Consider the following 60,948-nt stretch of genomic DNA (forward strand, 5'->3'; position numbering starts at 1 on the left):
GTGTGTATATAAGGCATGCTGCTGTATCTTTGAGCTGTCCTTACTAGCCCCGTGGAGAAACACGGATGAATTAACATGAATGAAAGAAGGGGAGTATCGCAGTGATTATAGATTAAGACAGCGTAGAAGGTGCTTTGCTCGTGTCACCTCATTGACTCCTCATAAACACCCTGCAAGGGGATTTTTGCCATTGACACAGGGGGAAAGCCACCTGCCCGGTGTCTAACAAAACTAACAAAGGATACACACCCAGGAACGCCCACTCTCTCTTCCCATTCTTTCTTCTGCACCGCACTTGCTGCACCCTGAAAAGTGAGCTTTTGCCCTCTAGTGGCAGAAGCAGGAAGGTACCCAATCAACTAACCAGGGCAGAAACACAGTAACAGAGATGTACTAACACAGGAACACACAGATGCGGGAACACAACACTGTAATCCCCATGACCAAAAACAAAAGAGGGGGGTGAGGTAACAAAAGAGAATGACCCCATGAATACTAAAGAAGAACAAACATGCCATGTGGGATAGTAAAAATCTCTGGGTGTGAGTCCTACCCCAGGGGCTGCAGGGATGCGAATAGAGGAAACCTTTCTCTTCTCCTTCACCGGCTCCTTCACCCAAGGAAGATTCCAGGCTCGAGATTTTCCAGACCCTCAGCGTGAAAGATGGGGTGAGCATAGGTACCAACCCGAGGTTGCAATGATAGAATCAGTTATTTCATTGCGACTGTTGATTTTTAGAAAGTTTGTCTCAGATGTATCTAACTCATTGCGGAGAAGATCAGCAAAAGGCCTAAAAATTTAAAGGAAAATAGGAGATGCTCCATGTGATAGTGTGAAAGAAACAGGGTGAAATACGATTCTCAAACTTAGATCATGTCTTAAGGATGATGAAGTATTAGAGAGGTATGTTTTCTGTTTGCTGCAGATGATTTGCACTAGAACTACATGAAAACTCTCTGGGAACTTTGTCCTCTTCTACAACTCATCATTCAGAGTGAGGATCCAAATGGTCACGAATCACAGGCTAAAAAGAAGTGTGTTTTCCGGAAGTGAGTAAGGCCAACCTTGAGTGGGTTCCAGTGGACAGTGCTCCAGGGTAATAGTAAAGGGACAATTGGCCAACCCTTTGCCTGATTTCCACTTTTTAGATGATTTCCCTGCAGAATCCTTGGCTGGAAGGGTCTCTTCTAGGAGATTTTCCCAATACAAAACTCCTCCCTCTGCAGAGTTATGCGTTTCTAGCATTTGTAGACATTCATTCCCCAGCCCTTGCCAACGTCCCACAGGGTCCCCACCTGTCTTCCAGGCACACCTTTAGCCTTACTGTCTACTCTCTCACACTATGCCCCGCTCCCCAGGTCTCCTGCCCTGGCTGCAGGGTTCAAGTCCCTACCCACTCAGGGGTGTCCAGATTACCTCTCCCCCGCTTCCTTTTCCAGCTCCCTTCCTAAATCCTTGGAAAACAAAAGACCAACTACCACCAACCCTCTTGGAGAGCCTGGAAAGCTACCAAGAGTATTCAATATGCCAAACACAGTAACAAGAAGTCTCACAATGGAGACGTTACTGGGCCCGTTCGAGCCTCCAAACTTATTCACGGCAGAGCCTGGCAAGCCCCCCGTGATGTATTCAATATGCCAGACACAGTAACAACAAAGTCTCCAATGGAGACGTTACTGGGCCCGCTCGAGCAAATCGATGAACAACGGGAGGGCCTTTACCTTTTACCTTTAACTACCACCAAATGGTAAAATCATGATTCTTGTTCAGATAAAAGAAAAAGTGAGCACATAATCAATATTATATTTGACTCATGCAGGATCGAGAGGCGATAAGAACAGTTTCAAAGAGAACACAGGGCCAGGGAATGGTAAGGCACTTGCTTGGCACACGGCCGATCCCCAGCAGCACAAGTGATCCTCCTGGGTCCTGCCTGGAGTGCTCCCTGAGCACAGAGCCAGGAGTAAGCCCTGAGCATCGCTACCTATGGCTCAAATTCCCTATCCAAAAGAAAGTGCAAAGATCAGACAGTGATAGGTGAGAAGGAGGCAAATCTGGTCGTTGTGCCCCTAAGTGACAGGAGGGCAGAGCATGGAAGCAGAGTTGATAGTATTTGTGCCAAATGTGAACCCAGGATTGAGCTTGCATCACAATACAACCAGCAACAGCATCACATTGCCTACAGCTAGAGCCCAAAGATGATGAGGGACTTGGGTAAGGCACCCGGGAGCATCCGTGAGAGCAATGTTCTTGATCCTTTCTGCACCTGTGAACCACACACCTGTTTCTGTGAACTGCTCTCACCTGTCCGTTAAAGTCACAGCTGGTTTTCAAGCTCTCACCTGCAGGATCAGGTGAAACTACTGCTCTAGCCCAGGGCTACTCCACTTACAAGCATTTTTTTTTGTCCAAGAATGTTTTAGGCAACATCATACAGATAGGTGTATATAGAATCAGTATACAAGTAAAATATTTACTGATAATAAAATGAGAAATTATTTTAAAGCAACATTCTCAAGTGATGTGGCCTCCATAGGGGCTACAATCCACAAGTTGATAAGAGCCAGGCTGGTTCTAAACCAAGCAGAGCTTTGTTGAAACACCAATGTGAGGGCCAGAGCAATAGCAAAGTGGGTAGGGGGTTTGTCTTGCACACAGTCAACCCAGGTTAGATCCCTGGCACTCCATATGGTCCCCTGGGTCATTCAGGAGTGACCCCTGAATGCAGAGCCAGCAGTAAGCCCAGATGTGGCCCCCAGAGAAACAAACCAAACAAAAACAAAACACCCTCCTCTGGACTGGCAGCATAAAGCCCTCTTACCATCACCCCCAAATTCAGCCTCACCTCCAGATTCTTAGGGCTTTACTGGACTCCAATCTGCATCTTTGTTATATCCAGCGCTGTTTTATGTCAGATGAGTGTACACTTATGGAAATAGATCTCTGTTTAAAAGACTAGTTAGACTGAGGAGAGGAGCTGGATAAGGAGATAAGACCTTTATTTCCTGGAAATCCAGCACCATGGTGGGGGGAGCATAGGAGAGCCTCTTTAGTGGGGATCCTGGCTGTAGCCACCCTTGTCTCAGCTACCTCTCCCAGTGAAAATTCACTTTAGAGACTTACGCACCAACAGCTATCTGTCCAGTTTGATATGTAAAAGCTTGTTCTGGTTAGTTTAGCGTAGACAAATGTTTGTGAACGTTTGTCCTTTTTTTGGTTTTTGTTGATTATTGGCTTAAGACATAAGTAAGGCATGTGATGGAGAATGGTTGGAGGGCTCTCAATTTCAGAGTCTGTGCGCCCCCTGACCCCATGCTTTTGTCTCGTGTCTATCTAGTTTTCTTTTCTTTCTTTTTTTTGGGGGGCCATGTTCAGAGGTTCCTCCTGGCTCTGCACTCAGAAATCTCTCCTGGCAGGGCTCAGAGGACCGTATGGGGTGCCGGGGATCGAACCCAGGGTGGTGGCATGCAAGGCAAGCTTCTTACCTTGTATCATCTTGTTCTCTTACTTTGTGCAGTGTTCCTCCTCAGACCATTCACCTGGCGTTGTTTTTCAGCATTTTACCTCTGAGACTAGGTGTTCCCCTGCTTAGGAGAGGCTGGGGCTTGATGTGTGTGTGTCTGTGTGTGTGTGTGTGTGTGTGTGCATGTGTGTGTGAGTGTGGGGGGTGCGCACTCCCTCCAACATTCCGTTCCTGTGAGTGGCTCAGCAGGCTGCCCTTAAAAGGATCCGGGGCACCTCAGACAGAAGACAAATAAACTTTTTTTTTTTTTTTTTTTTTTTTTTTACTTTTCGGGTCACACCCAGCTATGCTCAGGGGTTACTCCTGGCTTTGCACTCAGGAATTACTCCTGGCGATGCTCAGGGGACCATATGGAATGCTGAGAATCGAATCCAGGTTGCAAGGCAGATGCCCTATCCACTGTGCTATTGCTCTAGCCCCCAAATAAACATTTTCAATCGGGCCCATGCACCTGCTCCTTCTCTGTCTCTCAAGCTCTCTTTCTTTCTTTCTCACACTAATTCTATCCCTGATGCTCTCCCATGAGCTCTTTGACACATGTTCTAATTCTGTCCACAAAGGCTTCGATGTTCTTTCCCTCCCTCTGTTCCCTTCTTTGTCTCATTCTCTCTTGTCCTTCCTAATTCCTGATACTCCTCTAATGCTTCCTGTCTCCTTCCGTCCTTCAGTTTCTCTCCGTAGTTCTTCATTCTCATGAACCCACATTCACATGCCTGTCCCAAGGACATCCAACATAGAACACAGGTACCTAGAGACAGTGGGCGCAAGCTGGGCCACTGGAGTGGGGACCCTCGGGCCCAGGGCTGAATCCTGTTCTAACCTTGGGTGGGTTCACCTAGTGCATCTCCTGGTGAAAGATGACGGTGAATAGGAGCTCACCATGGGGCAGTAGGAACGGAAACCCTCTCCTGGCATTAGAACTGGCCATGTCAGTGCTTCTCATACATCACGTGGGGGAGGAATTCCAACGTCTCCAAGCTGTTGCCACACACTCCTGTGTCTCTGACAACCCACAGCACAGCCACAGAAATATCTACACCAGCACTTTCACACCAGACTGGGAACTGGTTTCGCCCTTGTCGGGATAGAGGTGCTGGAAGCAGTGGAACCCCACTGGGCCCCAAGAGAAAATAGGGAAAAGGCTCCCTGCCAGGGTGTGGGGGAGGTGGGCAGGGCAGAACCCGAGAGAACATTGGCGTGTAGAGTAGGCCCATTAATACCTGCAGACCAGTATTTTTATAACCATGCACTAAATGAGTAATGGCACATCCTGAGCTCTTGCCATGTGCCAGGACACAGAACTTTCTGGGATGATGGGAATGCTCTCACTTGGGCCAGGGCCCCCTGGTGATAGTCTCATGGCAGCCACAAGTCCCAGGCACAGCTTGAGGGTTTGCAACAGGGAGTGTAAGACCCTTTTGGGGCTGTGCAGCTCCAGAGTACACAGAAGTCCTGGGAGATGCCTCTTGAGGTGTCCTTTTTGGTGTGGTGTCACATTTACCCTTGACCTTGAAGCTAAGATTCCACAGATGCCCACTGCACAGGTGTCCGCATTAAGCAGGCTGTGCCTTGGGGAAAGGACACATGGACCCAGGGAGGGGGCGGCTGCCTGTGTCCTGCCAGCTGGCACGCGTTTGGGCTGCGAACTCTGTTTCAGTGAGTCTTGGGCTCCCCCCACAGGCCCTGGATGCTTAGTTCACAAACCTTCCAGAATGTTCCTCTACCCTCCTCCACCTCCTCCTCCATCTTCACCATCCACTAGAAACCCAATCCTGAGCTTAAAGATGCTCCTCAGGAAGCCAGAACAGTGTCCTGTAAGAATCAGTCTCTCTCCCATTGGCAGAGACCATTTCTTCCACCCACTCCCTTCTTTCTCTGTGTGTGTGTGTGTGTGTGTGTGTGTGTGTTTTCCTCACTTTATTTAAAACCATAAAGCGAGTCACTTCCCCCACTCTCTTTTTATACATGAGTGCAGAAATGGATCTGGCTGAATCATATATCCAGGGCATCTTGGCAGAGCGAGGAGGCCCCACAGCCAGTACTCTCGAGATGACTTCTCATGCTTCACCAGCGAAAGACTTGTAAGAGGTTTGGGTAAGAATATTGATGTCTACACTCCAGAAACATGTGGGAGAGACTTTTAAGAAGATCGGTGCAGTACTGGTTTACAGGAGTGTCAGTTTCTATGCGTTAGGAACCCTTCCCCCACTCTTTCCCAACTGAGGTGCCCTCTGCCATCTGGGGCCCTTTGCCAGGGCACTGACCCACAAAGCCCACAGATGGACAGAAGCACACAGGCGAGCGAGACCATCGGGAACCATCAAGTCAAGGTCAGGCTCTGTCACCGGGCAGGCAGCAGCTCCTTAACACTGGCCAGGGGCATGTTTGGCAATGAACAAAGTTTTCCTGCCACGGAACTACCAATGATTAGAAATATTTAGGTCACTCAATGGTGGAACGCAATTCTGTTCTGTTCTTAAAAAATTCCCTAGAACACTGGTTTTGGTTGTTGTTTGTTTGTAAATTCCTCCTTATGCAGAGATTAGTCTCAGCTCTCAAAACCAAAAGAGCTTGGAGCCTATTGATGAAATGATACTACTTATAAATGAATACTACTATCCATTTAGGGAGTGAGTTACTACTGAGAATCTTGCCATCTTTTTTATGTTTGGGTTTGGGGCCACACTAGACGCTGCTCAGGGCTTACTTCTGTGCTCAGGGCTCACTCTTTTGGAGGTGCTTGGGGGACCTAATGTGGTACTGGAGATTGAACCTAAATCCACTGCATGCAAAGTGAGTACCTTAACCCTATTCTATCTCTCTTGTCCTTGGTACCTGTCTAAGCTAGAAGTCCTCCATCATGTCTAACTTCACTATCTTTCCCCTCTTAGGCAGCACATGGCATGGTAAATGCTTAGCCAAGCCAGATGGACAAGTCAGGAGTAGGTCACATTTTTGCACGTTACATCCAGAGAAATCTGGCCCAGGCCCAAAGGCCCCGCAGGTGACATTGGTTTTGAAGGGAGAGCTGCTCGCTAGATTTGAAACTGTGGGTGACAAGTAATTAGGTACCACTGAGTCGGAGCAGAAACTTTGTTGTAATGAAAACAGTGAATCATCCCCGCTCAGCCAGTGACCAGGCAAAAGATGCATTCCGTAAGGTAGGTGGGCTACACTTCCCTGGGATTAATCTCAAGTTTAATGATTGCATAGGAGCATATGGCCTCAGCTCTAATTAGAGCGAATAAATTTCTTCGAGTATTTTTGGCAGATTTTGGAAATATTAACCTATTGTTCCTAGCTAGGTTGCTGTTAATTTGAATACGGATATACTGCCAACGTCTTGCTCATCTCAAAACACAAATGTAGCTCTCCTTGCCCCCAACCTCCCCAAATCCCTGGCTTTGTCTGAGAAAGTCTTCCCAGCAAGGTGCAGCGGCTAATTTGGGTTTTGTTTCTACTTCCAAAGTTTTTCAATTGTTCGAACACAGACACAGAAAGACAATGGGGTTTAGAAAAGCTGTGAGATGCATATGGCAAGCCAGACACTTAGGTTATTTATCAAGACCATTCACTCGTTCCCTCCCCATCATCTTTGGAGACTGTACTTCCCTGGTGCCTGACTTTAGGCTCAGCTACATGACTTGCTTTGGTCAGTGGGAAGTTACCAGGTTCATACCTCTGTACTAGAACAAGGGTCTGAGAAGGAAAACACGAAACCAGGCTGCACCCAGCATGCAGTTCAAGGCCACCATCAAACAGTGCCTGGATCAGCCAAACTCGGCTTCTCCATAAACGCATGAACTCATTAGCTGACCTACACACTGACCACCAAATGCCAGGCTGACCTCACAAAGATGACAGCCACATAAAAGCCACTGGGGAAACCATCCTGGTCCCAGTCTTCATGGCCCCTCCACAGTTCCTGCTCTCTCTACCTTGCACCCATATCAGAGATGGGAGACAGTTTCTTGCCCAATTTTAGTGGTAAAATCCGAAAACCAAAAAATAAAATGTTCATGAATGTTTTGGTCACACCTTGCGGTGCTCAGAGGCTGTCCTGCTCTGTGCTCAGGAGTCACTCCTCAAAGTGCTTAGTGGACCATATGTGGTGCCAGGGATCGAACCAGGGTCAGCTGCATGCAAGACAAGTGCACTCATATTGTCTCCCCAAATGCTAATAGGCATCTGACAAATTATTTGGTATCCTACTAAGAAGCGTGTCATAATTTTTCTCTTAAGTACCCACTGGCTAGGAAGTTTCCCCACTGACAAACTCAATTTGCTTTTCTGAGCTATTAGGGTCAAGCTGTACTTGAGAGGTAGTTATTTTCCTTTAAATTCTTATTGTCTATGACAGAAATGTACAAAACCCCAAAGCAAGTCAAAGATTTCCAACACATACCATATTACAACAAGATCTTTTAATACAAAACAAGTTGGTATTCAGGGAAGAAAAGTTACATGAAAATAAATGGATTTGAATTATATTACTTTATTTAGCATGTAATTTAATAAATTAAATGTACATAAAAAGTCTGGGCATTTTTCCAAGAAAAGTGCCCGAGTGTATAAAAGTATATGCAGCATCTTTAAACTTAGCTGTACATATGCGTGCATCTACATAAACATGTATGTATTTTTCACCACACCTGCCCTGGGCCAGGGATGGAACTAGAGGCCCTGCAAATGCAAGGCAAGAACTCTGTGCTGAGCCACATCCCGAATCCCTATAATATTGAAGACGGATGGCATTTCCTTCTCTGTAATTCAGGATCTAGTTTCAAGTTCAAAAAGACCATCTCAGCTTCTATAACCTGGAAAGACAACAACTGAAGGTGTACTGAGTATACAGATGAGGCATTCTGCTGGCTTACCCAGGGAATAACAACTGGTAACACAGAAACTGGACTGAAAGTCAGTTCCTAGAGGTGCTGAGCTACCTAAGGCACGCTTATCACACTGACTCTGGCCTGATGGGAAAGTCCATGATATTACCTGCTTAACCGAGGATTTAATCCTGATGTGTTCTGTGGTTCAGGAGAAATTCAGCAGTTCAGTTGATTTGGAACACAATCATTCCCACGAGCGCAGCCCCGTTACTCATCACTGCACGCCAGTGCTCTTTGAGCTTCTCTTCTGGGTATGGGCCTTCTTCCTGCTCCTCTGTACCCACAGGAGACCTACTGCATTGGGGGAAATCTTGTCTAAAATGTGCTGGCAGCAGGAGCGCACGTAGCACGGACACACACAGGGTTCTCATCTCAGTAAGGGGTGTCAAGCCTTCACAACACACTCCCACACTCAGCTGCGCCCTGCTCTGCTGGGCAGCCTCCAGTTCCCAATAATTTCTTTGGGTCTCAAATAGCTCCATGATTTCTCACCCCATCTAGCGGCTGCCATATACCACTTCAGACTATGCCAAGCCCTCCCAGCATAGCTGGCCAACTGGTATTTAGGGAAGAAAAGTTGCATGAAATGGCCAATGACTATGTCAGCCCACGGCTGCATAAAGCCAGACTTCTGGCGCATGAAAAGGGGCCCTCACTGGTTTTCAGGAAGCCCCGGGGACATGCACAAGCAGGAGGGCCATAAGCTCTTGTTCTAACTACAGGTGCCATTCCCCAAAACCCATGCTTTTAAAATCTTATACACAGAGAAAAGTTGTGTATGTAATGTGAATTTGCAAGTATTTCCATGTGATTCTAATTTCTTGCTACTGAGCACTGCAGCAAAAGGAGACTGATATTCTAGTTTTCTTTTCTCCGAGACAGTATCTGTAAGAGTGAAGGTTTGGTTAAGTTGCATGCTACAAGGGGCTATCAGATATACCTTCTGGGCATATTTAGAATAGGCTTCTCATTTTCAGTGTCATCATCAGCATATACAAGAATTGTGGCTGAAAGCACTTTCACTAACTGTGAAGATCTGACACTAACCAAATCTAACAAGCAATTTCTTTGTCTAAAAAGAAACAAGAATCTAAATGATTTGAGCGTTTCCTTCTTCAAGTAGGTCTGTTTTGGTCTCCTGGTAAAAATTTTACTTTCTCTGACGATTTTTCTCGTTGCTATGCTCCTGATTTTCAAGGAATATGCAGAAAAAAAGTAAGGAAACTCTATAGCCCTGACTCTGCAAGGCCTTAATCCCTGTATCATTTCGCTGGCCCTATCTTTTCTTTCTTTTGTTCTAACTGTTCACTTGAAGAAACTGAGAGTCCAGCATATGTTTCGTTAGTACCAGGTCCACTGGTAATGCATGATGTATACAGGAAACAGCATGCTAAACAGATGAAAAACATTCTAATGACAGACTGAGGAGACTGGCCGGGCAGAGTACTGAATGTGCAGTTTTCATCTCTTACGCTGAGAACAGCAGAGTTCAAATACCAAAGAAACGTTCCAATTGGACAATCTTAGTACCGGAGTCAAAAATAAAATCCCTTTCTAATTAAGAATCCTAATGACTCTGAGGTAGATAATGATATAGTCAAACAATGAAGTTAATTAGGTGTGACATATAAAATGGCAAAACTGAGGGAAAGCAAGCACTGATCTGCAATTGCTGTTCTTTAAGTTCTGATAGGAAACAACGAACACTTAGGATTCAAAGTTCTAGGAGGAACTCGAAACACATTGTATTGTGGCCCGGCTATCTGAATCGATGAACACAGCAGCTGAGGGAGTGTCCACAACTACGAGTGAATAGCAAACCACAGAGTAGTTGTCCCCAAGAGGGGGTTGGCAATTCTGCATTCGATTTTCCAGCGTGGCTCCTTTCTCAACTGTTCATGATTTGGATTCCTACAGACTTCGTCAGCATTTAACCAACTCTTTATTGGTGGAAGGGGCTGAAACTGTTTCTCCACACATGAACTGGTCCTAGGGCAGAACAAGCAATTACGATAATCACCGTTTGTGTCACAAATGCATCCCTTAATTAAACCTTCCTCTTGTTTCAAAATAAATTAGCTCTGTCATTTTTTCAAGGCTGTGTCATATAACCTATTTTCAAAAAACAATGCCAGCAGTGGAATTTAAAAATGCACTATTGTGTTTAGAACCAAACTGGTATTCAGTATAAAGCACTTTATCTTCAGACAAAAGCTCAACCTGCAAAACAGAGCAGCCACTTCTCAGATATTAAATCTACAAACCTGGGGCCAGAGTGATAGATTAGCAGGTATGGTGTTTGCCTTGCAACCGGCCGACCTGGGTTTGATCCCTGGCATCCCATATGGTCCCCTGAGCACTGCTAGAGGACACCCTGAGAATTGCCAAGTATGACCCAAAAAGAAAAAAAAAACCCATTCTCTTCAAATACTCACCTCTTCCAAATAAATGGGATAGGACTGTGTTCCCCAGCATAGATAATCCACAACCTCAGTGACTTCATAAATGAAGGCCAATGTGATTATTCTGCCTTATGTTTGCTGTCATAAGAAATCTGCCTCCCAGGTTCCCCTGCATCTGCAATCTGGTCCTCACAAGGCTCAGCCCTCATCCCCGTCCTCCCCTCACTCCTGCCCAGCACCTAGAACCCTCCGATTGTGCTCTCTAGAATATCGGGTGCATCATGAGCTCCATATTCCAGCCTCTTTGACGGATTCCTGTGCCTTCTTACTGAAGAGAGGTTCTCATATGGGAAAAAAATTCTACTTTATTTTTGCTCTAAGCCTATGTCACAGTGGGGGGAGGGAGGCAGCGGCTGTGAGCATTTGACAGAAGCCTTGGATGCTCTGAACCTCCTACAATGCACAGGGGGAGGTTCAACAGAGTCATTCAGCCCCTAATGTCAAGAAGGCAGAGGCTGTGATGAGGCCGCCTCCGTGGTTATTGTGACTGCTTTGTCCTGGAAGGTGTCTGAGCCCTAGTGCCACAGAGACTAGATGTGGGCTGATTGCTCCTTTAAGCCACTAGGTTTTCTCTCCCTCTTAAAAACCGTCTATCTGGGGCTGGAGCGATAGTACAGGGGGTAATACAGCATCTGCTTTGCATGAGGTTGACCTGAGTTCGATCCCCAGCATCCCATATGTACTTCGAGCACTGCCAGGAGTAATTCCCCAGTACAGAGCCAGGACTAACCCCTGAATATAAGCAGGTGTGGCCCAAAAACCAAAAAAAAAGAAAAAAAAAAAAACCAAACCAAACCAAACAAAAAACCCAAAACACATCTATCTGAATCTTGCTTTTATCAGACCACAGGAGTAAAGCATTCACAAAATGAGTGAAACCACCCCCAGGGAGGTGCTCAATGACTTGGGGGGATGGGTGGGGTTTTTGCTTCAGCAAAGTAGAATTCCAGGGTGAGCTGAGCATTTTCTCCTGAAATGACTCCTTTTTCTGCCACTACTTGAACGGATACCTCAATCCAAACTCTCAGAGGCCTCCACTATACTCATCCTACAGTATTCACTGACCCTCATGCCCTATTTATACTCAATGGTCAAAGGTTCTATGATCAGAACCATTTTTTTGTTTGTTTCCTCATTCCACAGGTGGAATCTAATTTCCAGCGTGTACTTGCACGGGGCAGCTGAATGCCTGCCACTCACACCCTCTAGATCCACTGGGGGCTGCCCGTGTCTATCTCCCTTTGCAGCCCGTTCCTCGAAAGACATGCCCACACTTGCCATCTTCTTTCACTCCTTTCAACAAGCTGCTCTAAACAGATGGGATGTGTCTGTTATTACACTGGCTCTTAGCACTGTCACAAGTGAACTTTGTATCGTCAAAGTCTACGAAAACGGATTTCTTAAGCTTAGTACGTCCAAGTCCCACCCTGACCACTGCAGTCACCATCCCCAAGCTGATAGAAACTTAGCCTTCTAGTACTGAAAGCTAAATATCAATAATGAAATCATCCTGACCCACTCACATATCCTACTAGTAAGACAATCCTTAGAGCTCACTACTTCTGCCTGCCTGCATGGCTCATCCAAAGCATCCAGTTTAGTTTTAGGCTCTAAATTGGTCTTCTGGTCACAGTTCTTGCAGGCAGAATAATTTTCATTTTTTAGTAATTTCTGGTTTGGGGTCACACCCAGTGAGATCTTACTCCTGGCTCTGCGCTCAGCGTTCACTCCTGATGGGGACTGGGGAACCAACCACAAAGAATGCCAGGGATGGAACCCAAGTGGAAAGTGCCCTAGCTGCTGGGCTGTTACTCCAGTCCCCAAAGAATTTTAAAACAAACCACATCATGGATGCTCTTTTGTTCAGTTTCCTAAGTTTTTCACAGAAAAAAAAAAACCCCAAGATCCTTACTGCAGCACCACAGCCCACTGTGATGCCCCCCTCCACAATTTCTATCTTGGACTACTATGCTCATCCTCATTGACTCTGCTCAGGTCACAGTGGCAAAACCCTTGACAAAACCAGGGAAGTTCCTGTTTCAGGCCTCTTCACTGACAGTCCCCTGTGTACTCTCCTCCCTCCCTATACACGTGGCGCAAGCATCACCACTTTCAATCTCTGTTCAACAGAATCTTCTCACTAAGGCCTGCTATTATCCTTCTACTTAAACTGCAATTTCAGACTAGCACACCTCATCTCTCTAGTGTTGATCTCATGTGAAGAATATCACCATCCCTATCATTATATATATATTTTTTCATTTTGGGTCACAGCTGCAATACTCAGAGGTTCCTCCTGGTTCTGTACTCAGGAATTAATTCTATTGGTGCTCAGGGGACCATATGAGGTGCTGGGGATCAAACCTGGGTTGGTTGTGTGGAAGACAAATGCCCTCCCCTCTGTCCTATTGCTCCAGACCTATCATTATTTTGGATTGATGGTTTTTAATAGTAGAAGGAGCTAATCCACACCCTCACACATGCAAAGCCAGTGCTCTACCACCGAACTAGTGGCTGGCCCTCCAGAACACATTTTAATAAACGATTAAACTGGGGTTTGAGTGATAGGACAGTGATAGGGCGTTTGCCTTGCATGCAGCTGACTGAGGTTCGATTCCCAGCATCCTATATGGTCCCCTGAGCACCGTCAGGAGTAATTCCTGAGTGCAGAGCCAGGAGTAACCCCTGTGCATTGCCAGGTGTGACCCAAAAAGCAAAAAATAATAACAGTAAACAATTAAACTATCAAAGATCTAAATGATAAAAATTTGGCCTCCTCCTTTTTGAGGTTAAGTGTCCCATTCCCACCTTCCCCCAGTTCATCTTTAAGAAATGTTACTTAAGGGGCAGGAGTGATAGTATAGTGGCTAAGGCATTTGCTTTGCACATGGAGGTTCCGAGTTTGATCCCCAGCATCCCATATGGTCCCCTGAGCACCGCCAGGAGTGATTCCTGAGTGCAGAGCCAGGGGTAACCCCTGAGCATTATCAGATGCTGTTCCAAAACAACACACACACACACACACACACACACACACACGAAATGTTACTTAAGACTCCATTCAAAGGACTGTGATCAAAAGTTGAGGAGCAGGTGGACACGAGAGAATTTTCCTTGCTTTCTACTGTCAAGACAATATCCATGGGTGGAAAACAACAGAATAAAAAGCCATAGATGAAAGGTAAAACAAGAACTATGACTTACACTGGGTAAGAAGGTAGCAACTGTCTCTAGGGAAGTCAGGCGAGAAATTCAACACACCAGTTTCCCTTCAAAGTAAATCAAGGGGCTCTGAAAAGTTTAATAACTTACTAAAGGAGAAATGAGGACCTAACAAACCTCCCTGGTCATTTTTCTTCTACTTAAGCAATCAACAGTTTTCATCTATTACAGGAGTTTTTCTTCATCGTCCTCTCCAGGCAGGCTGATCAAGGCTCGCCCATTCTGCCACCTTCTCCCCCACCAAACCCCGATTGGAGAAAATTCAACGCCCTTACTTTGTCATAAATCACTTTTATAATGAGAGAGCAGCTGGGACACGTCGCCACGTCTTCCCCGTTTTCCAAGTCTTCCTGGATCACAAAAACAAAAGCAAAGGGGAGTCAGTACGTCTTCCCTTTAACTGTCTCCCCTGCCCCCCAAATCCGAAGTACCCTCAAGAAGGTCCCCCTAAGTGGGGCAGGAGAGCAAGGGGGGTCGCACAACGCAGCCGCTTCATCTCTTGTCCCGCCCCGGCTTGTTTATAAAGACAGGGAGCCACGTGCCCAGCGACAAGTTCCGCATATCGGACTCTGGGTGCACCCTGACACCCGCAAAGGGCCTGGGTAGCCAAAGGGAGGACGAAAACACCAGGCGGCGAAAGGGCCGATGGCGCTCCGACAGGTGGCCCGGCGGCCCAGGGGGTTACCTTGGTGATGCAGAAGTTATCTCCGCACGGGCAGGGGTAGAAATACGACTCCGTCTCCTCGTCGTATTGGAAGTCCTCGATCTCCACCTCGTCGTGAAACACCGCCATCGTGGCAGGTGACCAGCAGCGGCGAGGTCACCCCCGCGGCACCACCGGCCAGCAGGAGCCGACGACGGACTGAACCAGGTGCGCGTCGCGGGGCAGGAGAGCGCCGGGAGCTGTTGCTTCCGGCGCGCCGATAATGACGCAACTCCGGGAGAGGAAGCCAAATGGGTGACCGGGCGCGGTCACCATGGAGATACAGTGCACGGGGGGCGGAGACATGGGGAAACGAAGCTCATTGGTTGGTGGTGTAGCGCCTCTCGTCTCTTATTGGGCAGCAGCGACCAATGAGCTAGCGGGACTCCCAGCGAGGTTTCACGTCACTTCGGGACACCGGAAGTTCTCGGGAGCCGGTCGGGGAATTTACCTGGGGGCTGCCTGAGCGAGGTCTGCGGCGGGCGACGTGGTCGACGCTGCGCGGGGGTCCCTTCTTGAGGGCTAGTGACCCACCCCCCCCTGCGGAAATAGTTTCCCTGACTCACGTCCGCAGACCCCACCCAAGACTTTAATCAGAATCTGCTGAAGGCCGCAACCGGCCTTGAGTTCTCAGCCCGGCCCACGGCTCCCCGGGGCCAGGGGGCGCCGCTTGACGCGGCCAGAAGCGGCCCCGGGAGCGCCCCAGCCTTTTGGAAAACCCCTTTCTGCCGCTCCCAGTGACGGACGAAAAGCTCCCTTGGAATTTTGACTCACCAAGTTGACCTTGAGCTCAGGGCGACGCCTGACTTGCAGTTCCTGGCTGCACTTGACTGTTCAGGTATATCGCTGCCTCTTCCACGCTTCCGATGAGCTTCAGGTCCCGACCACTGGTCCACTGTGTTGCTGGCAGGACCCAGAGCCGGGAGGCAAAGAGAGGTTGAGGTCTGCTCTGGGGTCTGCCAGGCAGATAACATGATTAACTCTTGTGTGTTTCTAACACGATCAGCGTCCGCTGTTAGGGGAGCGTTTGCTCAAGGCCAGTGACTGCGTGAAATGTAGTTCTCCCATCAACTCTGGGAGTTTTGCTGTTGATGCGTTTTATTAAATGTAACGCTTCTAGAACGTTGAGTATCTTGGCCGAGATCACACATCTAGGAAACGAAGAGCCTGTCATTTCCTCCAAAGTCCAGGGACAAATTGTTCCATGGGAAGCATAGTTTTTCTTTGGAAAAGGAATGATACCCTCACGCAGAGTCATTTGGGGGCATCTGTTTTACTCTGAAGTGAAATGTAAATAAAGGGTCATCTGTCTTGAAAGCAGTTGAGTGTCTGTTGTGATACAACCCGGTTCTAAGGGGAATGACTCCAGGAGTGAGCATTTTTTCTGATGGAGAGAGGGGACCAAGTGCAGTGTGTGAAGTTCTGTGGGTAGCTGGAGATCTGGGTTCAGATTCTTTACATAAAATTACAGATTCTGTAAAACCCTGTGAAAAAGTTGCATTAGAGATGTTTTCTAAGAGTCCTTTTAGAGGGAACATTTTTTTTTTTCTTTTTGGGTCATATCCAATGATGCACAGCTTCTGCTTCACAAGGCTTCTGCTGCCTAGCTCTGTACTCAGGAATTACTCCTGGTGGTGCTCGGGGGGGGACCATATGGGATGCTGGGAATCGAACCCGGGTTGACTGTGTGCAAGGCAAATGCCCTACCCGTTTTGCTATCACCCCAGCCCCGGGAACATTCTTTTGTATAGATGATGATGATGATGATGATGATTATTAATATTATTATTATTAATTATTGTTCTGTGTGGGATTGAGCCCAGGTCTTCTGCTTGCAATGCATATGCTTTGTCACTGAGCCACAATCCGAGCCCTAACATTCTACTTAGGTATGGACACCAGTTTTACTGGCTTGGCAAGCACATCTACCCTATCTACAAATATTTAGACGGATAGACATAATAAACATTTCCACGCTTGTTTATGTGCATAGCTCAAGTGTTCTCATGATGTTGCCAGTTTTGTACACACTGACTTGAAGATTCACCTGCATAGCCCTCTTAAAGCTTAAGAACCTAAAGGCAGAGGAGTCCTGGAGTGAAATTCCACATGTAACATTTTCATTCTTTAGTGAAATCTTTTTTTGTTTTGTTTTGTTTTGTAGCTACACTCAGCTATGCGCAGGGTTTACACTTGGCAGTGCTGGGGGTTGGTGGTGGTGATGGGATTGATATGGGATGCCTGGGGATCTAACTCTGGTCTGCTGCCTGCAAGTGCCTACCTGCTGTACAATTGCTCCGGCCTCCTTTCAGTGAAACCTTTACAGAAGATTATCTTGAAGGCTTCACAAACACTGTTTTACCTAATTGGAAAGCTGCCCAGCTATTAGGGAATAATTGTTAAACTGATGGAGCATCGACTGGAATGATTCTAGTCTGTCTGGCAGTACAGAAATCCCAACAAAATCAGCAGCATCTCTAGACTGGTAATGTCTGTCCAGGTAAACTCTCGGAAACAGATCTGCCAGTAGTTGATTGGTGGTATTATTTGGGGGGCAGTGGGTAGAGGGATGAGGGAGGGAGAAAGAGGAACACAGAGAGAAAGAGAGAAGGCTTGGGTTAATATTTCTTTTGGTTTTTCCTTTTGGGCCACACCTGGCAATGCTCAGGGATTTCTCCTAGCTGTGCTGTGAGAACCATAGGGGATGTCAAACTGGAGTCGGCAGCTTGCAAGGCAAATGTCCTACCCGCTGTATTATTGCTCCAGCCCCTCTTTTCATATTCTTAAGACCTTTAGATTCTCCTGTGGTTTCTTCTCTGAGGAGGCCCACTCTTCTCTGGGTAGTGCCTCAGTTTCTCCATCTCCAAATTGCATCTTACAGGGATATGTTCCTCGTGCCCTTTGCCTGCTTCAGGGCTATGCAATTTCTTAGTTTAATTATTTCCAAAAACTCATTATCAGCGCCCCTCCTCCTCCCACAGCTATCTACCTGCAACTATCACTATCACTATCACCCTGTTGTTCATCGATTTGCTCAAGTGGGCACCAGTAATGTCTCCATCCCTGTCATGTGCTAGTGTAGCCTGGTAGCATATTGGGGACTCTTTCAGGGTCGGGAATGAGGACCGTCATTGTTACTGTTTTTGGCATATCAAGTACGCCATGGGTAGCTTGCCAGGCTCTGCTCTGTGGGTGGGATACTCTTGGTAGCTTGCCATGCTCTCCGTGAGGGATGGAGGCTTTTGGAGCAGCCTCTAATCACCTTTACAGGTGTTCCCAGTCAGGCATATATGTGGGCAGGAGACTCTCAGTAGCCTGCTGGGTTCTCTTAGAGTGAGAACTAGACAATAAGAGGCCTTGTTGTCTAAGAACTAGACAATAAGCTTCTGGGAGCTTGGTTTTATAGTCTCTGGATCTTGGCCATTGATGGGGTTACACGGCAGTAGGTGGGTGTAACTATCTAGCTACTGGAAGATGGGGGATCTGAGTGGAGGAGGCCCAGTCCCAAACCGAGCAATTTTAGCATAGAACTTTCGCTTGTGGGCAGGGAGGAGAAGAGGTGAATGTGTTTGGATTGGCTTTATTACTACTCTCGCCTGCCAGGTACTTCTGGAGACCTCCTTCTTCACATCCAGTGGGGTCATGTCTACTTTCTTGTTTTCAAAAGGGTGGGAGGAGGCCAAGCCCAGAACACACAAAAGATGTTTTCAACAGAGAGTGCATCACCCTCTTCTAGGCTTTGCGCTGTGTAGTAATATGCATCATTGGGTTCCCTGACCTGTGGGAACTGCTAGCAGCCTGTGCTTCCTCAGGGCACCTAGAATTCTCCATCAACCAGGGTCCTGATTGTTCAGAGAATCTCCTTTATTTCAGCACATGTGTGCTCTTGGAGATTTTTTTTAAATGCAAGTATTCATCTTTATATGGTGTCCACAGTGTGCTCTGTACTTCATCTTCCTATCTTGTGGAAGTTGTGTTGTGTTACTAGGTCCGCTCAAGCAAATCGATGAACAAGGGAGGACAGTGACAGTGACAGTGATTACTTTGGAAGGTAGGAAGAGCACAATTTGCCGAAAGTGTCCCTTATTTACCAGTAGATGGCACTCTTGGTCATGGATACTTTTCTAGGATTTACAGTTTTTAAGCCAACAGCCTTTACAAATTAGCATTTGTTTTCCAGTTCAGTTGAGCAACAGACCAGAGCACTCAGGCAGCACAATCTCTAAAAGATATTTCTTGCGTGAGGACCATTTGTTTTAGCAGAAGTTGGGTGAAACATCAAGTGGAACAGTGTTTTCATGATGGAATATGTATCTGTCCCACTTTTTTTAGGAAACTTGACCTTCAGTGATCCTTCTTGGAGTGATTCCAGCCTGGTGCTTAGGGGGATGGTATTTCTAAGGAGCAGAAGTCATAGGTGGGACAAGGAGAGTGAAAAACAGTAAGAAAAATGGTAAAGCGGAATGGGAGGAAAAGCTGATAGAAGGTGCATAATTGAGAGGCCACTGGAGGTGGTACCTGATCTTCTGTAGCAGGCCATTTTTTTTTATTAAAAAAATTGGGGTATACAGGGGCACACCTCGCAGTGTTCAGGGTTCACTCCTCATTCTGTGCTCAGGGATTATGCCTGGCGGAGCTCAGTGGACCCTGTGGGGTGCCCAGGATCGAACCCAGACCCACTGTGTGCTAGGCAAGCACCTTGCCTGCTGCCCCATCTCTCGAGCCAGGGACCTCTTCCTTTTGCAGCGGAGAGTGGGGTTTCTGTGGAGAGAACACTTGGCTGGAACATGGCTCTTACATGTCATCTCTGCCTTCGCAGGAGCTTTTGTGAGACTTGCCCTACACGGAAGCCCCGTCCATGTTCCACTCCGTGTGTATCCCAAGGCCTCTCTCCAACGCCAGGACACACACATTGCTTTTCAGTCAGTCACACCCTAATGACTCCGTGAATCTCGCGGGCTTCTAAAGTAAGTTCCACCCTTCTTTCGACCACCGGCACACCACTTTTGGGACAGCACGTTTAATGGAGCAAACTGGTCCTTACTCTCACATGGAGTGAGTGAGCCATGTGCTTTTCCCAATCACTAGAGAGAAAAGAGCCAGCAGCATGTCTCTCTACAGTGACACTGCGTTGACCACACCCTGGCAAGGAGTAAATCTTCCACCTAAAGCCGAGGTCTGAAGCAGCAGCTTTGTGATATGATTTGCTTGTATCGGAATGGATTGACTGTGCCCCCATCACCACCTGATTTATTTAATTTCGTTTCATTTCTGTCTGCCATCTACAAAGAAAAGCTCCCCAAGGTGTTTTTGTTTTGTTCTTGTCTGAATCCCCCGCCCTTGCCACTAAATTGATGAAGTTGTAGGACTGTAGGCACGATGAACTAAAATATTTGTCTAACACTGAATTTATCATGACTGATATTTTTTTAATAGTCGTTCCAAACAGCTCAGGGAAAAAAAAAAAGGCCATACATAAATTTTTGGTATTCCCGAGGTAACAACAACAGTAAAAGGTCAGCTCTGCATGTGTTAAAAGTGATGATTTTAGGCAGAGACATACTTAAAAATTGAGCTCTGCATGTGTTAAAAGTGATGATTTTAGGCAGAGACATACTTAAAAATTGGTGGAGGAAAATGAAATGATAGGTACCTCATGGTGTTTCACTAATAAAAAAAAAATTTTTAAAAAAATGAAATGATAGGAAGCCACTTAGTCACATTTGCTGATAGGATAGCAGCTTTCAGAATTTGTAACATAGGGGATCTTTCTGGGTTTTTTTTTTTTTTGCTCTTGATTTTGTTTTCTTTTTTTATAAATTATTTATTTATTGAATCACTGTGGGAAAAGTTACAAAGCTTTCAGGTTTAGGTCTCGGTCATGCAAATATCAAACACATTTCCCTTTACCAATACTTATTTTTCACCACGAAGAACCCCAATAAACCCCCACCCCCCACTCCTCCCAATGCCTGTGAGGCAGATGAATTCTAGTTAACACTCTATCTACTTTGATTAGATTCATTGTTTTGATAAAAGATGCACCATTATTATTTAGAGTTTACCCCCCCCCCCCCCCCCGCCAAAATCAGACATGCTGAAAAAGCATTGTGAAATAATTTGCTTTCTACAGCTGGGTTCAAGAATTAAATGATGTTGCGGGGCCGTGCCGTTTTGGATTCCTGCTATTTTACTTATTAACCCTGGAAGTATTTCTACTGAGAGTCAGATAATTAAGAAATTGGTTTCTGTGCTCTGGAGTCATGGCCGTGCCGGAGAGCCGCTCGTCTGGGGCAACTGGTGACCTCAGTAGGGCATGAAGGACGGGCCGGAACACCCCCCTTCCCATGAGGTTTTAGTCGCCCCATCACCACCGGCTCATACCTGGCTCTCCACAAGGCTCCCATGCGGCTGCCATCTTTCTTTCCAGAGGGGGGAGGGCGGAAGGGAGCAACACCCTTTCCCCTCTGGGCAGACATGGTGGCGTGGATTAACACATAGTCCTTTCACTTTTCTGCTCCAAGCTGCTGGGTTCTGCATTAAGTCCTTGTGCTTCTGGGGCCATGGCTGTGCCGGAGAGCCACTCGTGGGGGGCAACTGGTGACCTCGGTATGACGTGAAGGACGGGCCGGAACACCCCCCTTCCCATGAGGTTTTAGTCACCCCATCACCACCGGCTCATACCTGGCTCTCCACAAGGCTCCCATGCGGCTGCCATCTTTCTTTCCAGAGGGGGGAGGGCGGAAGGGAGCAACACCCTTTCCCCTCCGGGCAGACATGGATTTTGTTTTCTTATTGAAGTATAGCACACAAACAGAGAATTACAAAATTCCTTGCAGGACATTGTAAAAAATTAATTTTGACTGCTTTTTTAAAAATATTGATTAATATTTTGAGAATTAAAAAAAGAATTCTTTTTTTTAAAAAACCACATCTGGCGGTACTCAGTGTTTACTCATGGCTCTGTGCTCAGAGGTCACACCTGGCAGGGCTTAAGGGACCCTATGCAGTACCCGGAATCCAACTGGATCTGCTGCATTTCAAGTAAGTCCCCTCTCCCGCTTCCTATTATCAACAGCCCAGCACAGTGGGGCACTTGTTATTGATGGTGAGCTGGTAATGACACATCCCGGTTCCTCGGCATGCATAGTCTGTTTAATTGCTCAGCCAGAGTGTGTCTGTCATGTGGCTTTGGACAAGAGCCTGATGAAACAAATTCACTACTACAGTATGATATCCCAGATTTTTACTGGGAAAGTTTTACTGACCTTAAAAAGCTCCTGTGACTTGATAAGTTTTTGCAAAATGGCTCTCACAAATCAGCCCTCAGATCAAGAAATATCATCTTTTCTTCCACTTCCCCACTGCTACCTGGTCACTTGATTTTTTTTTTTTTTTGCTTCCACAGATGAATTTTTCTGATTGTGCCTTTTATGACTTTGATCATATAATATGTGTTCTTTTGAACACATACTGATGTTTGTGATACTCATTTCTGTGATTGCTTATAGTTGCAGCTTGTTTGTTTGCATTATTATTATAACTATTATACTAACAATAATACTAGTATAATAGTAATGATACTACTAATAATGATCCCAGTATGTAAAAGTAAAATCATCATACATTTGCTCTGGTTGTGGCTATTTTGAGAGTTTCTAGGTTCTTAAGAAACTGTTACTTATCTGTGTTGGTTCTTAATAACTGAGTCTTAAACATTTTATGTTTGGGAAAATTTGCGCATTGCCCAGTAAGAAATACTGAAGCTGTATGTGGAACTTTTTGAAATATATATAATCAGACAGTTCTAAAATCTTCTCTCCTTTAGGCCTCAGTGATAGTACAGTGGGTAGGGCACTTGGACCTGGGTTCAGTCCCCAGCACCCCAGATGGTTCCCCCAAGCCCTGCCACAAGTGAACTCTGAGCCCAGAGCCAGGAGTAAGCCCTGAGTACCACTGGGTGTGACCCACAAACAAACAAATCTTTTTTCCTCTTCTGTCAAAGCAGCAGATTAGTCCTGTGAGCTTGGTCAGAGATTCCGGAACTAACTGAGAACATGGAGATGTGATAGCATCAACAATCCTGTATGTTTGTACTGTGGAACTGGGTTGAATCGGCTCTACTTAGTGGCAGAAATGTTATTAAGGTCAAGTTACACTCTTTAGTGCTTTGTATTAGCTCTAGAATACCACCAACAAAAATCCTAGCCCAATCTCCAGTGACCCCCTAAAATAGCCCCCTAATTTCTCAACTTTTCCTCAGACCAGTTTTTAACTCTCAGGTCTGTGTTTGCCCAGGAAGCACCATGGCCTGTGCTGCTGTCCTGATTCCTGGCTTGTTGCGAGGCTCTTCTGGAACCGTCTGTTTTCAGGCTGCTCCGCTGGGACTGACACCCCGTGTTCTGCGCTGCCTTTCTCTGTCCTGGTGAGTTCTCTCACTGTCCTTTGAGGCTGATTTGCCCAGGCGGGCCGGCCCGGGGTTGGGGGAGGCACACCAGATGCCTGAAGGCCAACACAACACCCTGTGGAAATGTGTGTGCCATGCATAGGTCATTCGACTTACATTTTGAGGCTGTTCAGTTTGACCATTTTCTGGGGTCCATATACCATAGTCTATTTGGTTGTTTCTGTTTTGTTCTAGCAGACCAAATTGGATTATATTTTGGCTAGCCGTGGTGTTACAGGGGAAAGCGAGTAATTTTGCATGAGGGTAGTAACCCACTTTTATTTTCTATTGAAGCGTAATGAGATCCCAAAGGAAAAGCGACCACTTGGAGAGAACTGCCAATGTCGTCCGACAGGAGGTCTGTGTCTTGGTGGCGGCCGGTTTGTCTGCTCTGGCTTTGCTCAGGTCTGACTGGGCTGGGAAGAAGGTGCTCGGGGGAGCATGAGGCCTTCCAAGGATGGCCAGTTCTTTTTCTGCCCAGACCTTTTCTGAAGCCTGGTTTGAAATGATGACACAGAAACACCCAAAGTTTACCCTGGGGACTAGGAACATGTGGATTCATTGTCGATGAAGAGCGGAGGCCAGGTGTGGAAAGACTCTCTGTTCACGGGCCTGCTGATCTGGATTGTGTTCCAGGGGTAGAACTTCTTGGGGAGCCTGTCATTGAGGGACTAGTTCACCATTCCTTGACTTTCTCTCTTACTCCAAGCCCCATGTTCTCAAAGTCTTCCTTGTTGTCCCTGCTTTTGCCCCACTTACTTCATCAATTACCATCTGCACAGGGGAGATGTCACCCTACCCATGTACAGATTTTTCCCTATTGCACCCAAACTCTGGAAGTTATTCTGTCCCCTGGAATGGGATCTCAGGGGCTGGGAAGTAAAGCATCCTCGCCCTTGATCTCATTGAGTAACTCCATTTCCACTTAAAAACATACGTTGAGGGGCCGGAGCGATAGCACAGCGGGTAGGGCATTTGCCTTGCACGCGGCGAACCGGGTTCAATTCCCAGCATCCCATATGGTCCCCCGAGCACCGCCAGGAGTAATTCCTGAGTGCAGAACCAGAAGTAACCCCTGTGCATTGCCAGTTGTCACTCAAAAAGTAAAAATATAAATTAATTTAAAATATAACTACAATTTTTTTAAAAAATATGTTGAATTTTGATTCTGCTTCTCTTTGAGTGTTTTCCCCTCAAGGTGTTTATTTATTTATTTATTTATTTAATGGACTTACCATGAGATACACAGTCAAAAGTTGCTCATGGTTGGGTTTCAGTCACATAGTGCTCCATCACCCTTCCTTTCACCAGTGTACATTTCCCACCACCAGTGTCCCCGGTTTCTCTTCTACCTCCCTCTCCCCAGCGTGCATCTATGGCAGGCACTTTTCTCTCTCTCTCTCTCCCCCCCCCCCATTATGGTTTGCAGTATGGGTACTGAAAGCTTATCATGTTTGTCGTTTGTCCCTTTACCTACTTTCAGCACTCAGTTCTTGTTCAGAGTGATCATTTCCAACTATCCTTGTCATAGTGGTCCCTTCTCTGTTCTATTCTAGCTGCTCTTCCCTCCACCCCCACCCCTGCCAGTCTGGCAAGCTTCCAACTGTGAACCAGTCCTCCTGGCTCTTGTTTTTACTGTCCTTGGGTATCAGTCCTTGAGCATTTTTCACTTTAGTTATAGTTAGCTTAGTGTTACATACAGGGTGTGTATTTAAATTAGTAGAGAAAAAAATTTCATATAAGGATTATGTAGTTGTATTATAACACGGTCAGGAATGAAAGTATAGTTGTTATAACTTTTAGTGTCAGTCGGAAGATTCACTTTAGCGTAAATTAATATTCTTCAGACCCCACTTTTCAAACTAATTCTATTTTCAGAAAATTGCCTTGGGACCAAGGATTGTTTGCTTTTGAACTCAGCTTTAAGTCAATGTTTTGTTACGTCTGTGGAAAATTAGTTTAGCATAATAGACTCATGGGCATGTGGGAAAATGTGCTTTTCCCACTGATGATAAATCTAAAAGTAGCTTTTAGAGGAGGTTTTTTTTTTTCAATTTACAAAAATGATGCCCTCCCGTTGATCGTCGATTTGCTCGAGCGGGCCCAGTAACGTCTCCATTGGAGACTTTGTTGTTACTGTGTCTGGCATATCGAATACTCTCGGTAGCTTGCCAGGCTCTCCGAGAGGGGCGGAGGAATCGAACTTGGGTCGGCCATGTTGGCCGCGTGCAAGGCAGACGCCCTACCCGCTGTGCTATCGCTCCAGCCCACAAAAATGAATTTTTGTAAATATGAATTTGTTAGGATTTCTTACTAAAAAGTAATAGTTTGCAGCTGGAGAGATAGCCCAGGGGCTAAGGTGCTTGCCTTATACTTGGTGGGCCCTTGTTTGAGCCATGATATGGTGCCCTGAGCACTGTCTGGAGTTGTCCTTACGTACAGAACCAGATGTGTCTCCTAAAACAAACAAGCAAGCAAACAAACACATAATAGTTTCCCAGTTTTGAAGAAAAGATGGTTTATTTGTCTGCATGGACTTAGACACAGGCTTGAACTGTCTCCTCTTCTCATTTATGCTTTGCTTGTTTATTTATTTGGAGCCCCTCCTCGCTCTTTCCCTGCCCCTTTCTGCCTCCTGAAGCAGGTAGGTGTAAGGCATGGCATGGCAAACTTCCCATAAAGGGAAAGACAGTATTTTATGTTTTATGGGCCATGTTTGTTGCACTTGCTAAGCTAAAAACAGTAACAAGTCTCACAATGGAGACGTTACTGGTGCCCACTCGAGCAAATCGATAAACAACGGGCGGACAGTGCTGCAGTGCTTCGTTCCAACTACAAAACTCTGTTTGGATTGGGGAGATAGCTCAGAGGGTTGGAGCACATGCTTTGCAGGTGGGAGATCACGCTGGATCCCTGGTACCTTGTGGTCCCCTGGGAACTGTTGGGTCCTGAGCACCCAGCCAGGAGTAGCCCCTGAGCACTGCCAGGTATGGACCCCAAACCAACCTGCCAACCTGCCAACAGAACAGCAAGATAAACTCCCTCCTTTTGTAGAATGAACAGCCATAGAAAAGATGCCAGTAAGTGTGGCTGTTCTGCACGCAGAGCCCTCCGATTTAATTTGTTGATTGACTTTTGCCAATTCCAGAATTAGAATGGTCACTTCCGAAATGTACAAGATCAAATTATTAGAACTTTGTGTGGGTGTGGGAGGGTTATTGTTAGCCCAAGTTCATGTGAACTATGCAGAAAGAGACTGTGAACTCTCATAGGGTAATTTTAAAGTCGAGAATGTCAGTGCTCACAAAATCAGAAAATTGTGGAGGTAGTTCCAGTAATGGGCTGACCTGGGCAGAAGAATTGCTTCTCACTTCCCCTCCTTCTGTTGCTAATGCCTACTCCTCTCTAGTGAGACGAAGCCAGATGCTGTCAGGGGCCACTAGCACAGTGGCGTGAAGTCACCCAGGGACTCCCCCCACATCCCTCAGGGAGGACAGCTCCTTACTCTAGAGTTAGAACTCAACTTAGGAAGGACCTAGTGAAAAGAACAGCACCCCAGAGACTGGGCCTAGGAGTGAGGCCACATCTCTCCCCTGCAGCTCCTGCCTTTAGTCTGAACAGCCCTTGAGCTGGACACAACTCTCCATGGCTCCCTTCACTGTCCAAGCCTGGCAGGTAGCCTAGCCTGCAGATAGGGTGGCATCTGCATTTGACAACAGATGAGCAGGGTCAGGAACTCTTGCTGGCTTCTTCCAGGTGTCCCCCAGGATGCGGGTATGGGTATGGAATGGAGCATTTTCCCACCCACAAAAAGTCCTTTCCATGCAAGCCACAGGCTCCCATTGGAGAAGTTCCTGAGGGGCTACATTGTGATGGCCATGCTTCTTTGGCGGGCTCTCCTGTAAGCAGCCTGGGCCCTGCTCATGCTTGAAGCTGAGCTTGGAATGGAAGGACATTTGTGTTCAGGTTCACAGGCTCTTCAGCAGGATGAAAGAAGAGGCAGCCTGGGTGGCCTTGGTGATCAAGCAGGTGTGTGCGAGATTCTGCTGTACTGGTCACCCGTCCGGCTTGGTCTCACCGAGGCTTAGTCACTGAGCCAAGTGGAGGACACTCTTCACCAATTTGATGGGAAAGTTTGGTAGTGGAAGAGTATTTTTCTTTAATAACCAATGCTGGGGATGGACTCATTTGGAAATATTCCAGATGTTAGGCAAGGGCTGGGGTGAGGCCCGTGAAATGGTATCCTCAGGTTCTAGACTCTTGATGAGAATAGACTGATCGCATGCACCTAGTTGATTTTGGAAAACACCACAAATTGTTTTTCAGTTGTGCTCCTTTGCTTCTTGTTAGAAGCCTCTGTCTTAGCTTTCCGGATGCCTTGTAGGTCTCGTTACCTAAAGGGCCCTTGTCCCCAGTTCCATTGCATTGTGTATGTGTGGGTAGGTTGGGGAGGGCATTCCACACCAGCCAACCTGTTCTCTGATGTCAGCACAGAATCCCTCCCTTCCACCCATTCTGACATCATCTACCTGTAGTGAGTTGAGCTGAGAGAGAGGACTGGCTAGGAGCCAACTCTGTAGCCCATGTCCAGTCACATCTGGGCACACCATTGACACTCATCGCATGTTACACTGATCAGAGTAAACCGGTGCTTCTTCCTGTTCTGTGACCATTGACCTCAGCTGCCCGGGCTGAGTCACTTTGTAACATAGCGACGGTGATGGACCAGCAAGTGAACTTGCCCAAACTCTCTTGTGCAGTTCCGTTGTGAGCTCTGGAAAAATGTCCTGTTCCCTGCACTGTTGCTTCCAGTGTCAAGGACTGAACTTGTTAGGGTCTCACGTGTTTTGTGTCAGTGTCACACAGTTTAGGTTCAAAAGCAGATTAAGAGCTAAGACTCTTTACCACTTCTGGTCCCTCTTCTGCCCCAATGCCCCATCAGAGGAAATAGATTTTAGCTTACATTCAACAGATCAGTGTGGAATGCTGGCTCTGTGCTCAGGTTTGTCCTAGCTGCAGGGACTATGGCCATGTGTGAGACAGGTGGAACCCCTATATGTGATACAGCTTTCAGGGCAGATAAAGTATAGAATACAGATGTGAATTGGGCTCTGGAGGGAATCAAATAAGGAAAGGGGGTCATGGAGGCAAGAACGTCCAGGACCAGGGGTGCTGCGTTATATTGGGGTGTAACATTGGAAGCTGAGAAAATGAGGTTGAGGAAATGAGTCAGCCCCAGGCACTGTGTCACCGACAGAGGGACCCATAGAGCTAAGACAGTGAGCAGGATGAGCTTGGTTTCTTCGGAGGAGGGGGGAAAGGAGGAGAGATAGGGGGATCCAGGTGGATAAACTGCAGTGGGCTTGGGTTTGGGGTTGAGGTTTGAGTCAGGCTGATGGAGGCTTTGTGCTGGGAAATGGTGTGTGACCTCTAACGTAAGTGGTCTGCATTGTATTGGCCATCGGGTCATTCCTGATGTGCGTGGTAGAGCACTAGTAGTTTTGTAGTGCTTTGATTTGAGGTTGGAGAGTGGGGACATAGATTCAGGAAAGGTGCCATATGGCGGGGTAACTGGGGGGAGATGGAGCAGAGGGTGGATCTAGGACAGAGGAGTGGCTAAGGGGAGTCACAGATTGCAGGGAGTTGGTGGTTCCACGGATGGGAAAAGGAAAGGAAACCAAAAGATCTCAATATGGTATTTGAGTAATCTGAGAATCTAGTGATGGTGCCATTCGCTTCCAGAGATGGAGGAGAACAGGTCTGGAAGAGGCGAAATAAAGAGCCCGATTCTGGAATACTCTGAAGGTGTCAGGGTGGGATGCCAGACGGAGTTATAGATGAAACAGCATCAATTAGGGATATCAACAACTCTTATAGGCTGTGCACTCAGGGTCATGGGCATGTGGGACTATTATTATATTCATTGTTACATCTTTTTTGAAAAAATGTCTTAAGTTGCTTGCAAAAATGAAAAGGTAGGAACTTTGGGAGGAAAAAAGAAGAATTCTGTGTTGGATGTGTGCCTTTTGGAGTGGAAATTCAAGATAGTTGGACGTGACTTTGGAGTTCACAGCAGAAAATCAGATGTGTAAATCCTGGGAAGAGCCCTCCCTTGCCTCTCCTCACTGAGGAAATGGCAGGAGTCCCAGGGGTCCCAATTGGGGCGAGGGTAGGGAGTCTCAGACTTAGGCCTGGGGCGTGTTCATCATTTAGGGGTGAAATAGATGAGAAAGTCCAGCAGAAGAGAGAAAGGAGGAGTGACAGGAGGGAAATCAGCGGTATCCCTGAGCCTAGAGGAAGTGTTTCCAGCAAGAGGAAGGAAGCAAATAAGCAGGATTCAGCTGTTGGGTCTTTACTGTGTGGGACAGCAGGGAGAGTGGGGGAGCAGCTCACGGGCAGTGCTGAGCCCCAGGGCCAGATGGAACTGTGTCAGAGAGATAAAGGGGACAAGAAAATGAAGCCGGGGTCATACAGACGACTTTCAGAAGACCAGACCCCTAACACTTGTAAAAGTTTTATGTGAGTGGAAGCAGGAAGAGGGGCGACGGCTAAGCTGGGGCCAGGCACCTGGTTCCAGCCTCTGCTGTGCCCTCTCAAGCTCTGGCACCTCTTTCCCCCATGAACTCGCCTTCTAGATTGTTCCTGAAGATTGTACGAATTGATATATATAGAGTCCTGTATGGTGGGTGCTTTGTAGGTGTTGTCTGTGGCTGTTGTTAACTCTGGGATAAGTTCACTGTGATTCTCCTGGGGAGATGCACAAGAGAGGCTTGGGAAGGCCAAGAGGAGGCTCAGGTTAGGTTGACAGGAGTGCTCTGAAGGAGCCAAGAGAGTTAGTTTGTCGTACCCGACTGGCATGCTGGCGGGTGGAATCCTCCAAAGGCAGAGACTTGTGCCGTTGACAGAATTTGGTGGTTTTCCTTGTCAGCAAATTGCTGCAGTAAGCCCGGTTTCCGCTAATCACGCTCCTGCTCATCAGATCGGTATTCTGCCACAACTTAAATCGTATCTCCGGACCCTGGTGTCCTTATGTGTAAAGTGACCTTCTGTTCTTGATAAGGGCTGAAGTTTCCTCTAACTTTGAAGTTTTCTGTGTCCTGAGTGTAGTTTGGTTCAGGTCATCTGTAATCCTGGCTTTGTCTGAAGTGTAGTCAGCAAATGAATAGATGGGAGGGAGTGAAGAAAGGAAGCCGACCAGGATTCCCAAAGAAAGACCCATTTCCTGCACAGCAGCAGTTACATCAAAATACCTTCCATAAAACCAGCTTCTTAAATCAGTGTGATGGCATTTCCCTTTTAGATGCTGACTTCGTCAAAGCATTTAAAGCGTGTGTTGACTAGAGTTGGCAAAGGTATTGTTATTTTATTGAACAGTAGAAGAGTCTAAATGTTATTTTATGGAAAACTTCATTTCCTGCCATGTGTTTTAACTTAGGGCATGGCTAGTTGAGGTTTCAGTTGGGAAATCTTTTGATCCATTAAGTATGAGAGCAAGTACAAATGTAAAACATAGTTTCTGCATCATGTTTTGCTTATTCAATAAAAGTAAAGAAAGAAAGACATATAATAAGGGCCATGATTACAGATTGTAATGATGTGAAACTAGCTTCAGAATAAAATAAATATGTAGCCTTTGAAATGATTTTTCTAATGTTTTTAATCGACATTGCAAGGGATTTTTGTATAATACGCACACTCTGTGTTAATCAAAATAAAGTGGTGAGAGTGAGACATGTCTTTCAAACATCACCAGTTGTGCAAGGTATTTTGCGTTACCAGTACTAGCATTGTTGCTCAGGTTATTAGAGGACTACACTGGACTCATAGCAACAGGTTGCATTTATTACTATCATATTCATATATGTTATTTAATGTCACGGTGGTCATATCAATAGCATTTGGCATAAAATAGCTGTGGACATCACTGGTCATAGCGGTTATGCAAGTGAAATAGAAATCTTTCATTCTAATGAACCTTTTTCTTTCTCCACGTTACTGAATTTTTATGGCAAATGATTGGTGATTTTATTTCACTGAGTCTAGCATTTGTTTGTGAAACATTCTCACATGTTTCAGCCGACATTGTTTTTCCCACCTCAGCGGGTATAACTTTTGGTTTCCTGGCCATGTGGTGAGACTTTGGTATGTGGTTAAAGCTGTTATCTGTCTTGAGGCTGTCAGATCCAGTTACCCTCTTAGGAATTAGATCATCTGGCTCCTGGATTTATAGATTAGTCAGAGAAAATGATTGGTAAAGCTACAGTGGGGGAGATTACTGATTTAATGAGTTGGCTGATGATTCCTACTGTCCTTGCAGCAGGAGACTTAGATAGGAATGAAGATGCGTCTCTCTCTGAAAGAATCTCTAACTTCTCCCAGAGTTTGGAAACACATTTGACATTTCTCTATTTCCCCCTTCCATGGTGTGTTTTGTAAACAAGAGGCTCCTGGACTACTTCTCCCCTTTGTTCTGGAAACCAATTTCTAGAGACTGAATCAGAGTTTTCATTTCATTTCACAAACATTTACTGACCCTTACGATGTGTTCTGCCTCAGGCTTGGTCCAGGAGCTTGATAGGGAGCTCACTCCTACTCACTTCCTAGTCTCTGGAGGCTTGTGGTGGTAGTAAAGACAATTTGCATCAAGAGGCCTTAAGTACAGTGACAAAAGGAAGAATTGAAAAGTTGGAGGGAAGAGAGCCGAGCTAAGGCCAGGGCTGGGAAGGAAATGGGTAGGCGGCAGGAGGGCAGGGGAGCTGCCCCCACTGAGTGACCTGGGCAGGGCTGGGGAGGCAGGGAAGTGGGAAGTGTTGAGCCCTTGAAGGTCTTTGAGCTGGAGAGTAACTGAGAAGGCTGGAATGTTGGGAATATTCACTTGTTGGTTACTTTGAGAAAGACAAAAAGGCTCCTAGGGAGAAAGTTCCTATGAAGAAAGAAGTCCCTGGCTGAGCTGAATTCATGGAATGTGGCAGTGTTAGGGACAAAATGCCTTGAAGAGTGTGTGTGTGTGGAGGGGGGCAGTGGTGTAGGTGTGGTGTGTGTGTGTGTGTGTGTGTGGTGTGTGTGGTGAGTGTCGTGGATGTGGGGTGTGTGTGTGTGTGTGTGTGTGTGTGTGTGTGTGTGTGTGTGTGTGTTTTTCCAGGCCCCTTGCTCAGGAGATGTTAGTGGGTAGGAAGCAGGTGGAGGGTTTAGATATTTCCATCAGTGACTCTGCCACTGGGGCAGGACTGTCAGATAACTGTCGAATCTTGATTTGTTGGATATTCCCAGGTGATCTTGAGCAAGTTAGCCAATCTCACTAGCAGCAGTTTCCTCATCTGCAGAATGGAGAATAATAACACGATCTCTTTGGCCCTTCCACGAGTAGTCCTCTCAGCTGCATGAATACACCTAAAACATTGAACCCAGTGGGCTCTGGAGAGAAATGCTCCTGAGCCACATGCCATTACTAGCAGGAGTGTGTGTGCGTGTGTACCTGTGAGTGGCAGAAAAGCATTGATGAGTTCGTGGAGGGGCTGGTTGGCGACTTTGGTAACGCAGGATGGTGACAGCCTCAAAGTAGGGCGAGAGAGGAGAGAGAGAGAGAGAGAGAGAGAGAGAGAGAGAGAGAGAGAGAGAGAGAAGAGGCAGCGGAGAGAGGCAACAGAGCTCAGAGCTCTAAGGAACTGCAGCTAGGTGTGAGGGAAGGACCAGGCTAGAGTTAGGACAATGCCTCAGGATGGGAAAAGAAGGAGTTTGAGTCTGAAACCCAGAGAGATCAGGGAGGGGAGAACTGAGGTTGGATATGGAGTCCAGATGCTTGGACGCTGTTGGCCAGCAAGCCAGAGAGGCTGCAGAAGGCACGGCAGATTTACCTGTGGTGCCAGAGCATCAGGGAGAGAGCCTTTGTCCGAGACTGGGAGATCTGGAGAAGCAGCACACAAAGGCGACATTTCTCAGTGTCGAGACAGTCTGGCCTTTAAGCGTGCTCGAGCGAAATAACCGGCAAGCCGTGGTGGGTGAGGACAGTGTCGTTAAGGGGTCCCACAGTCATCAGGCGTGTCAAGAGACACGAAGGGGAATATCGCATGGTATATGACACCGGAGTCAGGGCCAGTGAGTTCATTATAACTCACTGAGTTCATGTTGCCATAAAATACATTCCCGATATGTAATGGCTACCTGGGCCAGCGGCGTTTTAGGGGCTTTACATATATTATCTCATTGAATCCTCCCAGTGGCTCGGGAGGAATAGGTGGGCTTAATCTCCTCGCTGTGGGGGCCCAGGCAATGTGGCCCAGCCGGCCAGCTGGGAGCGGGTGGTGGTGGAGCCAGGGTTAAAGCCTCCATCCTGTGCTGCTTCCTTTGTTTGGCTCCCTGCGCGTTCACTTAGGAAGAGCAAATGGCCTCAGAGATTGTGTGCAGTGAGCCAGGTCCGGAGAACAGAAAATAGGAGTGTCGAGGGAGAGGATGGGAAGCAGCCGGCAGAGCAATCACCCACCTGCTCTTGGAGAGGGAGGGGGCAGAGCTTGGCACAGTGTCTGGGGGGAAGGGAGGGGCCCCTGCAGGAGAGGGCAGGGCAGTGGAGGAGCTGTTTCTGCATGGGGAAGGAGAGCGTTGTCCTCTGGGAGCATTTTCCAGTGGGCCTTTAAGAATTGTCTGCCCCAAGAGTCTGCGGAGGCCTCTGGCTGTCAGTCAGAGGGAGGGAGGTTCACTGACCAGCACAGATGTTTGGGGCTCCCCTGCGTGAGGCCCAGAATCCCTAGCCCTGGGGAGTGATTGTTTTTTGTCACCTGCTACTGGTTTGGCCTGTTGCCTGGGTGGAGCCGATTGGCAGGAGGAGGCTGAGGGAGGAGCCTCGCCCTCATCCCAGTCTGCAGGTCCCCAGGGAGGAAGAGAAACCCAAAGGCAGAAGGATCCAAGCAGGAGGTAGCAGAGGCCCTTGGTGGTTGAGGGGTGCTGAGTGGGACTTAACTGAAAATGACCTGAATCGGCCCTTTTGAGGATTTCCTAGCAATCGTATGCATCATGGGAACAGTGCTTTACAAACTGTCTTCAGCGAGGAACTGTTTTCGTTGTTTTTTTTTTTCAGTTGTGGGCTGTTTCTCTCTTTTTTTTTTTTTTGCAAAAATGCCGTTAAAATGGATTAGGAAAAAAACCCATTAAAAATAGACATAAGGCATACAACCCCAATTTGCTTTCTATTATTAGATTTATCAGCCGTACAATTACTCTGCAAAGTTGCTTAAAAAAAAAGCTTTGTAAGTGCTTGAGTTTCTGAAATCAGTTCCTTATGGTTGTCTTGCTAGTTCATAGCTACTGGAGGGGCTTCTTTTGTGGAGTACAGACATAATAAAGAGAAGTTATCAATTAATTTATCTGGGTGGTAGAGACCACACCCAGAGATGCTTGGGGGCTTCTTGTGGCTTGGCTCGGGGTTGCTCCGGGCCGTGGTTGGGAACCTGTGCCATACTGAGGTGTTAGTTTAGGCCTGTCACATGTACAGCACTTGCTCAGCCTTTCTTTCCGGTCCCCTGATCCAGAGCACCCCTGTGCCAGGCCCCCGGGCACTTCCCAGAGTGTGTAAGCCCCTGCCAGTGCAGACACATGCCCGTTCCCCACTCACCCAGTCACGGCTTATTTACAGTCCTGTGAAGAGACCAATGTTCCACGCAGGAGGAAATTAAATTAGCAGTAGTCCATTTCTCAAAACAGTGAAATGAACGGATTCACCTGACAGCAGGAAGAATTTCAAAGCGAAATCAGGCCTCACTGTTTTCAAAGGCCACATCCTTGTAGATGTCACCCTCCAGCCCTGCCCCTCCAGGTTCCCTGCGAGCCCCGACTGGCTCCTGGGGCAGTATCGATGCTCACTCAGCCATGGCCGGTCTCTGTCTCCAGGTGGTGTCAGCGGCCAAAGTGTGTGCGGTTGCCAATGAGTCCCCATCGGTGAAGAGGCTCCGTCTACTTGTTGCAGACAAGGAGTTTTCCTTTAAGGCTGGCCAGTGGTGAGTGGCTTTTCTCTTTCCTAAGTGTCGTCTGTATCCAAAAGGGTCCCATCTCAGAGGAGGGCTGGCGTTTTCTTTTTTTTTTCCTCTGCAAAGGGCTTTCGTGGCCAATGGACCCCTCCTCCCTCCCCCCCTCCCACCCCCCCACCTGTCCAGAGGGATAGGAATTCCTGGTCCTCCCCATTCAGGGTGAGCGTCTCATGGGACAGCGAATCCAGCTTCTTTCCTGCCCTTTCCATCACCTTATGTGGACTCCACGGTTCTGTGAGATAGGAAAATTTCTGCCTCAAATTTTCCACATGGAGACCCCAGTTCTGGTCCTTGAGCCCACTGGCTGTGATAATTGTGTTCTGCAGGAGTAGTTGCTAATAGAATGCACTGCAGCGATCTCATCTGAGTCACATATTCCTGGGGAGGGCCAGGCCTGTGGAAATGAGGCTTCTTTATGCCAAAGCAGAGGAAACCTAGAGGAATAACCAGTTCTATTGCCGAAGCGATTACACTCTCCCGAGTACTGCGGTGTGTCACCTGTGTCCATCCTATCCAGCTTGAGTTTAAATCCTTTGCTGCGTTTCTGATCAGAATTGCCCTATCAGGCCCAGCCCCCATCACCAACCCAGGAGCCAGCACTGAGGACCAGGTGGTGTGCGGCCTGGGGAGCAGCCCTAGCTGTGCCCCCGCACCTTCCAATGCCCCCCCACCCCCCCCCACCCCGCGCAAGCTGAGATTTGAGTTGAATTGTAAATCGTGCACCTCAGGTTTCCTTAGGAGAGGTGTGTTTGGGTGGGCGTTTCCTAGGTTGAAGTAAAGCATTCATGTCTAAGTGGACTTCTGGCCTGTCAGTCTTGGTAGGATTTCTTAGGAGTCACTCGACTAATTTTGGCAGTCCATCTGGAAATGTGGTTTTGTTCCAGGGAGGATGTGTGATAATAGCAAGTGTGATAATAGCAAGAGTTAGCATCTTGTGCTAATAGTTCGCCTTTGAATTTAGAACTAGAAGACAAGATGCTGATTGCAATAATTTGCGTTTGTGAAGCAATTTGCCGCAATCTCTGCACATGTTCAGTGATACATATTAAATGCATTTGGGCTGGATTTTGGTGTGTGTGTGTGTGTGTGTGTGTGTGTGTGTGCGTGCTCCATTTTTACCCTTCATAGATAGTTGAGCAATTCTTACCCAGAAGAGTAGACATTTTCATGGCGATGCTCATTTCCTGCATTTCCCCATCTGCGGGACTGTGTGTGTCCTGGGCACACCCTGTCTCTGCGCCTTCCCTTCTGACCCTCCCCGCCGCCCCCCCCCCCCCCCCCCCCCCCCCGTCCTGGCTTAGAGGAGTCTGTGGCCTGTATGTGTGTCTGTCCTGCTCTCCCGCAGTAACATCTCCAAATGCTGGCAGAATGTCAACTCACCTGGTCAGAAAAGAGCCCGGTGAGTTTCAAGCTTCTGAACTTAGGAACCAAGTTCTCTCGGTGATGCTCCAGATCCAAAGACAGGGGGCTGGTACTTTCATCTGGGTCTTCACCCCCCAACCCCATCCCATGCCCCTCATGTCAGGGATGCTTTTCCTCTTGGTGGTAGCCAACCCTGGCTGTGTGCTGTTGGCTCCTACACACCGTCTTGACTCCTGGACTCCCCCTTCAAAGCCTGCTTCCTGGCCGCAAACCTCTCAGGTGGCCCTAGATATCCTGTCACATGGGATTTGGTGACAATCTGCTAACCAGTTATGTTGCAGAGGCCCATGGCGTCTGTCCTACAGCGCTGTCCCCAGCCTGGCTCACACTGGGCTCTCCTAGGGCATCATGGCTAGTGACCTGCATACCTGGCCCCCTCTTGGGGAAGAGGGGAGGGCACAGGGCTGGGGCTGTCCAGCGTGGGCAGGATGGCCAAGTGGCTGGCCGCAGGAGGGCAGGCGAGGATGTTTGCCAGACTTCATCCTAAGGCACACGCTCACCTCTGGATCCTGACTGACCATGGCCACCACTGACAAGTACCAGACTTGGAGGCTGTGCTCAGCGCTAATTCACACTAAGGCTGTCCAAGAACAGGCCCACACGGTTGTAAGACCAAAGCGTTTGCATTAGGGAAAGGGGGAAGAGTGTGGCTCTGACGTCACTTGCTGGAGAGCATGGGCGCAGGGAGCTAGCGCATGTGGGAGAACACACACAGCATGTTCGAATCCTTGGTTTCTGTTGCTGGTGCCCCACCCCCCAGCATCACCGGGTGACCCCCGTTAGAGGGTGACGTACTTCGTTTGAAAGTGAGTTTGGGCCTGCGTAGGAAGAAGGAGACCAGAGGAGACGGCCTCACCTTTCGCCGTAGTGAGGACTTGGATCTGTGCACGCAGGGCAGATCACAATGCTTCCAGCTTCTGCCTCTACACCCTCATCAGGGCTGAGTACGCAAGGGCACTGACTTCCTGGCTTCAAGGGCACTGACACTGCAAAGGGCTCCGCCCATCCCCGATGGCTGTATTTTCATATATATATATATGTGTGTGTGTGTGTGTGTGTGCGCGCAGGGGGCCCCAGTAACCACTCTCCAGCCCGTGGAGGTGGCCCGAGGATTGATCCGATGGTGCAAGGAGGGACCAACCGAATGAACACGAGACACAAGAGACAAAGTACAGTTTAGAAGCAGAGAGAAAAAGGGACAGGTTTTATTGAGGGATACAGGCTGTTTATATAGGGTCCAGCAGCTCAGTCAGGAGCAGAAGCAATATAACCATATATGGTAAGGTCAGCAACAAGAGCTTTACCTAACATTCAAGGTAGACATTTGTACATCAAAGGGTCTTGTGGCAGTAGGTGCATCCTGAGCTTTACATTTGTATATCAGAGGGGCTTAGGGAGTAGATGCATCCTGGAGGTTACTATAGATAAGGCCAGATAAGCTGTCAGCCTGATGTGTGGCTATAGATCAGGTATCCACCCGAGATCAGGAAGTCCTGGGAGACTGTCACCAATGTCTGTCCCAAGCAGTTCCTAACATGGGAACCACGGCCAGGGTCTATGAGAGGGCTCTTGGCTTCCCACATGTGTGTATGTGTATACATTTTTAAAAAATCAATGGTATCAGTAATTCTATGCCAATAAATTTTAAAATGAACATGCAATACATAAATTTTACAAATATGCAATTTAGTAAGTGTGAGGAGAGGGGAATTAGGAGTTTTTGTTTGTTTGCTTGTTTTGGGGCCATACCCAGCTGAGCTCAGGGTTTACTTCTGTCTCTGTGCTTAGCGATTACTCTAGGTGGGCTTTGAGGACCACATGGGGTGCCAGGGATTGAACCTGGGTTGGTCACATGCAAGGCAAGCATCTTATCTGCTGTACTATCACTCGAGCCCTGAATGAAGAAAATTTTAATGGAACATTGAATGGGCCTATAAAAGCATAAAAGTATGTTTTATCCTAAAGAGGGATTACTGGCTTTAAGTTAGAAAATATTATATCATAGATAGTGCTTAAGTATCTGCATTAATTAGTAGCACTGTAGCACTGTCCTGTCCTCCTGTTGTTCATCAATTTGCTAGAACAGGTCCAGTAACGTCACCATCGTGAGACTTGTTGTTACTGTGTTTGGCATATCGAATACATCACGGGAAGCTTGCCAGGCTTTGCTGTGCGGGCAAGATACTCTCGGTAGCTTGCCAGACTCTCCGAGAGGGGCGGAGGAATCAAACCAGACTCGGCTGGGCTGGCTGCATGCAAGGCAAACGCCCTACCACTGTGCTATGGCTCCAGCCCAAAACATTTTATTTATTTATTTGCTTTTTTGGGTCACACCCAGCAATGCACAGGGGTTACTCCTGGCTCATGCAATCAGGAATTACTCCTGGCGGTGCTCAGGGGACCATATGGAATGCTGGGAATCGAACCCGGGTCGGCTGCATGCAAGGCAAAGGCCCTACCTGCTGTGCTATTGCTCTAGCCTTGATTAGTAGAAGATTATAATAAAAATTCTTTTTTTTTTTTGCCAGACACAGTAACAACAAAGTCTCCAATGGAGACGTTACTGGGCCCGCTCGAGCAAATCGACGATCAACGGGAGGGCCTTTACTTTACTTTACTTTACTTTTTTTTGCGTTTTTTTTTATTATTAGTGAAACACCATGAGGTACAGTTGTAGATTTACAATTTTGTGTGCTTGGGTTTCGATTATACAATGATCAAATACCCATCCCTCCACCAGTGCCCATTTCTACCACCATGGATAATATCCCCCCCACCCCCATCCCCCCCATCCCACCCTGCCTCTGTGGCAGGGCAATCTCTTGTGTTCTCTCTCTTATTTAGGGTGTTGTGGTCTGCAAAAGAGGCATTGAGTGGCAGACATGTTCAGTCCATAGTCTACTTTCAACATGCATCTCCCCTCCTGGGAGGATCCTCCAAACACCCTTTATTTGGTGCTCCCTTCTCTATCTGAACTGCCCTTTCCCGTAGAATGCCCGGCTGGCCTCTAAGCTATGGAGTAATCCCCCTGGTGCTGATCTCAGCTATTCTTGGGTATTAATCTCATACTTTGTTACTTTATAATAAAAATTCTACAGGTACAATGAGATCACTTGAAATGATATAGAACATTCACATAAATGAAACTAATTTATTATGAAAAAGTATAAAACCCTTAGTTAGCTTGGAATAAACAGACCTTTTTTTTCCTCTTATACTTAAAAAGATTTTTATTAAAGTACTATTATTTACAGAGTTATTCATAGTTGAGCTTTGGGCCTACAATGCTCTAACAATAATCCCACCATCAGGGTCACCTTCCCTCCACCACTGTGTCCCCAGGCCCCCTCCCCCAGCCTGCCACCGTGACAGACACGATTTTGAGTTTGGTTTTTGTGATTTGGATCTCACGCTTTCAGTGTTGTTGACGCTGGTTTGGGTATATAGCTGTTACCGTCTTGGAGTGTCCTTGTTCCCTGTTCCTTCCTGTCCAACTCTGCTAACTTGCCCCTTGATTTCTTTCCTTCTCTGTCCTCCCTCTCTTCAAGGGTCAAGGGTGAGCTAGGTATCCTGTCCCCCTTACTACATTGCGTTTCTCAGTCTAGTTGTTCGATATACCAACGATACGTGAGATAACCCTGTGTTCGTCCTTCTGACTTGCTTTACTTTATATGATATCTTCTGGTTCCCTCCAAGTTGTATAGAATTGCTTAATTCTCTTGCTCCTTGTGGCTCCATAAGTATTTTGTTGTGTCTGTATACCAAATCATTCATCTCTCATTGTACGACAGACCTTAACCTGGTAGAGAGCAGCCATAAATGCCATGAGTGAGCAGTGGCAGAGCTAAGTTTGTCTTTTAAAGAAGCTCCTTTAACGCTTCTTGCAAAACTGGCTTCAAGGCTATGATTTCCTTAAGAAGCTGTTGCCAATCCATGAATCTCTATATAGTTTCTTCAAATCTGAATGATAGTCTAGGTGGCTGGAGTGTTCTTGGTGACATGTTCATTTCATTGAGTTTTTTTTTTTTATTTTTAATTTTTTAAAGGGAGCTCAGATAGAGAAGGGAGCACCAAATAAAGGTGTTGGGAGGATCCTCCCAGGATGGGAGAAGCATGTTGAAAATAGACTATAGACCAAACATGATTGCCACTCAATGCCTCTTTTGCAAACCACAGCACCCAAAAGGAAAGAGAGAACAAAAGAGAATGCCCTGCCACAGAAGCAGAGTGGGATGGGGGAATGGGGGTTGGGAGGAGTACTGGGATCCGTGGTGGTTGGAAAATGGGCACTGGATGGGTATTTAATCATTGTATAATTGAAACCCAAGCACAAAAATTTGTAAGTCTACAACTGTACCTCATGATGTCTCACTAATAAAAATTTAAAAAAAAAAACAGGAAAAAAATTATTATTGTTTTTTTACTATATACCACCATTCTCTTCTGGCGCCATAAAGTCTTAAGTGATTGATCTGCAATTGAATTTTATGGGATCTCCTTTTATGTAAATTCAGTATTCTGTCTCTTTGGCTTTTGTCATTCTGATTACATTCTGATTGTCTTGGAGTTTTCTTATTTCCCCAGGACACTACAGGCCTCTTGCATCTGGGTGCCTTCACTCCTCAATTTAGGGAAATTCTTATCTAAGGTTTCTTTTAACTAGTAGTTCATCAGATTTGCCTTCCTGTTCTCAGTGATTCTTATATTGTCCCTCTTGACCTCATCCCATGGTTTTCTGATGCACTGTTTATTTCCTCTCAAGCATTTTGTCCATCTTTTGTTGTTTTCTAGCGGCTTCCTGGATCGCATATTGGAGCCCTGTGATCTTTTCTTCAGCTGCTGTTATTCTGCTGAGACCTCCTATTGATTTTTTAAAATTTGGTTTGTGGGACATAACTGGTGATGGTCAGTGCTGACTCTTGACTCTGTGATCAGTGATAACTCCATATGGGGTGTTGGGGATTGAACCCGGGTTGGCCACGTACAAGGCAAGCGCCCTACCCACTGTGCTACCTATGGCTCCAGCCCCACATACTGTTTGATCTGTCACTTATGGCTGTAGTCTTCTCATTTCCACTCTCATACTTTCTCGTGCTTTGTGGACTCCATGCTTCTTGGAGCTCACTAAACACCCTCTCCCCACAATTGTTCTCTGAGAGGCTACAGGACTGGTTGGTGCTGAGAGAACCTTTTCTGAGTTACTATTTTTCTCTCCTTGAGCACAGTGGGGTTCTTTGTGTCTTCTCCATGTGTTTGCCGTGTTACTGCTGAGCCGAGGGTAAGTCTCACTTATTACTCTTCCCCCCTTGTGTACCCACCTCCACCCCCACCCCCAGGAGTCTCTGAGGGATTCTGCTGACTGTTGCTCTTTTCCTTCCCTACCTGTCTTCACCCAGCGACAGGAAGTGCAAGTGTGAGCCCTGTGTGCTGCGTTGAGTCGGGTTGTCACGCAGTGTGTCCAACATGGTTCAGGAGATGTGGAGCTGAGCTCGCTGAGACTATGGGGGAAGGGGTTAGGTGTGGAGACTATGGGGACCCGTCAGGAAGGGAATGAGACCTGCTTCTGATCCCCAAAAGCCCCGGGGAGGCCTTCCAGGAGGCTATTCTCACTTGGAGTGTTGGAGGGGCAAGTAGAGGTTCCACAAAGGGCATTTTTTTAAGTGATCAACATATTTTAATAGACTATTGTTAGGGCGCGGATCGTGATCTCCCTTTAACGACAAAGAAACTCCAGAGACTGCAAACAGCAAGCAAGGTTTATTGTAAGACTGGCTAGCCAGGGTCAAGCCGCCTACACAGACACGCAAGTCAGTTAGGTGAGGCAAGACCCCGAACTTCTTCAAAGGGGATCTTATATAGGCCTTCACTGGCCATTACAGCAAAGCCCGCGCATTTCATAGCCAATAGATTTGTAACAACATATGCTTTCTTAACCAATCCAATTAAGGGTACATCACTTCTTAGCCTATAGTTTAAAGAACAGCATTTTGCATCGGTGCTTAGGAACTGACAGGTTTTTAAGGCAGTCCTGGGTCTTGCAACATGGGTCTTATGAGAGACATCCGGTTATCTGGTCTGACCCCCACCCTTCGAGTACCTGTATCTGAATTCCTTGCTCAGGGGCAGAAAAACCAGCTATTTTGCAGTGCAGGCTCCTATAAAGCGGATCTGAAAAAGCTGATCTAGACCTGTTCCTTGAAAAACAAGTTATTTTGCAATGCAGGTTCCTATTAAGCTAAGCTAAATTAATTCTGGTGGTAGTCCATTTTTGGACCTGTCCCTTACAACTATTTACACAGAAGATAAAATAATGATCAATAAGAATAATAGCACTAATCATTGGGGAAGCATTAATTTCCGAAAGGTTACATATCGCCACATATCCACCAACATGGAAAGTATTTAAAAGACTCTAGGAGGTAGAGCAAGTTGAACTCTAATGCTTTGTTAGAAAATGTAAGATTATATAACCACTTGGGAAAAGGTCTGAGAGATTTTAATACAGCTCAACTGATGACCTACAGCATGGCCTAGTAGTTACATTAAGTTGTTACCCAAAATAAATGAAAATATATGTCCAGAAAAAAAGATTTGTTTACAAATGCGTGTAGAAATTGTCTATAAGCAGGAAAAAAATGGATCAACAGAACTGTGATATAAGCAACCAGTTATAATCATATATTGGCACAAAGGGAATTTTAAATTAAACCATTAAACGTTAATGATTTGTTAGAGGTTTTACACATCGATAGTGCATATTTTATTAAATCCATTTGAATTAGGTTTTTGTGTCATTCGAATTCTTCTGTAGCATTTGAGTCTTTTTTTTTCTCTCTAAATGAGGTTTTCCAAAGTTGTTAGAATTCATTCATTTCTTCTGTCAGCTGGGAGAACGCCTGTCAACAGTGAGCAGCAGAGGGCGCTGTAGTGCTGGCGATGAAACTGCAAAAGTAGCTCATTGATCTTTTTTTTTCTTCCCCTTTTTAAACAGGGATGCTGTAAATACTCTGACAGCATAGAAGCGTGTAGCAGTTGTGTTAATAACGGTTAACAATAGTCTCTTTAAATTTGTGTCTTGTCTGAAGTGAAAGGGGAATTAAAATATCTGTGGATAAGAGTTAAATGTTAGGAACGAAGATGGAATAGGGATCTTTTCTGGAGCTCTTCCAGTTCAGAAGTGGTTTTTTAAGACGACAAAAAAGAAAAAGAAAAGAAACAGGATATTTAAGGCCACAGATCAGGAGAAAACATCTTCTAAGGTCATGGTTCAAATCAGTGGAGAACATCATGTGCTTTTCATGTAAGTCTCTTGGTTGGAAAACAATCAGGGGGAAATGATACTTATGTTCTTTGATGGCTAAGAAACTCCTTGATTAGATATATGAGTGTCCTGGACATGGGAGAGATAATTTGTTATCCTCCCAGGTTCTAATCATTTTTCTTTGTGTCTGTCTAAATTTGTTGCATTTCCCAGAATCCCCACCCGAGAAAAGGGAGGGCTCTGTGGCATAGAATTTTTGAAGGCTTGAGACTCAAGAAGTCCGAACTCTAGGATATGGTTTGAAGAAAGGAAGAAAGCACAGATTTTCATTACTGAGAGAGTCACACCAGGCTTTTAGTTTGTCCAGTTCCAGGCTTCCTTATTACCTTTTCTTTTACTAATTAAATGACGGGCACTGGTGGAGGGATGGGGACTTGATCATTGTATAACTGAAACCCAAGCACAAAATTTGTAAGCCTATAACTGTACCTCATGGTTTTTCACTAATAAAAAAAAGAAAAATAAATAAATAAATAAAAAATAAAAAAAAAATAAAAAAATGTTCACTGAGGTATTTTTATCATAAAATTTACTGAGTTAAAGTATATAATTGGGTGGGTTTTGATATACTCACTGTAACATACAGATGCTAGCATATTTCATCATGCCCTTTAAACACCCGCCACCGGTCATCACTCACGAGCTTCTCATCCCCTAAGAAAACTCCGGCTTCATGGATCTGCCTGTTCGTGTCGGGGTCTCTTGTGTGTGTGACTGATTTCACTTAGCTTCCTGTCAGTGGCCATTCATCTATGTCATGACTTGTTTCACTGCTTCATTCCATGGTATGGACACTAACATTTTGGTTATCTGCTCATCAGCTGATGAAAATTTATAGTGGTTCTGTATTTAGGCCATTATAAAGCTGCCACGAACATTCATGGAGGTGTTTTTGATTCCCCGTGTATTTTCATTTATCTTGAGCCTAAAACTCGGAGTGGAGCTGTTGGTCTTATGGTAACTGTTTAATAATTCAGCCCCTGACAAACTCTTTTCCGAAGTCTTCCCCATTTTACATTCCCAGCAGCGATATATAATGGTTCCGCTTTCTCCACAATCTCCCCAGCTTTCTATTTTTTGTCTTTTTTTTCTATAATAGTCAACCATCCCAGCAAATGTGAAATGGTGGCTCATTGTTATTTTAAATTGCATTTTCCTGAACACTGATGTTGAATATCTTTTCGTGTGTTTAGTAATCATTTATGTATCTTCTTTGGTGAAGGTTTTTTTTGTGTGTGTGGGGGGGGAATCCATTGTCTAGTTTTATTTCGATTATTTGTCTTTTTAGTACTGTTTTCAGAGTTAAGTTTTATAATTGTATGCAATTCCCATATTATATTTTTTGGGGGGTGTTTTCTCCCGCTTTGTGATTGTCTTCCAACTCTCTTCATGGTATCATTCGCAGCACACACACATTTTCAGTTTATGGGGGAAGGACCTCCCAAGCAGTGTTCTGGAAGTGTCCACTGAAGGGGTCAGGCAGAGGCCTGAGAATGTGGCCCTGTGGCGCTCAGATTACCCAGACCACCCTGCAGGATGTTACCTGGCAGTATCTGGTAGACCCGTATGGTGCCAGGGATCATACCAGGATCAGCCCACATGCAAGGCAACACACCTTTATCCTTTGTATTTGGGTGTTATGTCTAAGAATCACTACTGTATAAATTGTCTTCTGAGAGTTAATAATTTTAACTCTTTCTTATAGGACTATGGTCTATTTGGATTTAATTTTTTATATAAGGTGTGAGATAAGGGTTCTTCTTTTTAAAAAAATTATTGTCGAGGGCCATATCTGGTGATGCTTGGGTGTCAGAAGGGCCACAGCAGCTTTGGCAGGGGATGAGGGGTGGGAAACACCTGGTGCCAGGAATTGGACATTGGGCCTGTGCGTGCAAGACATCTACTCTGCCACTCTGCCAGGTGCACCACAGCATCCCCCCATCTTTATTTTAAAAATATGTGGGTGTTCACTTGTTCCAACACCATTTGTTAAAAACAATGTTCCTTGCTGTTGAATATTAACTAGTACCCTTGCTGAAAAGTAGTACACCATAAATTTAAGGGTTTGTTTCTGGTCTTTCTATTGTTTTCTATTGATCTCTATGTCTGTCCTTGTGATAGTACCATGGAGTGGTCCTGATTTTAACCTTAGCGTAACCTTTAAAAGCAGAAAATGCTAGCCTTCTGATGTTCCTTTTAAAGATTGCTTAACAATTCTGAATTTCTGTGTTAATTTTATGATTTGTTTGCCCTCTCTGTAGAGAAATCAGTTAGGATTTTGATAGATATTGGCATTGGGCCCGTGGATAAATTCGGGTGGAATTGACATCTTAACAATATGAGGTCTTCTTATTTATGAGCATGAAATGTTCCTCTGTTAGATGCTTAATTTTATTTTTAAATAGTAGTTATCAGTATTCAACTATAATATTGATACTGCTTAAATTTATTCCAAGTTATTTTATTCTCTTTCACAATGATGAGGGGAATTAGTTTTCTTAGTGTCATGTTCAGATTATTCATTGCTTGTGCCCAGAAATGCAGTTGATTTATGTATGTTGATCTCGTCTCCTTCAACCCAGTTGAACTTGCTTAGTCCTAATATCTTAATAGTAGGTTACACAGATTTTTTAAATGTGTCGCATCATGTCATCTGATATTTCTTCCAGTCTACATGCCTCTTACTTTATTTTCTTAATTGCTTAATTGCCTTATCTAGAAGCTCTGGAGCTACAAGGGCTTTTTAAACTTTTTCCCTCATGACCCTGTTTTGCCTGAGAAATATGACAAGTTCTGTGTGCAACACTGCAGATTCATTACAACTTTGAGTTTGAATTAATTTTGAGCGTTCCTTTCACTGTTGCCAGGTTGTGTGTGTGTGTGTGTGTGTGTGTGTGTGTGTGTGACTTCCACATTCAGTTATGAGTTGCAGGGTTATGTGGGGTTGTGACCCACAGTTTAAGAAGCTTAACTTTAATACAGTGCAGAGTAGAAGTGGTGGGAGCACTTGTCTACTTTTCTTCTTCTGGAGGAAACCCACTCATTTCACCATTGAGAATGGCATTAGGTGTCGGTGTTGGTTTTATTTATTTTGCGTTTTTGGGTCATACCCAGTGATGCTCAGGGTTTACTCCTGGCTCTGCACTCAGGAATTACTCCTGGAGGTACTTGGGGGACCATATGGGATGCCGGGGATTAGAACTCAGGTTGGCCAAGTGCAAGGCAAACGTCCTTACCTACTGTACTACCAGTGCTCTGGTCCTGGTGTTGGTTTTAGATGCTCCTTAGCAGATTGAGGGTGTTCCCATTGATTCTGATTTTGCCTTTTTTTTTTCAATGTAAGGGTGTTGAATTTTGTCAAATGCCCTTTCTTTGTCTATTGAGATGGTCATTTGGCTTTTGTACTTTATTCTAATAAGCTGTATATTTCAGTGATTGTCAGATGTTCAATCACTTATATTCCTTATATTCCTAGAATTTTTACATCTGTATTCCCAAGAGATACTGATCTATAGTTTCTTTTCTTATGATATCTCTCTTTGATTTTGGTGTTACTGGCTTCACAGAGTGAGCCAAAAAAAATGCACCTTTCTGGGATTTAAAAAAATAATTTGTGAAATATTAGGGTTAATTCTTATTAAATGGTAGACTTCACCAGTGAATCCTTCTGAACCTATCTTTGTGGGAAGTGTATTGTGACTGTACATCAAAATTACAAACATTAACACTATTGTAAACATGCTACTATACTCACAACAGTAATTAGATAAATAAAATTACTCACTCACTTGTAGTAATCTTCGCATTTTTATTTTATCTTGAATCTAACTTGGTTGTTTGTGTCTTCTAAGTAGAAGTTTACCTGTCCATGGAATGATTTTATAATTCATATTTATGTAAGTTGTGATAATAGCCACTTTATTAATTTTAGTCAATTTTTCCCCTCTTGCCTTTTTCTTTTTAGGGTTGATTTCTTTATCCCAGGGGTGTCTGTGGTTGGTGGTTTCTCAATCTGCTCCAGCCCCAAACTGTTAGAGCAAGAGAGGATGATAGAATTGGCAGTGAAATATGCGAACCACCCGCCTTCCCTCTGGATTCACAATCAGGTGAGCAAACTGCCTGCTTCAACTGGGAAATCTGGGCCTGGCACAAAATTTGTGTTCGGCTCACTCACTTCATAAAAGGGTACCTGCTCACAGAGATTCCTCTGTATCCAAATTTCTGATTCTGGAAGGTCAAGGAGGCAGAATTTTGGGTGGATTGGGGGTGGGGGTGGTATGGGGTGATGGGCCACGGCTGGCAGTGCTGCTTGGGGGGGTTCCTGGCTCAGTGCTTAGAGGATCATATGTTGGGGATTAAACCAGAGTCAACAGTTTGCAAGGCAAGCGCCTGAACCCCTTCATGCTCTCTCCGATTCAAGGCAGACTCTTTTTGAAGCATTCAAGCTAATTCAGAGATACCTGGGAACCTGGGAATATCTTCTGGGTTTCCAAAAAGTATCCAGTTGAACACTTTAGGGTTGAAACAAGTTCCCTTTGCATGCAAGTTTTTGAAAACCGACTCTCTTTACCTGTGTCATGTTTAATAGCAAATCTGCAAATCAAATTACTTTGTCCTAAAATAAATAAAACTTCTCTTTCTAAGCAAAGAGAACTAAATTCCTTCTTAATTTGGAGGGGGAGATAGTGCCTGGTTACATAGCGGGCTAAGCACTGCCTAATCCGCAGTGCCATTGTCTCCCTGGCTCGGTCTCTGGAGAGCTCCTCACTCCAGATCCTGAGAGAGAATTCACATTTGCTGTTAATAACTCCTGCTTCAGCATGGGCTCAGTACAGCCCTCCACAGACTGCCTGTCATTACGTGCTGGAACTCACATAACAAAGACTGTGCTCAGAACAGAGAGTTACTTCTCCTTTGTGTCGGACTATCTCCTCCGTTTTTCCCCCCGCCTTCCTCTTTGCTTCTAGCATGCGCCTTCTGTTTTTAACAACGGACTCTGTCCCACCACAGCTATTTCCTTATTCCCCAAAGTTTATTCCCCAAAGTTTACCCCCAAAGAATGGACTGTACCGATACTTCACCAACACCACCCTTAGCCCGTTTTCCTGGAAATGATCATGAATCAACCAAAGAAAACAATATACAAGCTCCAAATTTCTTTTCTGTAGAGCTTGGAGACACTTTCCATCCAGTGCATTTGACAGAGAATTGTTGAGTTCTGTAGGAACCACATGGGAATAAGCAAGAGAGAGTGAGCACTGCAGCAGCAGGCCTCACAGAGCACCCACAGAAAACACAGAAGAGGGGGGATGGAGGCATGGATGTGTACCCCCTGGCCACTGCGTTACGTTCTCATGCATTATGTAGAGCTCCTGAGTATGGGATGTAAGCTTCCAGGCTCCTCAAGAGACCACAAGAGAAACTGAAATCCAGTTTTTACTCACAGGGCTTGGAGGAACTCCATGGTATGCCTCCAGAGTTAACTGGGGGTGAAGGAGAGAGGAGAGAGTTGGGGAGAGAAAACCTGGTTCACACAGGGACCAAGAATGAGATAACTGGGTGGGGACGGGGGGTAGGGGGTGCTGGGACATTGGAACATAAATCTTTCATTAGAGGCCATGGGTGGAATGTTTTGGGGTTCCTGGGCTAAGGCAGGACCAGTCAATTTAAAGCAAAGAGACCGAGCTCTATTGGGGTTTTATCTGGAGATGTTCAGAAGGCCCTGGGGGGCAGGGCCAGCTCCTTATCACACGGGCCGTTGGGAACATCATATCTGGCACTTACATTTACTTGTGGCTCTGCAGGCTGTTAACTAGGGCATGTGTTTGCATCTGCGGCCAGTGTCGGTTTGAGGCCCCCCACAGACTGTTTGATGGAAACAGAAATGCATGCGAAGGCAGCAATACCATGGAATAGCTTCGCTAAATTCTCAGCATTACCATTCTCTGCAAAGAGGTGTGGGCACAAGGTTGAGTTCAAGGTCCCCGCTAGACACAATTCGACTGAGTTCAGGAATGGTAAACAAAGAGCCACACAGATAATTCATGTCTGTAGGAAGCAGGAAGTCCCAGTGGTGGTCGGAGAGAGCGTTTGTGTTGTGGAAGCCAGCTAGCTTTGGAGGCTCGGGCTGGAGTGATAGCACAGTCGTAGGGCGTTTGCCTTGCATGCAGCTTTGGAGGCTCATCGCCCCTCTCACAAACAGTTGATCTGGAAAAGATCCTTATTCATCTTAAGTCACATGAAAGAAATCAAAACCATGAGTAAGTGTAGCCACACCATGTAATCATGGATTGGAACAACTCAACAGAGTCAGAAATCAATTCTTCTTAAATGAATAGTGATGTCACAACAGTGAACAGACATCAGCTGGACTTTTTATAGATATGTGCAAACCAGTTCTAATGTGTATCTGTGAGAGCAAGGACTTAGAATTTCATTTTTTATTTTAAATTAAAAAAATTGTAATTGGGCCATACCTGACTTCGTTCGGGGCTTACTCCTGTCTCTGTGCTCAGGAATCACTCCTGACAGGGCTCAGGGGACCATATGTGGTGCCTAAGATTAAACCTAGGTCAGGCTGCATATGAGGCAAGTGCCCTACCAGCTGTACTATCACTTGGGCCCAAGGAGGTAGAATTTTGAAACAGTTTGGAAGAAAATAAGTAAAGTAGTAGTAAATACATTATGCAAATATCATTGAAGTACAGCTAAATTAATCATATTAATCAGAACAGTATGGTATTGGTGAAGAGACAGATCCATAGATCAAGGGAACAGAATAAAGAGCTCAGAAATTGACACCCGTGTGATCACTCAATTTTTGACAAGAAGATGCTAAAGGAATTCAGTGGCGAAAGAAAAGCCTTCCCAGCAAATGCCTCTGAACAATGGGGTTTTATCAAAGGGCTGCACAGGACTGGTGACAGACAGGAGAAATTCTATCACAAAGGTCATTGGGGAAATCATATTTGGAATTTGTATGTACATATGTTTAAAAAAAGGAACTTTGACCTCAATCTCATACTTTATATTCAAAATTGACGTGTTGTTGCAAAACACACTGTTCTCTGGATCTTTTTTTTTTTTTAAATAGACTCCAGACTAGGAGAAATTCTCTCAGCTCTCCAATCAAGGATTTTATTGGATTTTATGAAAAACTCTCAAAAGAACACAAGCAACAAAATCTAAAAGTGGGCCAGGATTGAACAGACACTTTGCTAAAAAGGTCTAGAGAGATAATAGTCAAGGGTTAAGGCATTTGCCTAGCCTGAGATAGACCCTGGTTTGACCCCTAGCATCACATATAATCTCCCAAGCACCGCCAGGAGTAGTCACTGAGCACTGCAGTGTACGGCCCCCCAGCCCCCGACCCCCAGAAGGATAGGAGGATGAATATGCAGTGAAAAGATACCTGGCATCATTAACCATTAGGAAAATGCAGATTAGAGCCATACATAGTGGGATACCTCTAGGAGCTTATTAGAATGAGTAAAAATGTAAATTTGGACAATGCCAACTGTCAACAACGATCCAAATCAACGGAAACGTTCCTGTTTGGCTTATCTCACTTGGGAGCAGGTAGGCAACAGTACCACAGGCAGTCTGGAAAACATTTTGACAGTTTCATATGAAGTTAAATATATAATTTAACTTCCTGGTATCCTGCTATGTATTCTGGAGAACTAGAAGCTCTGTTGGTTTAAAAACCTATACATGGATGCTGTTAGCAGTTCTAGTCATAAATACAAAATAAAAGCATCCTGGTGTGGTACCCCAAAATGGAAACAACCCAAATACTCCACACCAGGTGAGTAATAATACACTGTAATATATTCAGCCCATGGATTGGGCCCTTGTCCAGTTCCTCAGAGGGGTGAACTTCTTGTACCCCAACAGGGTGGATTCTGGAGTCTCAATGTTGAGTGATAGGAGCAAGTCTCCTTGGACTATGTACCATGTAACCTATCACTCTCTTTCTTTTCTTTTTTTTTTTTTTTTTTGGCTTTTTGGGTCACATCTGGCAGTTACTCCTGGCTCTACACTCAGGAACCACCCCTGGAAGTGCTCAGGGGACCATATGGGATGCTGGGAATCGAACCCGGGTTGGCCGCCTGCAAGGCAAACGCCCTACCCGCTGTGCTATTGCTCCAGCCCTCACTCTTTTTTTTTAAATATATTTTTTAATGAATCTGAGATACAGTTACAGACTTATTAACTTTTGTGATTACATATCAGTCATACAATGATCGAGTACCCATCCCTCCACCAGTGCCCATTCTCCACCACCAATGTTCCCAGCATCCCTCCTGACACTCCCACTCCATCCCCCTACCCCCCACCTCGGTGGCAGGCACATTACCTCTTGCTCTCTCTCTCCTTTTGGGTGTTATGGTTTGCAATATAGGTAGTAAGTAGCCATCATGTTTGGTCTATAATCTACTTTCAGCACGCATCTACCATCCCGAGCATAACATTCTTATCGCATTCTAGAAGACAAAATACAACAGTGAAACAACGATCACAGGCATAGGGGTGAGCATGATGGACTAGAGGGTTTGGGGAGGGAGCTTTTGGGGGTGATGGAACTGTTGTGTATCTTGACAGAGGTAGTCATTGGCACAGATCTGCCTACAAAATTCATAGAACTGGACACCAAAGGGGGGGGAGTTATAGCACGAGGTCACTTTAACAGTAAAAGTAGAAGAATCTAGAAGGGCACTTATGCACATAGCCTCCTCTGTGTTTCTTATGTCACTGCGTGCCCCTTCAGGACCCTTGAGTGTCTGTCTTCGCGTTCCCCTTGGGAGTGGACATGGTCATGTTGACGCTTCTCATGGAGTCCCCCTTTGGCGTGTGGCCTCAGCTGCCTCCTTCCTCAGTGCCATCTCCTTGGACTTCCCACCCATCACTGTCTTCTCTGAGTGTTTTTGCATAATGCCAGCCAGGTGTCCTGGTGTCCCCATGCTCAGGGTTACAACCAGCTCAGCACCCCTGCTGTGAGTGTGCAACCCCTCCCCTCACTGCCAGCATCCCTCTTGGCCCCTGCCCATTCTTGCCTGGTCCACAGTGCCCTGCTTGGTTTCATGCCTCATTGGCATTTTAATGGAGGAACTTACTCTTGGAGGCGGTAGGAAATCTCCGTCGAGAACTGCTTGAACGCACAGCCTAATTGTACGGCCTGCTCCACTCTGCCTGTGGGGGCTGCAGACAGTCTTGATGAGGGCAGATTGTGCTTGGAACCATCTCTGGTGCCTTTTTTTCCTCCCTCCTGAGGATTTGTCTTATTAAGCTATTAAGGTGGACAATGGAGGCATGTGAGTGTTCTGGGTGGCCGTAGACTGCTCCGTGGGGACAGGGCATAAAGTGCTGGAAATGTCTTCCTTTATTTTATCTGCCTTGGCTCAAGCTTCTGGCATGGGAAAGGGATCTAGGCAGCTATTGTGTGTCGGACTGCAAGTACCAAGGAAGGGTTGTTTACTTGGCAAGTAGCAAGTCTCTAGCCAGATGGGACCCGGAGCTACGTCCGGGGGGCAGTGAGCTTCACTCCAAGCTCTGCAGTCCAAGACTTTGAGTCTTGCGCTCACCCAATTCGGAGCTTTTCTGGTTCCACAAGAAACAACAGTGACTTTTGATTCTTTCCAGGTGCTGGCAAATTAGAAACTAAGTCTCCTAAAGACGATTTTGTTGCTAAAGAGATGACAGACTCTGGGGGAGTCCCATTTTCCTGGATGTGTTTTCCTGCCAACTTTGGGGTTGAAAGGACTCTGGTCTCTTCAAAACAATAACCAGAGGCGTTGCCTGTTGTCATTGCTAAGGACCATCGGAGAGAATTGTTTCTCTTTCATCTCTTGTCTCCTTTAGTTTCTTGTGCCTCAGGAAAGCGGGAATTGTGCAGGCAAGTGTAGGTTGGGGGTGCAGAGGGCAGAGAGAGGAAGTCCATTCTCAGTGTTAGGCAGAGGCGCTGCACATTTTAAAGCACTTTGCTCTCTAGGATATAGAAAATCCGAGATTTTAGTTACTCCTGTCAGAATGCATCCTTGCAGCTAATTCCCCTTGTCAAAAATGAGAACAGAGAAAGAGAGAGACAGACAGAGACAGAGACAGAGAGATAAAGAGAGAAATAGAATAGCTAGAGAGAGGTGGGGATGAGAATAAGAACAGGATTAAGGCATTTGCTTTGCATGCAGCCAACCCTGCTTCAGACCAAAGCACTGCATATCGTCCCCTGAGCACTGCCAGGAGTGATCCCTGAGCATAATGGTAGGAGTAAGCCGTGAGCACCACTGGGTGTCACACATCCTCCCCTTTACCCCTGAAGTGAGAACCCACTTCGCATCACTCATGTAAAATTCTCCTTCTTATTTAATTTGGTGCGGGCTTCTCACTACCATCCCTCAGCCCTCAGAGAAAGGGTTTCCATTCACTTACCAGCTCTTTACCAAAAATAACAGAGATTGTGAGTCCTAATCATTTCCCTTTTCCCCATAGATTTCCTCTAAGATGAGTTCTTAAGTCATAAGGCTCAAATCCAGAGAATGGCACAAAGTACTTAAACGTCTACCTGCCATAAAAGGGGCTGAGAAGTGAGGGCTGAATGTGCACCTTGAGGGGGTCTTAGAAGCATGTCGTCACGGTTTAGGAGGGCGTTTGTCTGCTTGATCATTGTCGGGAGTGTGCAGTGGCCCCACACTCTGCTCCATGTGCAGTTGTCAGTGAGGGGAGGAAGTAGGCACCCTCTCAGACTTCAGTGATGATTTCCACGACCCTGTGACAGAGACTGTGGCAGCCCCAGTGCCTTCCCCAAGCCATGGCTGCCCGTTTTCCAGAGGCCATCCCACGGAGGCCCAGCAGACTTCCAGGGCTGGCTGGTTAAATTTCAGTCTTCTGACTTTTTGATCAGCATGCTGACCTCTAAAACTCAGGCCCCTCAGCCAGGTCGGAGCCAGTGCCCCCTTTCTAGAGCTCTCCTAAGATGAAATTCACAATTCATATGATCAATACAGAGGAACATCAAAGAGAGCTAACTTCTGTCCTTGATGCAGAGGGAAAGTAGAGGAAAGGGAACATCAGATCAAGAAGGTGGTATGGAGGCAGAGGAGGGGATGGTGACTGTTCCACAGTGTGGGGTCAAGGTGAATGCCCTGTCCAAGTGGCAGATCATACACCATGTCGTGGGGGAAGGACCATGTACGCATGTGACCAACAGGGATGTTGTGGTTTTCCAGAACAGCCAATATGCTCGGTGGAGGTTGGAAGCCAGTGGTGTGGAAGTTGGCCTCATGGCTGCATCCTGCAAAATTCAGAGTGTACCAGATCTTACAAGGCAGGTTTTGTAAGAGGTACTGGGACCTCGGGCAGAAGAGTGCGACTTGGAGCTAGACTTCATGCCTTGCTTGTGTAGGAAACCCTGGGTTTGATCTCCAGCACTTCGGCCTATTTCCCGCTATGTGTCTGACCCTCCCTGGCCAGCCCTGGACTCACAGGGGATGGTGCTCCACTAGACCAGAGCTCTGAGTGCAGGCCTGAGCGGCAGCATGTTTGTTGGCGTCTGTGCTGTGCACCCTCCTGCCGTGGCTGGTTTCAAACCAGGACGTAGAAACCTGTAGAGCCTGTAGAAACCGACTCTCAGCATTGCTGCAGGACTTACCTGCCAATAAGTTGGGGCAGCTCTCACGACCCAGGACCTCTGGGATCTCTTGCTCTGCCTGCTGCATGTCAGGGCATACTGTGACAGGAAGAAGGGGACCCCACAGGTCTCCCCTCGTGACACACAGGTGCCTTCCCCTCCTGAGTTTCCGCTATGAGTGGAACCTCCTCAGCCCTGCTTTATACATGTGCGTGATGCGGGGTTCCCAGCCCTTCCTGTGAAGTCTCTCTAGTGGCTTGGGCTCTGGGGACATTATCACCCAGGACCACATGGCTGGCCGAAACCTGAGTGCTCTGGCTGACCACGTCCTGCAAGGGGCCACGAGGAAGCCCAGCTGACACCGAGCTCGCTCACCCGGTGCATCAAGACTGCCGCCCTGTCCCGCCCCTCTCAGCTCACAGCTTGGACCAGAACACACCTGACCAAAGGAAACCCATACTTGGAACCCGAGACCCCCCACAACAACTTTCCTCACCCCATGTCCTATTTATTTTTATTTTATTTTTTGGCTTTTTGGGTCACACCTAGTGATGCACAGGGGTTACTCCTGGCTCTGCACTAAGGAATTACTCCTGGCAGTGCTCAGGGGACCCTATGGGATGCTGGGAATTGAACCTGGGTCTGCTGCGTGCAAGGCAAACACCCTACCCACTGTGCAGTCGCTCCAGCCCCACCATGTCCTGTTTTAAAGACTGAACACAGGGCCAAATTACCAAAGCGGTTACCTTTTCTCAGCACCAGAGCGGCTCTGCGGCCTAACCAACTAGGCAGAGGCAGCCATGGACAAAGTGGAAACAATGCCCAGTGCCCTGGGAGAAGGGAGAGCAAGCCCTGCCTCGTGCATCCAAGGAAAGTTCTGGATACGGGCGTGGGCGCTTGCACAGGGCCGCATGTGGTGGCCTTCCTGTGCTCAGGGGACTAAAGGCTCTCTTCTCCCCGGCCTCAGTGCACCCTGGACTCCGAAGTGGCCCTGAGAGTGGGCGGAGAGTTCTACTTTGACCCTCAACCTACAGATGCCTCGAGAAACCTTGTGCTGATTGCGGGGGGAGTCGGCATTAACCCTCTGCTCTCCATCCTGCGGCACGCGGCCGACCTCCACAGAGAACACGCAAACAAAGGAAGCGGCTACGAGACGGGGCGGATCAGACTCTTGTACAGCGCGAAGAATACCAGCGAGCTTCTGTTTAAGGTGAGAGACACGGGGCTGTCTCACGGTGGAGGGGGGCTGCAGGGAATCTCCACAACCCTGAGGGGTGTGTAAACTCACACAAGATAGGTGGCTCGGCACCCACAGCGGCGGTGGCTCTATCTCTCCCGTCACCTGCATTCGGTAGTCTCACCCTTCTCCCACCCCGGAGAGGTCGATGGCGATGGTCAGGCAGAGGAAGGAACGAGGGCCAGGCTGGTAGGTATTAGTCGTAGTTTATTCTGATTCTCTCCTCATCTCTCCTTCTGTCTCTCCCCGTCTCTCTCTGCCCCCCATTCTTCCTCCTCCAGCTACTTCATTCTCCTTCTCCACCCCACTTCATCCTCCTCTCTCTTCTGATCCTCTATGAACTCTCTTCATCCTTCTGCCCCTGTCTCACTCCTACAGTACAGTTAAATCCTCTCCCCATGAGGAATTGGGGGAACAAATACACATAGGTGTGGTCACAATCAATAGGGGTGGAGATCAACAGGGGTAGAAATCTTAGCCTCAGGGAAGACCGCTCCTAGGACAGATCCTTCCTTAGCAGGAGGACCCACCCTAGAGCAGAATCCCATGGGCGTGCCTCTCCTCTCCTTGTCCGACAAGCATACAAGAATATAATATAAATCATTTTGTATGGATACAGTAAGAAATATCTTAAACTTATAGAATTGCTCTCCTAGGGCCATCTTGATCTCAGACTACGGTGCTCAGGCCAGATAGTCTTTCCCACCCCTAGCAGGATCCTAGTCTTGTCGTTACCTTGGATCATGACAGCATTTGTCCATGATCAAACTCTTAACTTAAGGTAAAGGTAAAGGCCCTCCCATTGATCGTCGATTTGCTCGAGCGGGCCCAGTAACGTCTCCATTGGAGACTTTGTTGTTACTGTGTCTGGCATATCGAATACTCTCGGCAGCTTGCCGGGCTCTCCGAGAGGGGCAGAGGAATCGAACTCGGGTCGGCCATGTTGGCCGCGTGTAAGGCGAACGCCCTACCCGCTGTGCTATCGTTCCAAGAATCGTGGCACCTTGGCCTGGCCCATTTCGCTGCCAGGGTAGCTCACTGCTTGCCCTGGGTCCATTCAGTCCCTCGTCGGGACCCTGCTTTTGGGGTGTTAGGAACTAAGGGCAACTGAGGCTTAAGTCGAGAAAGATGCCCAGGAGTGAATAATATTCAAGGCCAATCAAATCCTAAGTTACAAAGCATAATGTTAACGGTCTTCCTGTATCTATACAAAAAGGATATTACTTTAAGGTAAACTATTCATAAGGCATAGGGAGAGGAGAAAGGCAATATTTCACTCATACATATAAAATCATAGATTTCTGGGAAACTGATCTTACAAATTAACAAAGTCTGATTAAGGGGAAAGCTGATTAACTGGGTGGGAAGGAGAGCATAGGAAAGACTGTTTACATGTTTACATGTAAACACAATGGAAGTGGAAGTGCCTCTGGAGCACTGTGGTGGGTGTAACCAGATTGATGGGTGTAACCAGATAAAACCTAAGCTTCTTGAAGGACAAAGCAATGTTACCCAACAGAGGGGTCTCCCCAGTTCCAACAAAAGGTGGCTAAGGATTCTGATGTCCACTGAAGGACACACCGGCACATCCTATTCAGGCAGTTTTAGTAGGCCCAGTGGTAAGCAGGCCTCTTAGAGCAAGGCGGGAGACTGAGGCAGAGGGCATGGCTGTCTCCGTGGAGCTTCCAGAGAGTCAGGGGGCTTCGGAGCTGCAGGAGTAGGTGAGGCACCACAGTTGGGACCCTGCTGGATAAATGGAAACCCCCCCACACACACCCTCACCCCGTCCCATCCCCCCTCCTGTCGTCGTTGTCGTTGCCTCTGTTGAAATTAAGTACATTTGATGGAGAAAGCTTTCACTCTGCAGCTGCGAGGATGAACAAAAGAATAAAACCAGTTAAAAGACACAACTGTGGTCAGTGAAACTGCTGCCTAATTGCCAAGGCTGGAGAAAAAAGGGAAAAAGATAAAAAACAAAACCCCTCCCGGAGAGTTCGTAATATGCTTGTTAGCATATTCAGATTTCAGCGGCAGCCAGCTCGCCCCTTGTCCTCCGCGTGCAGGGCCCGGCCATCCATCGAGGCAGCGGGCTCTTGGAAGTGGGGCGTATGCGTGCCCCGTGTGGACGGGATGGGAGTGGAGGGGCGGCGGCGGTGGTTGGTGCACATCTGTTTTGATTTTTCCAGAATCGTAGTGTGACCAAATATGTTTGACATTCCAGCAAAATATCCTCGATTTAGTAAATGAATTTCCTGAGAAGATTGCATGCAGTTTGCATGTTACCAAGCAGACTACACAAATCAGCTCAGACCTCAAGCTGTACATCACGGGTGAGTCCCCCGCAGCTGTTTTGACTGAGGCTGTGCCCGTGCGTGCTTTGGTCGGACACTGCGCATTGGGAGTTCTGGCTGGGAATGTGACCCCCTTGGGGGTGGAGAGAGGGTTCATCCCAGGAAATGGGGAGGTGAAGTTGCCATCCATAGGTTCCCTCCCAGCCATGTCAAAAATGCTTCCCCCACCTCCCTCCCCACCGAGTCTGCACACGTCACTTTAAGTCGCTGTATACAGGATTTCTAGTCCTGCTTTGGCCCAGTCAATTCCATTCTTCCTTTATTTCATGACAGTCTGAGTTTCACCTGCTCGGAAGGATTCTTCCAAAAGAAGAATTTTTCTTTATTCACTTTATTCACTGGCTGGCAGCCCTTCTGAATCTCTCCCCGACATCAATAAACTAGCTGTCTGATCTGAAGAGCACCCTAAGATGAGCTCTCTTGCTCCCTCAACTTTGCTTGTCACCACGTTAGGCAACCTGTGAAGGCTCCTGCTGGAGTCCACAGCCCTTAACTCCACCAGCATGGTGGGGGTGCCCAGGACCCCACTAAACTTTTGTGTTTGTGACCCTGACAATAAACACTGGGAGGCCAGGTTGTAGCTGGGCCTCCCTTCCTGCAATGCAAACATGTCAGGTTCCCACTGACGATTATTCAAGTTGTTGTTGTTGTTGTTTGTTGTTGTTGGCAGAAGGAAGAATAACTGAGAAGCAGCTAAGGGATCATATTTCCAAAGAAACGTTGTTCTATATCTGTGGCCCACCTCTAATGACAGACTTTTTCTCCAAGCAACTGGAAGCCAGCCAGGTTCCCAGAGAACACATCTGCTTTGAGAAGTGGTGGTAGGAGGCAGGCAGAGGGAGGGAGAGAAGCCAGCAATGGGCGGCCAGTCAGGAAACGGCGAGGCTGTGTCAACTATGGCAGGAAGAAGCTACCCAGATTTGGTCGCATTTTTGAAGGCTGAAAATTCCATGACCAGCCTGGTGAGCATGGAAAAGTCAGTGAACAGACTTTGGCAATTCACTTTTTTTGTTTTTTTTTTGACAAAGGCTTCATTGAGTGAGCTGCTCTTGACCAAGATTGGCTTTCTTTTATAAATGACTGTTTGATGATGTCACAATGTACCTTAAATTAATTGGCCAATAAAGACTTTCTTTCTCCTTAGGTGGGGGAAGACATCTCCTTACATCGAACCATCTGAGAATATGGTTTTGTGTGTGGCTGTCTGTGAATTAACAGCAGCACATATCTCTTATACTCAGTAAACATAACTTAAACACACTTTTCATTCCATGTTGAGTGTGCTTTTCTTTCAAGTCCTGTTTGACGAGCCTGCTCCCTTGCTTCTTGGGACCTGAGAGTTAGGTTTGGAAATTGAAAGCTTGTAGGAAAACTGGATCTTCAAAAGAGCACATATGAGGGGATGGGTCCCCTGAGCACATGTTTCCTGAAACATCACCAGAAATGATCCTTGTGCACAGAGCCAGGAGTATACCCTGAGCACCACCAAGTGTGAGGTGTGGCCCCCTCCAAAAAAAAAAATCCTTTCAAATCTCATGGAAACTTTAAAAAACGAACTCCCACATGTCTACCACCTAGCTATAATGACAACATTCTATTAATTTTATCTAAACTGAACTTGAAAAAAATTCTTTTTAGCAATATGGTTAACAATTTTACAGATATGCTGGTGGTTGAGATTTATGTCTACAACATTCCAGCACCACATCCACTACCAGAGTACCC

The 60,948-nt window shown here is 46.5% G+C and overlaps 2 protein-coding genes across 5 annotated transcripts; one reads left to right on the top strand and one right to left on the bottom strand.

The window, feature by feature from the left end:
• Positions 1-8,029: 8,029 nt before the first annotated feature.
• On the bottom strand, positions 8,030-14,985 carry DPH3 (diphthamide biosynthesis 3). The gene is made up of 3 exons (XM_056129634.1): positions 14,786-14,985; positions 14,376-14,450; positions 8,030-10,405 (listed from the first exon to the last, which is right to left on the bottom strand). Exons 1-3 carry the CDS (start codon positions 14,891-14,893, stop codon positions 10,340-10,342), a joined length of 249 nt encoding a protein of 82 aa, XP_055985609.1. The 5' UTR covers positions 14,894-14,985; the 3' UTR covers positions 8,030-10,339.
• Positions 14,986-15,228: 243 nt separating this feature from the next.
• Positions 15,229-60,483, top strand: OXNAD1 (oxidoreductase NAD binding domain containing 1). 4 transcript variants are annotated; one of them, XM_056129631.1, is made up of 9 exons: positions 15,229-15,641; positions 19,623-19,770; positions 23,102-23,228; positions 23,544-23,607; positions 35,130-35,236; positions 47,974-48,115; positions 56,603-56,845; positions 59,094-59,202; positions 59,894-60,483. In XM_056129631.1, the coding sequence occupies exons 3-9, from the start codon at positions 23,110-23,112 to the stop codon at positions 60,046-60,048; spliced, it is 939 nt and encodes a 312-aa protein (XP_055985606.1). In that variant the 5' UTR covers positions 15,229-15,641; positions 19,623-19,770; positions 23,102-23,109; the 3' UTR covers positions 60,049-60,483. The 4 variants fall into 4 exon arrangements, with proteins under 4 accessions (XP_055985606.1, XP_055985605.1, XP_055985608.1 ...); XM_056129630.1 differs by lacking the exon at positions 19,623-19,770 and having other exon boundaries at positions 15,230-15,641; XM_056129632.1 differs by lacking the exon at positions 19,623-19,770 and having other exon boundaries at positions 15,272-15,328; positions 23,106-23,228.
• The last annotated feature ends 465 nt before the right edge of the window (positions 60,484-60,948 follow it).

This window comes from Sorex fumeus, unplaced genomic scaffold (assembly GCF_029834395.1).
Source record: "Sorex fumeus unplaced genomic scaffold, SorFum_2.1 ptg000072l, whole genome shotgun sequence".
In the NCBI taxonomy this organism is placed as follows: domain Eukaryota; kingdom Metazoa; phylum Chordata; class Mammalia; order Eulipotyphla; family Soricidae; genus Sorex; species Sorex fumeus.

Bases quoted from the DNA above. Each gene is read 5' to 3' on its own strand.
- OXNAD1 (XM_056129631.1), top strand. From the start codon at position 23,110: ATGGCCTGTGCTGCTGTCCTGATTCCTGGCTTGTTGCGAGGCTCTTCT. The intron at 48,116-56,602 runs GTGAGCAAACTG...CCCCGGCCTCAG, and splicing joins CCCTCTGGATTCACAATCAG to TGCACCCTGGACTCCGAAGT. The intron at 56,846-59,093 runs GTGAGAGACACG...TTGACATTCCAG, and splicing joins CCAGCGAGCTTCTGTTTAAG to CAAAATATCCTCGATTTAGT.
- DPH3 (XM_056129634.1), bottom strand. From the start codon at position 14,893: ATGGCGGTGTTTCACGACGAGGTGGAGATCGAGGACTTCCAATACGAC. The intron at 14,451-14,785 runs GTAACCCCCTGG...TTTGTGATCCAG, and splicing joins ATAACTTCTGCATCACCAAG to GAAGACTTGGAAAACGGGGA. The intron at 10,406-14,375 runs GTAAGGGCGTTG...GTTCTGCCCTAG, and splicing joins TAAAAGTGATTTATGACAAA to GACCAGTTCATGTGTGGAGA.